Raw genomic sequence first — 68,292 nt, forward strand, 5'->3', positions numbered from 1 at the left:
GATGTTTCCTGTTGAATGATCGATGGAAAGCGAGAGTGAAATTAATATTACCTCATTAGCAGATGTGGACGAACTGAATTTCCTGCAATGTTCTTTGAAGCTATTTGAAAATGTTTAATACAATTTCACGGAACAGCAACTAGACTTACGCACACAGTACAAAAAACTTCCGCCATTTTTCTGGTGCCACGAAGATGTCTTATAGAAAAACAATGTTAACATAACCCACTTCAAACGGTACGGTATATTAATTTTTTACATAATTAAGTTCATGATGGTGTGACGACTGGGCGTGTACAGGCTCTATACGTTGTATGCCTTCTATCTCCGCTCTAGATCACAACAGACATGCTAATTAGTCGATGCTAATAAGAATGGTTAATAACCATGCGTTGCGATATGGTTATTATTTGTTTTCACTCCGTTTCAATTGGTTTGACAGTTAAAGGAGAGCTTTCCCAGACTTCATGAGTCCGCATTATGCGACAAAGCATGGTTCAGGTGTGCAGGGTTCAACCATTCTGCGGTCAACCTTGAAGAGCTATATACTTGAACGGTAAGTTCGTTTTTGATAGAGTTTATGTTATGATAGATGGCAAAGGTGTGATCATAAGAAGAAACGTTATGTTCGAAGTTGTCAACATAACAAGCAAACCAATAATGATATCTATATTACTTTACGAGACAAGGAATAGATCATAGCTTAAGTGTAGTGAATAACATTCCATATAATAGGCGAAGTGTGTTCGCAAAAGAGTTTACAGTTTAGAGTAAAGAAAACATCCCTTATTCTTCTCTAAATCCGAACGTAAAGGCCAAGGTTCAAAACGACTTAAGTTTTCCTTTAGTAGTTTTGTTGTTACCTCTCAAAATACAACCCTTCCATCAAACACTGGTTAAGTAACCGCACAGAAAAAAAAATCATTAATCCGAAAAAATAATCAACCTGTTAGCTGGCGTGATGGCAGCAAGATTAAAATACTACCATGTGGTTGGTCCACTAAAGGAAGGAATCGAATGGACTTTTCACTTCGTTTTGGTTTTGCGTGTGCAAAGTTTTTATCCACGCTGGATGGAAGGTTTTAGTTTCCTTCAATGTGTAGCGTTCCAACTCCTTTGAATTTGTCCTTGAGACTTTCACCATCGCCTGCACCGCGATGTTCTAGTTTTCGTTTTCACGATTCAAGCGCTTTATCAGCGTGACTTGATGGAGACATATTTTTCTGCTTTTCTTTTTTGCGATGCCGTAAGTGGCCACGGTTTCGGTGGGCACAGGTTTATTGGCACAGTTTTTCACGCGACTTTTCGGGCCACAGGACAGGTTCGGAACGGGCAGAACCTGTTGTCGGCCTGACTGGCAGGTCGGGACAGTCCGCGGCCGAGTTGTGCATGGTGAAAGGTTAGTGGTACAAAATGGATTCGGGACACACGTTGCAGCGGATTATGTCACACCGGCAGTGGAGCAGTGGAGCAAGTGGCATTGATTCGGGAGAGCAAAAGTAGGCTGACCGTTGGGTGGTTTGTGGTCGGCCCCTTCGAAGGCTCCGCTCGAGTGAGCCAGATCCTTTCTGAGAAAGTCGTTCGAAATATGGTTGGTGCTCCAGGAAAAGGTTGTTCTGGTATTCCTTTCCCATATCCAGGAGTTCGTTGGAAATAAATCAGTAGAGAAACTTGAAAGAGTGTAGAATAGCTTTTAACTAATAAAAATAGCTCAGACTTTAATGTCTTTTGAAATATTAACTCTAAATAATTTAATAGATGAATTTTTGATTTCTACAATAATTGAGACGGTTTCGTTTTCACTACGATGAGACTAGAACATTTAAATGTATTGTCTAATTGAAACAAATTTAAAAAAATGCAGCTAGGCTCGTAGCACAGAAGTGAAAAATGGTTTCATTTTTCCTTTAGATTTTATAGATTTTTAAAAGTGAAAGTAAATTTTCGGTATGCATTTTTATAGCTATTGCCATATTATTATTCACTTGCCATGTAAAACGGAATTGAAATGTGGAAAGGCCAAGCCTATCAGAACAAGCATTTCTACGGGAGATTGGATGGAAATATGTCTACAAGACTTTATGAAGATTTCTTTCCAAAATCTGTGTTTTTATTATTGTTTGTAACAGTTTTTCAAAATTTGGTTGCTAGCGCCACCTACCGGAAAGCTAGGTAGATCTCTCTGACGGAATTTAAAAATTAATTTGATGCAACGGATAAATACAAGAATCGGTTAATTTTAGTAAATACAGGTGCGAAAATATCTATGAAAAATGTATAAAAACGTTATTTTGTTATATGTAAACCAGTTTTGATTTCGAATGATTTTAAATAAAACACTCACAAATATTTCTTATTACAGTGAAAAATTGATTCTTTCATTTATTTAGTTGAAGATCTATCGATTTGCTCGCTCTCGGACCGGTTCGTCGGTTGCAACAGAAAATAAAAATAATTTTCCTCCGCATTCCCGGTACCTTGATGCTGGTTCCAATTCGGGGACACTTGGAAGTGCCTCGTTCATTCCCGAGCCCCTACACTTGCTTACTGCTTACATGAACGTTACGGTTCGCATGCCTATCCGTTCTACGACACAGAGTCGATGTTGATTTTGCTCACATTTTTCCGTTCGCAATCTCGCCTAATTGGCGACTTGTTCCTGGTCCTGGTTCCTACGATGACTACTTCCCTCCGAGCACTCCAGTGACTCTAATGGAGGACTTGGGAATGATTGAGATACATTCGGTGCCTAGTAGTTGACATAATTTAGCTTAAAATTAGTACATTTCCTTAACTTAACTACGTCTAACATCGTGCAGCGAATGGTCTGCAGGCCGAGCGTCTTCCGACAGGCCGCAATGGGAAATGGAATCAACCCCAGGAACAGATCTGTTTGTTTTAGTTTTATTTAAAAAAAAAAAACATCTCTACCTATGTCCTACTTACGTCCCAAACATTGAACCTAATGTACTATGTTGTTGTCCTTATCTAATCGTTTTCGCGTTCACACGGTTCCAAACTGCATCTATCTTTTGATGAACATTGTTAACACATATCATACAGTGACGCTCGCCTGTAGCTCACTAAAAATGCACATTTTAAACTTGTGTTCGATGCAAGCAACAGAGATCAAGCTAGGTTAACGAAAAGACTTGTACAATTTGAAGAAAAACGTTAGAAATGAACGTGAGGAAGAGCAAAGAAAGATATTTTTACAAAATGAATGAAGTAACGTGCTAAAGCTAAAGTTTAAATGTAGCTCGTTTAGAAGAAGAAACAGATACGAAGAATATGGTGCCTTATTGAGGGTGGCTCAACCCATACTTATCATTCGCCTATCATTCTACTTTCAACATATCACAAGACTTGTCAAACGAAAACAATTGATTCTGAATAATACGAAAATATGCTAGAAAAATGGTAGTCCCTCTCATATTAAGCAAGAATTATTTGTATCGCTCATCGAAGCAGAAGAAAACGGTGCTGAACTGAAACCAAAACAGTCCTGAACTCCATCCTGCTTAGCTATATCTTTCCTTGTGATCATTCCAAATGTGAGAAAGTTTCGTATCAAAGTGAAGTGCAACGTTAGACGATTGCTTTACTGATTGTTCATCAGGTCCATCATTTAATGTGAGAACTTTTCCTCTGTAAACCTTCCGTCCGGGTTCTGGTGCTACAAAAAGGGATGGTGTTTCAATTAGAACGCGTCAAAAAACGGTCCAGATTTCTTGTGAAACTAGTTTTTCATATCTCTGCCGCCATGGTTTGCTAATTGAAAATAAGTTTACCATCGTTCTTGATCAATTTGTTTTATACTCTACGCTCGAACCATTAGAATCGCTGTTAGTATTCAAACACGGAACTATTTTCGTTATTAGTTTTTGGCGTGAAAAGGAAGCTGTGACCTATTTTACTTTTCTTTCGTTCTGTGCTATTACCATATACTTCTAAAGTCTTTGATTGGGTTTGTGATTTGGGTTTTACGTTAAGGATATGGAGGAGGAAAATGATGTCCCCTCTGAAAAACCGGTTCCGTTGCACTGTTGGTTGGTTTGGTTTGGTTTGGTCACCTGCAGAAAAGATTGTCCTCACATTCTCACAGCTCCGCGTTCTCTAACTTTCATCGTTTCCTCCTCTGATTCGGTTCGTTTGACGGTTTCTACATGGTTTCTCAAAACGTAAGCCACGACTTTCTCTACCCACCATCAACTTTCTACCAATGAACTGGCCAGTCTGGCGTCTCGTTTGGTGTATTTTCGTTGCAAGCGAGGCATTCTTGTGTTTCTCCTAATGGAATCTTCCAAATTGCCAGCTTTCTGAACCATTCACGTGTATCCTTAACTCTTCTGTTTGATTTTAAAATGCTCAATCTTACTAAATAAGGTGCAAAAGGGTTTAATTGGTTAGCAGAACATTGGATGCAGAAAAGGGAAAAAGTTGATTAGGGTAAATATTAGGGAAAAACCTTTAGATTCGAGGGTCAACGGTTATAAACGGACCCGTAAGGTAGCGTTGACAAGCGGAGGAAACTTGTGACGGCGTGGAAATTGTATAAGCTTAAATGACCTACCAACTGGTAGGTGGTGCATTTGCTGGCGGTGGACTGCTTTTCCAAGTGAAAATGCATCCATAAAAGTATGCAGGTGTAGTCGAAGAAGAAGAAGTAGTAGAAGAAGAGAAAGAGTGGATATAGAGAGGTTTGGTTTTGTAAAGATATCTATCCATGCGTTCTTAACTACTCGTACTTGGTGAATATTGAGCATTATCATGTGCCAATATATATTCATGTCGGTTAGTATGCCAAAATGGGAGTACATCGAAGTAAAGAAGTAGTGGAAAAGGGCGAGTAAGTACGGTGGTTACTAAGAAGAAGGAACATTTTCGAATATAACCCCGTGCTCCCGAGTGCCGACAGCAATAAAATGGGAAGAGTTAAGATTTTAAAAGGATTACATTTTGATGGTATCATTATTGAAAAGTTGATTTGGCGTTTGGAATTACAATCATTAAAGCTTGAATTTTGTAACGATATGGGATGTGGCTGGCAAAACACGGCGTGGTGTTTTCCATCTCCCGGTTTTCCGTTCGTTGCTGAAACTCCCCCGCTCTCCTTTCACGCACATGGCTTTTTAACGTTTTCTCGTCCACTTTCAAATGCAACGTACATCACGATTCGGGACCACATAGCTAGCTTCTCGATAATAGTTTTCTCTCTACACACCAACGTACACCGCTAGTTGATGGCTTTCGGTTTTGTAGTGTTTCGTGTGAGAATGGTATTAAATTGAGTGTGTTTAAATCCTATAAGTACTGCTTGATTCTTGCATTTACTCTTGATCCATCGGTTCCGTTTTCGATTGAGTAGGAATTTATTTCCAGAGTTATTTGTTTTCATTTGTTTGTTTTGTTTTTTTTTTCTTTCCATTCCACCTCAAGGAAGCTCGTCCTTCGCCTGATTGGGAAGGGGTTCGGGCTATCCTGGCGTTCGCGTTAGACTCTACAGCAGAAACTCGTCCGCCGATGAACTTAGATGGTGATGATGGTGATGCAGATGGTGGTGCTGGTTCGAGTCACCCTGCCTATCACTATCGTGGTGATGATGATGATGATGGTGGTGGTGATTATGGTGATGATGGTGGTGATTATGAACGCTTGAGGTAGTTCTTTCACGTAGGCAACAGTCGATCGCTTGGCACTGTTGCGACGATGATAGTCCTTCACAGCACGCGGACGAGGCGGCGGCCATCACACACACCGACCGCTGGCGCTTCTGTTGTGCCGACTCAAGGTTGAGGGTCTTGTCGATTGCCCGGAGCCGCTTCTCGAGGCTGGTCGTGGAGAGAATATCAACCTGAGGGGAAGAGAGGAAGATTGTTAGTGTCGAACCAAAAGGAAACGCATGATTGTTTACACTTACTTTGAGCTTATCGTTCAGTGGAAGGATCGCAATGATCCACCAGGCCCAGGCCGGGCCGTCCGCGACCTCTTCCCAGTTGTCCTCAAGGTCCGGCATTTTGCCGAAGCTCTTGAAGATCTCGCACCGGATGCTTTCGGGAAGGCTCTGATGCCACTCGATCGCTTTTAGCAGCACCTTTTCGTGCAGCTCGCGAACGAGTTGCAATCGCTCTTCCGCTGCCTCCGCATCACCAGCTCCCGTACCATCCACCCCGGTTGAGCTCGCTCCAATCTTCTCGTCCTCGAAGAACTCCACGTTCGCCGTGTCGTAGCCATCCTTCTCGTGGCGCGTCAGGACACGAAACCGCCGCCCGCCGACGGTCGATAGGATCGAGCAGCCATCGCCAAGCTGTACGCAGTCTCGGATGTCCAGCATCGTGCCGTACTCGACGTACCGCTGTCGGCTGTTCGGCGTAGAGAGGGCGATCCCAAACTGCCGCTCGCCACTCTCGATCGCCCGGCGCACCATCAACCGGTAGCGCTGCTCGTACACGAACAGCGGACACGGCACGGAGGGAAATGCGGTCGTGCAGATGAAGACGGGGACCGTTGGCTCGCGATCCTGCTCCTGCTGCTGTCGCCGCTCGTACGCTTCCGGGACGAAACGCTGCATGGCGAGATCGACGAAGCGCGTCATCTTGCGCTTCGCCAATGAGATCAGGTTGATGGGGGACGCGGTCGTCCCGGGGGTGGCGTTGGAGCCGAGACTAGGGCCGGCGTTTAGATGCTGCCGGAACTGCTCCACCAGCGGGGCCATGCACAGCGGGCAGGAGGAAGAATAATCCATGCAGCGATCGAGACAGACCTGGAAACACGGAAATGGAAGGATTAGAAACAAATCTAGGGAAACAATGTATTATAGATAAACAATTCTAAATGCTCTCTGATAGTGAGTAAAGTTTCAAAAAATTTTAAACTGTTTCTCGAAGACTCAAGTTAGTTTCGTTACATTTTACAAAACCGGTTGAATGCTAGCGCCTAAAAGTATGCAATGTTATCTACACGCATGATATTTGGGTTTTGCAGAATTTTACTCATTTTTAACGTTTAACTGTTCGACTTTCCAATGTCTTTAGTGATTGTGAGACTCACCCAGCAGTAAGTGTGACCGCAGGGCGTCACGACCGGCCGCCACAAGGTTCGGCAGCACAGCACGCAGTCAAAGTCGGACGGTTCGATCAGGGCCGGATTGACCGATAACCGCACCGGAGTCGTGTCCAGCCACCGAACCGACTTCAGCTCCCCATCGATGCGCTCCAGCAGGGACTTCAGCCTGAGGCTCGCCTTTGGAATGATTGCGTCGACGTCTCGCAGCTGCATCGAGTCCCGCGACTGATGATACCGATGGTCCTGCAGGTGCCGTTCCAGCTCGAACCGTTCCTGCTGCTGGCGCTGGTGCAGCTGCACGTTTGCCTCGGTGAGATCGGAGGGCGGTGCGTCCAGTAGCAACGATCCGCCGGACTTCCAGCGCCTCCGGTGGTGGCTTCGGTGCTCCCGGTGGCGCATTCGCGTTGGCTCCACCACCGATTCCTCGCTGAACGGATCGTCCAGGTAGTCGAACAGCAGCCCGCTGCCGCTGAGGAAGTCCTCCGCCGATTGGTCCTCGTCAAAGTCACCCTGGCGCAGGCTGAGGAATTGCTTCTTGGCCTTGCGCCTCGGAGCCGACAGGAGATCGTGCCGATGGCGCCGTTTACGGCAGCCCGCGATCAGATCGTACGAGTTGTCGAAAATCGAATCGAGCGGATCGTCCGGTTCTTCATCCGGATGGTCGTGGTGGTGACGAAGGGTGCCGTAGAATGGCGAACAGTCGGTCGGTAGACTTTCTCTCGATTCTACAAGGAGCTGGTGAAGGTCCTGTAGAGGAAAAGAAACGTTGTTATAAGACATCTCATGATGGAGGAGAAAATCCAACGAATTTTAGAAAACATTTCAAACATATTTATACTCGTTACTTACTTGAATCAGTTCGGCTTTTATTGCATTCGCAACCTCCATCGACTGCCGATCGAGGAATATGGAAATGCATCGCGACACGATTGCTTCTTCATGCTTTCCCAACGCCGATAGTGATAAAGCTCGGCAATGGAAGGCCTGGAATAAAGAAGATTAAATAAAATTTAAATATGAAAATTTTTGAATATTTCACGCAAACTTAAATTGTGTACAATTGCAGAAAACCCGACATCTTTCTTCAAGATTTCCAGCGAACTTCCGTCACATCAGACGACCTTCGTTGGAGATTGTCATACATAAGCAATAAGTTACAGACAAACTCCATCATCCGGCAATGTTGTACCTTGGGTCAACCCTCAAATAAAGAAGCTATTTTTTCCACTTCTCGTTAACATGTGCGAGCGCTACTGTGGCTGACTCACACATTTTTCTCAAACCCGTGCTGTTCCTGGCACATGTTCATAAAGTACACGCCTCGAAACCAAAAACAGAAGCAAAACATACAAAAACAGAAAAGTGTTGAGCTGTACTTTCCTCTCTGGTACCGTATATTTTTCCATTTCCTGCGTAGGACTGCAAGAGTGTTTTTTCAATGTTTTGCAGACTGCTCTTCACCGTTCCTCCTTTCCAACTTGTTCCAGTAAGCGCGAGGCGCTGAGACGATCGTCACAGCCTTGGCGGGCACTTTAGTTTAATTTATTTTTCCCCCTTTTTTGAGATGCTTGCTCACGTTTTCACTTTGGATCAGGCGACGGGAAAAGTCACTTCACGGTACCTGACCCTCGTAATCATACGTTAAGCCGCCTACGGTTGACAAGAATTCTACGGCGGTGAACGTGTTCCAATCTCGTCACAAAACTTGACGACATGGTCTTACTGACGGTGTGTGTGTTTTGTGCAAATCGTTTCATAATCACAGTGGTTAAACTTTGCTAAAACTTGGTTTTCCGTTTGAAGGAAGGACATTTTTGTTCAAAGAACAACTCTACAACTCCACCTGGTAGTGTAAGTAAGTGTTTGTTGAAGTTTTTCTTTTACGAGGACGAAGGGGAGGCGGCTACGCTACATCAATATTAAATTACCGTCGCACACCGTGTTTTTGACGTTATGTCACAGTGTTATACCGCCTTCGGAAGGCGACGCTCCCGCAGGAACAAACAGCGGCCGCCATGTGCCGGGCTGGCACATGCCGCCAAAGATTCCGGAAAAGAGAGAGCAAGACGAGAGAGAGAGAGGGAGAGTACAAGGAGGCGCGAAAAAAGTATGCGACCCCGTAGGCACATACCCGTCTCCAAAGGGAGAATTTTGCTGCCGGGCTTCCCGAAAACGTGCGCCGGGAGAAAATGGTTCGCAGTTTCTTTGCAAGTACGGAACAAAAATTCGGTTTCGATGTCTGTTACATCACCCGGTTACGCCAAACGCCCCCGTCGCAGTTCCGGAAGGGAAGGGACGCGGTGTGGAACTACCCTGCGGTGGAAAACGCGAGCCCCTGGTCACGTTCTGTGCTTCGGAACAGTTACCCGGCCTCATGATCATATATAAATATATCTGCGATTAGGTGCAATCCGTAGTCGTAGGCATTTGTTCTTGTTTTTTTTTGTTTGTTTCGGCATTCATTCGGTGTTACTTACCTTATGCGATGTTGGATGGCATTTGAGCGCGCTGTCAGCGTCGGCCAGGGCGCTCTGGTAATGTTTCAATCGGTACAGCACCTCCGAGCGCAGCTGCAAGCCCTTGGCACTGTTGGGAGCTGCAGAAGGGTAGGGTAGGAAGAGAGAGAACATTTTGTTGTGAGTTTAGTTTGTTGCTTTATTGCTCCCAGACGCCTAGCCGGCGTTGGATACCCGCCCTAAGGTCAACAGGGGGAAAATGGATGCCACGTAAATATTGGACCCATGCTGACGCTAGCCGCCGGGTAATTAGCTCCCCCTCATAAAAGTGTGTGCAAATAATGTGTTGTCGGCTTCCACGACTGCACGTTTTGTTGTTTAATGAAGCGTAGATTGGAAGGATATGCCGGTCACCCTTTTTACTTTCTTTATCAGATGTAGTACTTCTATTGGATTATTTCAATAAAAGTTTTCTAAACATGATTATTTACACATTGAAGCGGTTTCTTGTAGATTAAAAAAGTCCTCATTTATTTAATTCGCCTATTATTAATTCCACTATTATCAAGATATTAACCCTTACTGTTCTACTACCACTATCAAGCATCAGTTCCATGTCCTTCGCGGGCAATTGATATAAGGAGTTCCCAGCAGCTTGTCTGCACGTTTCAAGGAATCACGCCAACCCACGGTATTGATTCGTTCCACATCGAGCAGGCGAACGCGCCAAAGGTAGCGCATCGGACGACCTCCGCCGACCGATGCTCACCTGTTGCATACCGGGCGCCAACACGACCTCCGATGGAACTTATCCGATGGCCATCAATATTGATGGAGTTTTAATTGGACTTTACGTCCGCTTTACACGTCTGCACTCCGTCTGGCCCGGGGGGTCGCTGGTGGCAAACGGGGCGCCACCGGGCGGTTAACGTCTGCATCAGATGCAAGAAGGCGTGTGCGTGACCTGGTTTTAGCGTGGCGTTTTTAGTTTAACCTATTACAGTGCAAGGAAGTGTACCATAATCAATGCGACAGCAAGCCTCGTAAGGGTCGTATGGAAATTGCACTGGCAAAGGGAAAAAGTTATTTTTCAACCCAGATCACATTGAATATTAATTTACATCGATTTAGCAAGGAAGATTGTAAATTGAAAATAATTATAAAATTCAATCGTACTCTCAAAGTTTTTTACTTTTCCAAGGTCTTTCATACAAATATTAAGAACTAGCTTGACGCCCCGGCGTTGCGTGGTGAAGAAGGAATTGAGAAAAGAATTATGGTTTTAACTAATACTTGAATGATATGTTTGAAGTTAATAGTTAAAATAACGACATATTTAAAATTTTTGATATTTCATCAATTTCCCCGCGATGTATAAACCTTAGTGTAACTATGGTAGATACACCTTGACATTTGTTTACATGCTTGTTTTGTTTGTGTTAGTAAAACTGAGTTTAAATTGTAAAATTTAGATGATTTTATCAAAAAATAGTGATCAAACAAACCTTCAACAACATCTGCAGTACTTAAACTTAATGTGTGAAAAGTTTCAGAAGCGACGGTTCAATACTGGTCGAGTTTTAGGTGTACATAGAAATCCATACATAAAAAAAAGCTAAAATATGTAGTAGATAATAAAACTTGTTCAATTTTAACATAAAGATGAAAATTAATACAGTATTTATAGAATAGCCTACAATACTCCAACATCGTGGGAAAAATCATATCGAGAAGTTGGTGTTGAAGATGGGCTGGGAAATTAAACTGTTGGCTAAGCCGGGCTGAGTGGAAAACTTTCAGACTCGATAATCTTCGAGTTCGAACCACTTCAACCTGGTTCAACCATCGCGCACGCTGGACGGTACGCTTCCAAGTGGATGGGAGCTACCGACCCTGACACACAGCCACAAGGTTACCGACCTTGAGGCGATCGACTTGAGACGACCTGCAATACCAGATGAATTTTCGTCCTCAATTTGATAGCCAAACGTGTCCAAACGTTTTCCTTCTCCGGAGTGGAATCAGCGAACAATAGATCGAGCGAACAATGACGGGACAAAATGGTGGGATAATAGCGACTGTTAGTATGGTGGGAGGAGGGTTGGGCGAGGAACATTTCTACCGGAAACACGCACACCAATAACCTTGGCGGGGAAGGAAATTTGCTACAGGTTGTTGGCGATGAAAGGAAGTCGAAAGCGGCGAGTCACCCACACCGAACAGGGTCGGTGATAAACGTGGGTTCTCTTTCCGGCGACTCAACAGGTAGCACTTTCGGGCGTTATTGCCCATCAACCCACGATGGTTGGGGATAAGGCAAAACCAGTTCGGTTTATTAAAAAAAAAGGAGAGAAAAGGTATGTTTCCCTGGTTTTAAATTGATAAAGAGTTTAGAAGTAAAATTGAATCATCTTATATATAGGTGATATTTTTGTGGCCTGGAATGAAAACCTTCCACACACTTATCAACGTTGTGCAATGATTTGTTTTGGTGGTTTTGTTTACGACCCCCATGTGTGAGTGATTGGAGCCACTCAAAGACTCCCTGATATCACACTTATCATGTGCAAAAAAGCAAAAAAAGGAAACAAAATCCGCGAGCTTCAATGACGATAGGGCGTCCCGGGACCATCGACGTACTTACGCGATTACCGTCCATTGACCTCGCAATCACGGCAACGTAATGCGGTGGTTGATCGCGCTAACTGATCTCGCTGATCGTAGGCTGTGATTTCTGACACCTTTCAGATGTCGTTTTCTCTTCCATGTCGTCGGTTAAGTTGGCTGCTACAAAAAATAAACCGGAGAGTGTTCATTCCGCGGGAATGAACATATACAGACCAGTGATAAGAGATCACCCCTGAGTTCGATGGACCAGCGTCCCTTCTGAACACCTCCACCTCCCCCTCGGAGTGGTAGAAATTCCGGTTTTACCAGTGAATCATCTACCACTCGTCCATCAATCATCGGTGGAGACGTGAGTCCCATCACGCAAGCACACTGATAATGGACTAGACATTTGTTTTCATTTTCAATCCGCGTCTGAGGCGGTTTCACTCAGATGCGTGGCAGTTTTTGAGACGGTTTTGAAAGCATCATCTACCAGGGAGTGTTTGGACCAAGGGCGTACAGGCACGTAGGTTGCCGAGATGTTGGCCTAGGTTAGGACATTGAGCTCCCATGTTTACCTCTAGCTATTTCTTGAAGCTAACTTCTAGGTCCGGCTGGACAAAGCTGTTCCGGTGTGCCTTTCTGCTTCGAGTTCCGTTCTCCGCGACCGTCACCGTAAAGGTCGAACGTCGGGTGGGCGTCAAGAACCGTTATCTGGGCACGTGGTGAAGGTGAGGTGGATAATATCCCAATCACCAGCAAAAGCTCGGCGAGAGACCAGAACGACCGCGGGTGTTTAATTAGCTATTAATTTACATTCGTTACCGTCGTCCGTAATCTCTGCCGTCGTAAAGCTGAGTGAGGGGAAGGAAATCGAATACTTTCGTACGTCACCCGCCACCCGCCACCTAACCTCTCCCGGTTCCCTGTTCTGTTCGAAATAGAACGGTGGAGATTGCCCGTCGGTTCCTCATCGTCGATGCAAAGCAATTCTGACGTCAGGCCTACGAAGTGCGGAGACTTAGACCTACCATGTAACCACCGGTATCGAGGGTACATCGACAGGGTTCTGGCCCGGTATTGGTGGGGGAGGTGACGCTGTTTACCTTTCTGCTTCGCTAAGCTGATAACGTAAGCATTACGCATCGGAGAGGGGATCTCGCGGGGTTTCGAGTGTTATGATGGTATGTTTTCGTTCTCGGCTGAGCCTGTCTGGTAACGTGTTTTCTTTTCCGTTGTAAGCTGTATCGTAAGTAGATGAATGATAAATAGGAATTGTTTTATAAGACACAGCCCAGTTAAGTCTATTAAAGCCTATCTTAAAGCGACACATATTATGTTTTCTTTAGTTCTGTAGGATTCATTATTAAACATGTAGGTTACGTTGCAGGGAATTGAGGATATTATTCACTTTGCAATACATTTGAGGACAGTCTTATAAATGGTATTCTCTACATCTGCATTATGATAATTAATATTCTCAATATGTCTTATCAAACTATTGTTCCTGCATACTGAAAAGGGCTTGAATTATCAAACCAAATGACCGATTTCAGAGGCATTGTGTACCGGTTACATAAACTTCCATCCATTGTTCCACGTATCCCTACAAAAGTATATCAAATGTTAGCAGCATAATTGTGAACAGTCTCGCATTATGCAAACATGTTGCGTACATTCGTGCATAATGCCCTGGATCGGTGTGTTTGTTTTACAAAAAATTCGGCCAGGCAAAAAGAAGGGACTCGCGTACATACATACATTTCGTGTCCCTTTAATGATTTCCTCTAGTTTACGACCATTTTCCCGAAAAGATCAAACGAGCTCCCGAAAGTCTATGACCCTCGGTGTTTAATAAATCATCTCGAAAGCAACAGGGAAGTCGAGCCAAGGCCGACGGTGAGCATATCTGCCCGATGCGACACCGTGCGCTGAATATGGAACGGAATTTCCTGCAGCTCCGAAAACCGGGGGGATCGTTGGATTATTTATCACCAAACACCAAACGGTTCCTTGGAAAGCTACCAACAGAAAACGTCTCGGCGAGCGGGAGGTCGTGGAATGCGGGAGCTGAAGGAAAGGTCCAAATCGCTGGGCGGAAGGAAGTAAGAAGTGAATCACTCAAATACCGTCACAAAATCCCTCCATTCCCCACGGGATGGTGAGATTATGAATGTGTTTGTTCGGTGTGCACGAAGTTTCATCACTCCCAAGGCACGATGCCCTCCGAATGGCGTAGAAGATGAGCACGAAGGCGGTTGTTAGCACCCTGCATCCATTCCCATTTCCGGCCCATCCGGCCCTCGTTTCGCTTATTTTCGTGCGGAATCTTCAACTCGTACTCGTAGACCATCTCACCGGCCAACCAGTCCAACGACAGCAGGGCTTTCAACGAGGTGGTCAAATATTCCTTTGTCTCTTCATTCCATCCCATTTTCCTCCCACCGGCGTGTCGTTACTTCCTAATTCTTCTTCCTGCACCGGATATTACCGTGCGGCATACACGGTGTTCCGCTCCCGCCAACGGGACGACGAACAGGGACAGTGTGTTACTTCTCGGCCGGAATGTGGTCACAAATTGATGTTGGCAGATAAATAAAAAGCCAGTTCATGTGGCAGCCCGAGAGACGGAAATTCAATTTCCTTCGAACACTTCTGGAGGGACAGAGGGTGCGTCTTCCCAGTGTTCGGTTTTGCGGTAAAAAAAGCAAGCGAAACGCGTTATTTTTAGAACGCCTCAATGAACACCTTTCTCCGGGAAGGAGAGAACACAAGACAGGAAAAGCCGTCCCATCTTCAGGTGCGCTTGATACGGCGTGTTTCTTTCTTGTCGGGCATCCAATTGGTACAGGGGATTAATGGATAGCTAAACGAAAAACCTTCCGGAAGCAGAACCATCTTGACGGTCTTTCCTTGGTGCTGCTCGTAAACACATGGCGAAAGACCACGACAAAATGAATCCGGACGTGCTTGTAAGGGTAGTAAATATCTTTAAGAAAGGAAAATAAATCACTCAAGCGAAGAAAGAGGGAAAGAGAGACTCAAAGTCTACGTGCGAATTCGATAAGGTTAGCGGTAAGATTTATATAGCGAACGTCAGCGAGATTCCGTCTATTTTTTTACAAGAGTTAAGCATGGTTTAGATTTTATTTTTAACCAAGAAAGATTCTTTGTTATGAAGAACTAATTTAATCCAATTAAACCAATCCTAAGAACATGCGGTAAAAGTAGGAATTTACTTCACCAACTCCTGTTGTGATTCGTTTGCAATAACTCTTCTTCAACTTACAACATTCCTTTTTGGATGTGTTTGCATTAAACAGCCGCCAACGCTCGGCCTCGCCGTGTGGTGCAACAATGTTGTAAAAGTAACTCGGCATAATCTACCCCCCCTTTACATGTACCGTTACTTCGGGTGGAGGGAATTTACATAATCTCGTTGAATAATGACGGCCATTAATGGAGTGCGCCTGCTGCAGTACAATACGTCCTTCAGCCGGGTCCAAAGAGAACGGTACTCGTGGGTCGGGCAGAAATATGGCTCCATCCGTTCTTAAATTCACTTAGTCAATGAAACAATGAGGTATTTAAATGCACCTCGTAAGGATATGTTCACCGAAACAAGGTCAAAACACGTACCGTTGGTTGGCGAGTGGTGAGTTGTTGCCACAAAGAAATCCAGTGCAAGTGGTCCTTCTTTGTTCCCTCCCCCCGAAAAACGGGGTCACAGTCAGACCGTGTTTTTTTTCGGCTCCTCAAAAATAAACAGACCCAAACAATCTTATCTGCCACCAACAACCCCACGTTGTGCCGTGACTTGCAAACGGTGGTCGATTACCTTTCTTTGTTACCCGACATTGAACCAGCCTTGACAATCGAAATTATAAACGAATCACCACCACTCAGAAGACTCTGATTGCTGAGACGTTTTTGCACTGACTGAACGGTTCAGCGACGGTCGAGTTTACATTTCTCTCGGCGATGGCGGCAAGCAATCAGCTTTCTTGTCAAAAAAGTGTGAGACGTGGGGCGCAAAAAGTGTTCCAAGCCTGTAGCGTCTGTAAACAAACACCATGACACGGTGGAAAAAAGAGTATCCTCATTCATACATCAAACAACGTTCTTAGCGAAGTCGTTCACTCCATCCCTCCCCGAGTCAGGGTAATGGTTTATCTTTTCTGCCTCAACTCATACCCGCTCCCAGTTGACCTCAAAACAAAAATACTGCTCCCATCTGTCAGTCGGAGGACCAACCACTCCAAGAAGCGACAACGGTGAACAAAGAACCAATTGGGGTGAGGAAACAAGACACGCCAAATGGAAGTTGAGAAATAAAAACATGAACTGAAGGAACGGATACGTGACATTGGGTTGGGAGGATGGGTTTTTTGCACATTAAAACTGGCTCGGTTCGTTTTCCACAGAACGCGGATGAGGAGGGGGTGCTTTTTAGGTAGTCATGGAACCAGACAAACTGCTTTTCCTGTCAATTTCCCGGCTTGCTTTGCATTTTGAATTGAATCCGAGTTTTTGCCCTTCGACGGACGCTGTTGCTGCACCAGCGTACGTCGTCGGGCGCTCGAACACTCGGGCCTATTTTGGGAATTTTCTTTGAACTTTTTCGACACGCTTTACGATTGCAGTGCCACATCGTTGGGGAGAGAGTGTGGGGGGAGTTGCCGCCGTCTAGTAGGGAAAGTAGTACAAAAGAGTCATTTGAAACACGTGCAACAGTTATATCAACCAGCATGTTTTAGCAGTGAACAAAATTGTTGCTTTGATTTATTACTTCAAGGAAAAGGTCTTTCAATTGTAAAATTTGCGGCATAATGCAGAGAAACTGACAACTGATGAAACAAACATCTGCTCAAAAATGTTCAATTTAGTTCCAGATGGCATAATTCTACGGAAGAACTGATTGTGACCTTCCTATATCATTCTTGTGCAATTACACTCCTTTTCCAACGTTTCGGGCACCAGAACTATCTGCAATCTCGAACCCATGTCCCTTAACGCCACTGATTAAGTCCTACATGGCTTCATTGCATTTACGTAGTTTTAAAATTCCATCAACGTTGATGAGGCTTAACGTTAAATTTCGCATTAGCATAATTATTCATTAGAAGCACCCGGCCTTTGCAGCACGTTCCGCTCAAACGCCCAAGACCACACTAGAGTGTGGCACACGAAACGTGCGAGCTTCCTTGCTCCGTTTTGCAGGATGCTTTGGTTTGCCGAACTCCAGCAGCCCCGTTAGTGGACCTTCCATCATAATGTCATCATCTTTGTCCTCATCAGCACCAATGCTCCCGTACCCATATCGAGTCCCATGGTGAGGAATACCCTTTTCGGATGTGTGCGTATCTGTGTGGGTGGTTGTACGTGAGGGCTTGATGCTGTTTTGTGAACCAGAGCCACTTTTTGAGTAAAGCCAGCACACCGTCGGTCGTTCCGAGTGGTAACATTGGGGACGAATCTATGCACCAGCTCGCCAGATGATGACTTCCGGCGCGGAAAAGTGGATTAATGAAAATTTATTGCAAATTACGGTCGCATATTTCGTGGTCCTGGCGAGCGAGGATAGCGAGGAGAAGATGAAAAAAGAAACGGAGTAATACAGTCGCTCGGACAGCAAATGATAATTATGATGAAGAAGATGGACAGCAGATGAAGATTAGTTTAGTGCGTAATTGACATTCGAAATGAAACACAGCGGTAACGATGGCACTAATGTATTCAGTTAGTGTTACAGTGGTGTAATTGTAGTAAAGCAGACGATGCTTCCCATCGTTATGGTATATTGAAACACACCCACTCGAGGACGATGGCTTTTGCAGGATGGGATTTTCGTCCCATGTGAGATATTAAATTACAAACCTATCGCAATAACTTTATCTCAATGCATCGTTCCATAGAGAAGAACCAACGTTGATTGGAGAGATAAATTAAGGGATGAATATTAAATTGATACAGCTTTCCATGAGAGTGTTGGGAAGGGAATAATAAATAACAATGGGGATGAGAGCTATAATAACTTATTTTTTATATGTGGAAGTAGATTCAAAATAAATAAATATAAAATAAAATCAGGAGTAACATCATTTTGAAATTTTACTTTGTTTTAACGCAGGTTTTGTTTTGAAAAAAATACTTGGATCATCATGAAACAATAGTGGATTTGTTTAATTTCTCATGCTGAGCTGCTGATTCAAGCTCCCTTTTATTCCTGAATGTCTCATAGCCTACTAAAACGTGTTGATTTCTTTCCTAGTTCAAACCTTAATTCCGTTTTGACGTGACTAATTTTTGTCCCTTCCCTTTTCCAATACATTTCCCTCCCCATACGATGGAGGCGCCCAGTTTTTCTTGCGCTCGCTCAAAGTACCAGGCGCCTCCATCCGATCGGATAAGCTGGCGACGGCGAGAAAAACACATACAAAAAATTAAATAAACTCCTTCCTAACACACACACACCAAAGCAGAAAGGCTGACGAGTGCGCTCTAACGCTGAATGCCATAGCTTAATTGCAATCGGCTGACTAGGATGTCTACTTTAATTTGCATACAATTACGTACATTTCCTCCCCCCGCAGGCTTGTTCCGTTAAGCCGCTCGAAGTCCTAATTTCACCCGTAAGCCAGTACCGAGCGCTCCCTTTCGGTTGGGCACTATTTTTCATCCCTTTCCCCGTTTTGCATTCACAATTAGGTGCGGCCTCGTTCGTTTTTATTACCGTTCGTTTCCGGCAACGACTGCAAAGGGATTTTTTACCGTTCGTGTCATATTTCTAAACCGTCGTTGGTTAGAAAGGGTTTTTTTCTTGAGTGGTATTTTTCTATGGCTATTAATATTGGATTTTTTTTGTTTTACCCTTTCATTTTAAAATATGATTATTTTATAGCTACTAACTTTTATGGGTTGTATGATGTACAATGCTTTTAGTATCACGCGAAATACAACAAACTGCTTGCTGTATAAAATTTCGCTCAACCATAACCAACGGTCTGCTTGCCAGCGATCGCAATCGGAGCTCGCGTGGCCAAAATGTGCCGACGGTGCCGCATTTTGTCGATTGAGTTAGGCCAGCGGACCGAAAGAACGAACCGCCCACCCCGCCGGGCGCCCGGGAAAATGCATTTAATGGCCTGATGTTGTCATTAAATATTCATAAATTGAAACAGGCCCGGTTCGCGCTTCATACTGCCTTGCTGCCCACTTCCTTCCTGCTGCGTTGGCGATATTTTCAGTTTTGTTCCGTTTCGACTCGTTTTCGGTGCGCTGCGAACGCATCTGATACAGTGATCCGCACGATCACACCGTTCATAGTTTGCGTTGAGCTTTCAACGTGAAATTGAATTCATTTCACGCCCAGCGGGTCTCGTTCCGCTGTGATTCATCGTTCCTGTACAGAAAACTCCCCTGGGGGGAAGGTTTTCGAAACTTTTTGTTCTCATTTCATCTAACCGAATAGCAGACGAAGAAATAAAAAATCGAAAACAAATGCTACCACTAACCGGAGGACGCGTCTGGCACTGTTTGAGTATTTATTTTATTTCACGATGCAATTTTGCGCGTTGCAAAACCCCGGGTGATTTTTTTGTTCGTTGCGGGAAATTGGTAGCAAAACCGGGCTTAACGAACGACGGGTAAAAACAAGGCAACAGACACTTTTTTCCTGATGAAATGAGACACATCAACGACATGACAGGATCATGCAGGAATTATACACACGCAACGCACTGCAATTCGTTTTCATACGGAATGGGAAAAAATAAACCCTCTGCTGAAACGATACACACGAAAGAGTGTATCAGTGCTTTTCCTATCATGTCAAAAGAGTGGCTTTCTTTGTCACTGGAGTTTTTGTGATTATTTCAAATTGGTTGTCGATTTTTGGATTCCACAAAAACGGATTAAATATTGTCATTATATCTGATGATAGGATTTATTATCGATACAAAACCCCCGGTAGCACATGATTTTAGAGTTTAAAAGGAAAATCTTATTACTAATTATATCCATCAAGTCATTCGAAGTGAAGTTGAAGTTGATTTGATTTAAAAGACAAATTGTTAAATACGAATGTAAAGGTTTAAATAAAATCAATTAAAATTTTATGATCATGAAAACCACGCACACACCCTTGACTGTCAACCACCGTTAATAGAACCATCAACGCAGTAATTGAATTTCGCACCACAATGGCGCACCGGGCCGATCTGGGCGAATAATTATTCACCCATTTACACCAGATGCAAACAATCGATTCGTTTCGTTCCGCCTGTTGCGATCGTTTCCGCCAATCGGAGCCAAATCCTTCAGGCGCACCAGGTGTACCGACGGCATCACCGTTGGAGTCCATTTGCACACATACGCACACGGTAGGGCCCATAAATCTTGCCCGATGCTGCATATGCAGGGGTATTTATTTACACGGCATTACATCGTTATTATCGAGATGATTTATTGCCTGCGACTATTAGAGTGCAAACGATGCACAACGAACAACGCACGCCATTTGGGTTTCGCAGTTGATTTGATCGCTAATTGAATTCAGATGCCTTTGCATGAGTTTAATTACTTTGGTTTGAGCATTTCCGCATTTAGGTTGTTTCTTATTATTATTTTTGTATTTGTTAGATAGGTTGATTTTCTTATTATTTTACTTCTTATCACTGTTGGAATTTTAAAAACTTTTTAAAAGACTATACATTTTGTCGCTTTCATTGTTTTATTCGATGTCAACAAAAGAAGAAAAAATGACCCACATCTTGCTGTACGTTCTAGCATGAAAACAATTATGCTGTGTGCGTGCAAAGATGATGTAGTCGGTTCGAAAAAATCATAAATAAACCCTGCATACATTGTTCGAGGCGGCCGAACGTAAACCAAAGCACAAGAGGCATAACGCCATAATTCATTCGACTTGACGGTTCCGGTTCCGTTCCGATGCCCGATCGAGGTTTCGTCTGCTGCAGGGAGCAACAACAACATCATCATCAGCATGGTTGCTCTTCCCCGAAATGCTGATGGTATTCCATTCACACCCCTGGCCACCGTGACCGGTGCCATAACCTCCATCATCTCTTGTTCTTCGTTTTAGCTTGCGGTGTTTAAAAAAAAGAAAAAGCTAGAACGTGAACCACATTTATGCCCCGCACGTGTTCGCTTGCGTGTGTGTCCTTGGAGTGCTGACTTCGGGGGTCCGAGCGGATTGGCCGGCTGGGCAGTTCGCCAATTGCATGCCTTCCTGTGCTTTACTGCCCGCTTCGATGGAAGGCGTTGCAGTTGAACGAATCATGAGGGCCACTCAACGGAAGGCGAGAGATTCGGACAAAAGGATCTCGTCTGTCCATACCACTTTTCTGATGAGCAAGGAAGGGTGGCGGACCGAGGGGCCGGCGGCCGTTCGGAGGCTCGGGCATGATAAATAGAGGTAAAACAATTTCCGCACCGGCACTGGAACGGACCGAAATGGAACGATGTTTTAATTACACTGCACGAAAATCGATACCCTGGAAAAAGCCTCGTGTCGGTTTTGACCGTGGAGTGGCCGGAGGGGAGGGCGGTCGGAAGGGTGGGCCTTCCGGTGTTTGTAAATGGCTTTCACGGACGTTCACATCGTGGGTGCAGGAGCAGGTTAAAATAATATTGCCTGTGTCAACGGCATCGTGTCACCTGATGCTAATGGAGCTGCCTCTAGAACGGTTCAGTTACTGCCTCTTGTTGGAACCCTCAGGAACACGAAACCCGATTGGACCGGTGGGTGGTCAGTCTTTTAGCCCTGCCATCGTCATCGACAGCCCCGGAAACGGTTTGGTGCAGTGTCATGCAAATAGCTGTTGCATCAACCCCTTACCCATTTCGATTATGGGTCGTCAGCGTCAGTGCCCGTTCTTTTGATCCGGAAGCTTGAGTTTTCCATGGCTTATCTTTTACCAAACATGTATTTAATGCCAAGTTAAAATAAGGACAAATTTCATGGTACTCTAATCACAAATTAAATATAGAATGTGTTGCATAAATCGAATGATCTTCTTTTTGTTTAACATACTCATAATCATGATTCATGAAACGACATACCTTACAATTGTGTTGTGTTTAAATATAGATTTACGGAAATGTTGCGTAACATACATCGCCAAAAAGGTCACCCATTGAGCAGAATGGTGCGGAAGCCCGATTAACCACCATCAGCGGTTGAAGTATCCATTTATCATCGGACAAGAGCGGGTCATGTTCAGCCCCAGCAGCATCTGTGTGAAATATGTATTTCCCCCTTCTTTCAATTGCTCCACATCGAGGCACTCAACGATCCGATAAAAGCGAAAAAAAAACAGGGATCTTTTTTCCGGAACGGCCCAACGATCCAATAAATGCGTGAACCCTCCATTTTAAAACGTACACTTCCAGTGCAGGTTACCAACGCTTCGGTTGAAGAGACACTGGTGCTGCGTCGTCGTTTAAAAACAGGGTGTCTCGCTAGCTTTTGCGGTGAAAAGTGTCTGTTTGATATTAAAAATGGAACAACCCGTAATGAAAGTGTGCCATTGAGAAGGTTAATTGACTCAGTGAAAAGGGAGTGAAAAAGAGATAAGGGCATATAAGGAAAATGATTGTTTATATTATTGTGAATATTTATATTTTTTCAAGTGGGTTTATCAACGAATTAGAAATGATTGCTTACACGTTTTCTTTTGTGCTTTTTATATTTGCAATAGTTTTTAAATTTTAATAAGGAAGATAACAGTTGGGATGATGAAACTTTCAGATGAATCAAGGCAAATTTCTTTAAATGAAAATTTAATGAACACCTTCCGGCACAACCATCAAACTTTTCGTTTTGTAAATTATCTTCTCCACATTTCATCATTTCTTGTGAATGCTTGGTTTCGAAAATCGTCCTTTTCGCATGTTTTCAACCCTTACTCAACGTCTTCATTTAGACGAAAGCCAACGCACCGGAAGTGCGCCGAATTAATTGATCTAATTTGATGGCGCTCGCGGCGTAAGGGTAGCGAAAGTGCTAACCGACCGGATGCCATGTTCGGGGCGTGTGTCTGTTTGCCGAACGAACGCGTAGCTGTCAATTTCTACCTCGAAAGGCGTGGGGAAACACTTTTGGAAGAGTTGCTAACGTAGTTTTGCTTTCGAAGCTGCTCTCGTCAACCGTTCCGAAGCGAAACTCGTTGCCGGAAGTGGTCTACCCCGGTGCTTTCTTGTAAGCCCGGACGGCTGACGTTTTAAGACGAAGGGAATTGTTTAATTATGCGAAACATGAACGCAACGTCGACCGTGTGCATCACATCATCGGTTCTAGCTGACAACGCAATAACCTTCTTGAGCGAAGGGAACTTTATGTGAAAGTTTATATTTCGTTACGTAATAAGTTATTCGATTATAATTACTGCGATTGTGTACGCCACACTCGACCGTTTTGAATATTTTGAACCCCGAACTCACCTGTAAAGAAACGAATGAAAAAGAACATGATTAGCATCAGCAAATTTAAATATTTTATTTAAAATCCTGCGTAAAATGTTAATAATAATTTGAAACGAACCAATTTAAGAAATGTTGCAGGAAAACGTCCCAATTAAAATAACAATCAGTTCTATTTGCAAACCCAAAGTCTTGGGCCGCAAAAGACGCATTAAAAACATTTCGCTCTTGACCAGTTCAAAGCCAAGCCAAGAAGATTTTAACCTGCAAAAAACGAAGGCAACCAAGACCCACCGGTGGGCTGGAAAACATTTTGGTGGAAATGTTTGTGGCCATTCGGGGAGCCACTTGCAATCAACGGCATTTTTGTGTACGAGCGACGAGCCCTCGTTCGACACATCCTTCGCATTCGCCTGTCGTGTCTTTCCGGCGAAAGTCGAATAAGCTCTCGACTTCTAAACGCTTCGTCCGTCTAAATCGTCCGACCGTCTAGCTTTCTTCCGCCGGCCGACCGAAGAAGGTGGTGGTAGTTGGAATGAAATTTACATTTTCATTTTCCTGATATCGTGCCGGTTTATTGGCATGAGGATTTTTATCGCTTAATGGTACGTACGAGAAAGTGAACAACCAGCGACCTAGCAACATTGGGACCGATCGGGGCGGCCGGAGTGAAATCATACTTCAGATTGACCTTGTTTTTTTGCTTGGTTTTTGTTTTTGGGATTTTATTTGACCATCTCGAGCGACCAGTGGTCTCAACAACCAAGAATGCCGGCGTGGGATATCGTATCATATTCTACGTTTCGTTTATCTCGTACTACTTTTTTGTGACTTCATGCCGGAGCATAATGTTTATGACACGTGTCCTCAAGCGTAAGACCGTCATCGTAGGGGATATTGCTAGGTCATTAGAGCCATTCTATCTACGCGTAAGGGATGAATGTCTGGATGGGACAGACGACTCCCAAACTCCGGGTGATAGTTGTTGGCATGCAACCTTCATAAACGAGTAAACATATTTAATTTAATGGTGATAAAGCAACATGGTTTTATCCCTTGCTATAATTTTTCAAGCAAACTTCAGTATATACTTCGACATTTAAGCTTATCTTCGTGTCTTTCGTATGAAATCAAATTTCCCTATGTTGGTTTATTGAATCGTTTCTGACGATTGTTTGATTTAAACATCGGTGCCACTTGCTAACACACATGATGGTTGTTTACTCGTTACGCTTGAGGGACGCGACCAGTAACCAACTATTTGCGTTGAAATTCAATTAAATTGTTTGTGGTTTTGTATCCCGTCCTCCCTGGACCCTGATGGAAACGATGGTCTGTTAGTGAAATGTAGCGCTAATTGTATTTACATTCGTCGCCTGCGCTGTTTACGCGATGCATGATTGAATCCTCACTAACTTGACAACTCCGAGTAACTCCTATGGCCGTTGAATTTGCATATCGTTTGAGCAATCGTTGTAATTTATTTAGAGTATTTTTTATTTCTAATAATTATGCAACTAAAACATTGATCAACAGAGATAGTTTCCAAGCAAGGTGAAATTTAATGTACTACAGATCGTCCCATCATGCAAATGTTCTTCGTTCTGTTATATAAATCGAAGCGCAATAAATCTTACACAATTCGGTTACATAAACGCTTATGAACCCAATGGAAAAATTCTCGTAATAGATTTTGACAAGTTTGAAGGTGGCTGAAATAGTCACTGTGCATATCGAAATAGGTTTGACTAAGGGAAGGAAACTTCTAAGAATGTTAAATAAAATAGCAGCTCCATCTTACGAAACCCCACCGACAGCTCACTGACAGCATTTACTCCCCAAAGTCGCTCCCGCGTGAGTATCTCTCCCTTTCTCTCTCTTTCTCTTTTCTCGTCTTAGTATTCACTCACTTCACCAGAGCGATGGTTCACTTCTCACGGATGCTGTGGGTGAGAAGTCACCGAATTAGTAACCGCGAATGAAAAACCCTCATCTCCACGGATCGTCTCTCACATTTGGCGGCCTTCTTCAGCATTCGCTCCGTGCAACGTGCCACGCGTGTTTACTTGGTGGCCAAGCCGGCACCGTGAGGTGGTGGTTCACGTTTCTCTTCATCTGTCACGCCGTTGGCCGACCGTTGGGGGGGTTGCGAAGGGGAAAGAAAAACGGAAGAAAATTCCCAAGACGCTCACAGTTATCGCTAAGGGGGTGTGTTTGTGTCCGTTTTACCCCTTCGTGGCAAAATACCGTGCATGAACACAAGGCTCACACAAAGACCACCTAGTACAACGTGAACGTTAGGAAGGGTGACGGATGTTGGAGGTAAGAGCTCCCAGGTGGAGGAATGCGGGACTTTCGTGCGGTGAAGTCAAGTTCATTGCTCCCGGGGTAAATTTAAATGCGTCTAGTGTGAAATCATCCACTTCCGATCGTCCGGTTCGACGCGCCCGACACTCCGACCGGACCATCTGCAGCTGACAGGAACTAGCTGATTATTAGGTCGGTCACGGTTAACTGGCACGCTTCCACTCCGGTGCCAATCCGGATTGAACGCAAAAATGAAGCAGCCGGGAAAAAGCCGGGAAGGGGAAACAAAAACCCCCGAGTTTACAGTCGAACGAGACTATTCCTTCTGACGCCACGAGTCAATACGCGAGCTGTCGGGTGGTAAGGAAAACAAGGTAAGAAATAATGACGCCAAGTCAAACGGACCTACTTTTCACACACCGCTTCCTACATGCCAGTCGGTAACCTAAGCCCGGACAGGTGTTTCTACTGACACGCTCGGGCGAGAAAAAGGAAAAGTGTGTCCAAGCGGTGTCCGTTGCCTGGCGGCCGGATCCGCCGTCTCACGTGCGTCCGCTCTGATCTCTGACTGACAGCTGTCATCGCACGTCGACGTGTGTGACAGTTTCGCAGCCGAAGAAGCTGCGCTAAGTGATGACGAATGTGAGAAAACGTGCCCCTTCTGCAGGGTTGGGGATAAGAATCGGAACGGGAGCGCTAGCGGCGTCTGTATCCATTTCAGTTTCACAGTCAGGCGGTTCGCTTGAGGACATGAATCATGGATCATGCACCATGCTGCATCCAAGAAGGAGCGCCGTGTTCTATCGGTGTCCGGTAGTTTTCCTTTTGATGCGGAAAAATTTGATCTAGTTATGTAATCGACTGAAAACTTACTAAACGGACACTTTTTTTTTGTTTATTTCAAAGTGTGCAACATACAACGAATTGTCATCCGTTTATCACGGTAGGAAAGGAAAATTCTTCATCCGTAGTATCTTGTGCTAAATCAGTAAAGCCGTCTGGGGGGACAATCTCGTTGGCATCTCGCTTTATCTCACTACGTTTATTCCTTTCTTTCTTTCAACCAACTTTAACCTTTTCAAAATAATACCCTCCCATCACCATCTAGCTTCAAGAGGACGGTCGATGCGCCGCCTCAAGTGTCGGATTCTTATTATTCGTAAAGGGGCCCCAGCCTTTTGGTGTCTCGCATGGGATGGTTACATAAGCACCCCCAGAGCAGAAGCAACTACGAAGAAACCGAGATGACCCGAATCGAGCGAGGTGACAAACGAAAGAAGAAACAAAAAAAACATGGCCCACAATTTTCTTGCAAAAGTCAACCAAACACACACACAGCAAATGGATGAAATTGTCTTGTAGACCCTTGAAGAGGAAGGGGAACGAGAGACAGTAGTGGGAAGGGAGGTGGGTTGTCTCGCAACCATGCGTTCAAATACGGGTCCGACCTTGAAAGTATGCTTTTATCGCACTCGATCACATTTTGGTGGATGACTTGGTATAAACGATGTGCGTGTGTGCGTGTCTTAGAATGGGTGGGGTGACCTTGAGTGTGTTTCCATTTGGGTGTGCAATTTTTATAGATGGATTTTGTATTTGAGGAATTTTTAATAAATAAATTTTCTTCATTGTACTCCCATATATCATCTACGAACGATTTCTTCATCCCGAAATTCTAGAAGCATTCAGAATATTATATATTATTCAGAAGGTACGTTAAGCTATGAAAGTCAAAGAAACAGCTGGACAATTTCCTTCAATTAACGGAAAGACATGGGAAATTACAGCTGATTGCCTAGCAATTCACCAGGAGTATAATAATCAAGCGCACACCTCTCCATGCATCATGAATGCTAATTGACACATAATGAATTAATAAAACATAACCACACACTGTCAAATGAAATTGATGTATATCGGTCACTTTTTACACCGCTTTCCAGCAGGCAGTAGGTATAAAAGGTTATCGTGGGAATAATAAGCACGTTGGAGGAAAAACGTGATTGCTCATGGAGACATGCATTAGTTTAATTATTCATTCCACATTCCATACTTCCTCGAAATTGATGCTATAATCGCAGGGAAATGTCCTCCATAAGTACTGGCATTTTGTTGTAACTTTAAAAATCGCAACCACAATCGATAGATGGCATCAATAATTCCAGAATAAAGCACGATTCCATCGATGTATTCAGCTGTGAGTAATGAACAAAGATGTAAACAAGCATCGAATGCTTGGCCATTCGCTTCATCCTCCCTACCAGTGAACCTTGTCCGAGCGTCGGAGGTGTTAATAACAAATAATTCTGTTTACAACATGCTCGCTCTCTTCCGCAATCGATGCACCGAGCTGCACGGGAATAAATGTCTTTACGTCGGGCGCTCCACAGCCCACAGTGCGGTGGCGAAAAACGTGAAGCAGTAGCATTGTTACATCTGTGTTACACATTGTTTTTGCTGTGGGGAAAAAAAACAACTAAAGGCACAGACCGAGGCTAACAACCGCAACAGATATGAAGTGAGGGAACAAACCGGCGGGAGAGAGAAATAGCCCGCAAAACCCGACAATGATGATGACGATAATGTTGTTATAAATGTTTACCAGCTGATGGATGATGTGCAACAGAGCGATGCAGTGGTTGCAATGGTGAACGATGAAGTAAATGTGGGCACGAAAAACTCCCGCAATATGCAGCATTGCTCTAGTTTAAGATGTTTGCAGGACGAGCAAAAACGAAAGTAATATATTACTCCGTTCGAGTAAAGCTCCTTGCTCGGCCTTTTTTTTTTTTTATGTGGCACGACATCATCCTTGCTCGGCCTTAGGTGTATATAAAAAATGTACTTGACTGTTCTGGTTATTTTTAAAACAAGTGAAAAGTGTAAAAAGGACATCTTTGAAAATTGTTTCAAATTTGATATGTATGATGTTAATAAAAAAAATTAAAAATAATCGGAAAGTGTAGAATGGGTACTTGTTTGTACATTTAAAATAAATTTATTTTAATACTTGAACATTTAAATTAAATCTAAAATGACCGAAAGAAACTTTTTCTATCTTCTATTTACTGTACCAAAAAACCACAAAATGATAGTCCAGAGTTCTTAAGGCTAAATTTTATCTAATTTTGTTTTTCAACATCCCCATCCTCTAAGTTGGATTTTTGCGAATATTTCATCTCTTTATGGTTATGTTTGTTATTATTTAAAAGGGATAAATTATTTGACAGAAGTCAATTTTTTATCCATTTCCCCGTAGCTCTCACTATTGAAACGACGTACATCAATTTTCTCTGCATCGAAATGAAATTGCTGCCAAACATAAATGTGTCTGCAGGAGCACTAAAAACGAGCATTATTAAAATCCTGTCAGCTGCTGATTTGAAAATTTGCTCCCATGTTCCAGTGACTTTTTCGAGTGACAAACAGAACGGAGGAACAGTACGGGAGAAAAATAACAAACAATCCCGGGAAAGCTTCATCAAAAATTCATCTCTTCCCTGCGCGGGCCCGTTTCCACGAACACTTCTCCCCCGTGGATAATGCAATCAAAGCCGTTGCAACACTTTCGTGCACAGCTTCCCGTGCACAAAAATGAGCATGAACTTTCGTCTGTCGAAAAAATGTCAACGAACATGCACGGCACGGTTGTTTCCAGCGGGATGCAAATGTTCCGGGAAATGCGATGAAAAATATTTCCCCCCTGTCCCCTGAATGCCGTTGAAAGGGAAGAAAAGCGGAACGATGAACAGAAAGCGGCACACATCGCCATGCAAAGGCAACTGTCGATGCTCGGGGAAAACACCATTTGATTGGCTCTCCGGGCTGCACAGATACCGATGGAAGTACAACTCAATAGGGAACCTGTGGTGCTAAGTGCGAAAAAATTGCTTCTGTTTATCTGTTCTTTTCGATGGAGCCCGAAGGAAAATGAAGAGAATAGGAAAAATCCTGCACATGCATGCGACGGGCCAGATCGAGCTGTCAACGAATCGAATGGGAGATCGGGGAATTTTCATGTTCCCCTTCATTGCACTCTGCCTGCTGTCATCGTCGTTTGGATGTCCTGGACGACGATACGGTCAAGTCGGGCGAGCTGTAGAATTTGTGAGCAAAATCAATGACAACACGGTCCGCAGCCCGGTGGGACATCGATGTCGAGCAATGCAAAGCTCTTTCTAAGAGCTGCAAAATCTTCGCTAAGAATTCCTTTCATTGGAAAGATGTCAATACGTTTGAAATAGGCGTTTTTAAATCCTATATCAAAGTGAAGAAAGAGTTTTATGTCCCTTCAAAAGTTTATTTTATTATGAGCTAAGCTTGTTTACGTTTCAATTTGTCCATTTTAATATCCCCACAGAATGGTGCACATTTTTCAACAAAAAGTTATCTAAAAATAATTACCACAATGTGCAGCGTATGAAATCATGAAACGTTTTTTCCCCCACACAAAAGAATCGAGCACGCTGCTGGCCTTAAAACACACTTCAACCCTATCGGACCCACTTCGTTACGTAACGGTTACGGCAATTCAAACAAACTGCTACGTTCTACATTGCGCACGCGTTACGTTGCCACCACATGCTCGGTCAGTCCGTCGTGGACTGGAGTCCATTAAATGGTCGTGGTCATTTTATTTTATTTTTGCACCCGACGGATCAGCAGAATCGTGGCAAAACGGGGTGAGAATGGGGGTGCGGGAAAAGGTACACAAAAAAAAGGTTAAGTAATGCCGAAGTAATGTCACGCGCACACGCATACAAGCGTGGCCGTGCGGTGTGGAGCAATTACTCAATCCGTTGCGCTACCTAAAAACCCAAAAAAAAACCAAGGGTTCGCGTGATGGCAGCATCTTCTCTTGACCTTAACGGAAAACCGGGGCCCATCGGTGCCCGGGACGACCCACATTTGGACAATTTCAGTCCCCCTGTTGGAGCCCTTTTAAAGAGGGGGGAGCAGTCCAGCTTGAAGAGTAATCAATGATCAACAATAAAAAATCAGAGAGAAGCCAGTCTTCGTGTTTGTCGCCGGCGCAACATCACTCTGCAAATGGCAGATGCACAGATGGAGCGAGATTTATTGAATTAAGTAATCACCCCCAACCAAGCGGGCCCACCGTGAGTGCCCTGTGGGAGGCAAGCTGGGCAGGACCGAAAGGTTCACCCTGCTTGAGAACACGCGTTCGTACTCCGCCAAGCCAGCGGGTGGCCGAACGTTACGTTTTGCAATTATGCACGATACGCCCGATGGCGCATAGGATACGATAAGTGAGTAGCCGGGAGGAAGGGTGAGCCGAGCCTGGGATGGGTGAGGTGAGCCAGAGAACTGCTCCCGCGATGGAGCAATCATTGCCCAACGAGCGATGATGTGTCTCGGCTTTCCTGCTCGCGGTGCACAATAAGGCACTGCAACTTGCTTCACTTTGACCCCTGCTGAAGACACCGTTCTTCGGCTGGGTTTTTGCGAAATGGCGACCGGTGTCTTGCGTTCCTAGGAGTTTGACATTTGCATAGAGAAGTTTTGTAATAAGAAAAGAACGAAGACTTTTAAGTTACTTCAAGGTTCTTATAAAATTGGGCTTTAAGACGATATACTATAGTCCATGACCGAAACGTCTACAATTCCATCAAACAGGCATACTGGAACCTAAAACTAATACACATTATAATTCATTGTGTGAAGTAAAGAAAATGCTTGATATAACATTATTAAAGCATGATATAAATATAGCTTTAGATGATTTTTATTTTACTAAATTCTGTGACTAAAATTACCGTAGCTATAAAATTTCAAACACAGACAACATGTCTTTTCGATTGAAAAAAAGGAAATCAAATATTTTTCTTTTGATCACTATGCGAATTATATTCACTTCTAGGGACTTAATTACCTAGAGTAACTGGGATGACTAGTCACGCAAATATTGTATAATACGATTGTAGTGGAGTTATAGTTAACTAATGAAATTAAATTAATTAAATTACAATTAACATTTGAGCTAATTATTTAGTCAATGTATTTCAATACTTCTTAGGATGTCCTTTAATTGCGTTTCTTCCCGCAGAAAGTATATGTTTTATCCGAATTGAAAACAAGTTAAATTCTTAACACATGTTTTAATGTTTCTTTGATTGGAATGCGTCCTTACAGGTAGAAACATAAGTCGAACCCTTTCGATTATTGCCCAATCGCTCAGTCCAATCGACGCAACGATGAACAAATCCTTCATGCGACATGGCGCGGTGGAATATCGGTCCCCTTCTTCGAGGGCCCCGCGGCCCGAGAAGATGGCGAAAAGATTTTGCAATATTCCCGACGGACCCGCGACGGAGAAGGCAAACGGAAAAACGCGAGCCCAACCCCCGGCGGGTTCGTGGCTTGGTGGTGTACCGATTGCCAAACGAACCTGTTCGAGCTCACCTACTTTTCGGCACCCGCCCGGTTCGGTTTTGGCTCACATTCGAGCCGGTTCGGGCTTTGGGCAAGGGTGGCTCGTGACTGGCGCACTTGCCCCCCTCCCCCTCCCCCTTCCCTCCTCCCAGTCACCGTGACTCACGCCGAGAACGCTGACGAACGTGTAAAAGCGTACCGTGTTGCGAAGGGACAGCCCGATCTGCAGAACACCGAACGCCAGCCCGCCGTCTCTGGGTCGTGTGCAATAGGGCGGCATGCAACCGGTTCCTGGTGGGCGACGTTTTCCTTTCTTTCCCTCCCACCCTTCTCGGAGTCGTTGCTGAGCAAGGGACAACTCTATCTGTGGCGGTAATCAGCCGAGTGCAACGACTTTTTACTTTCGCTTGATTTACTTGCTAACGATGGCATTGGGAGTACGAGCGTAATATTTTATTTTGCCATTATTTGATTACCATTTAATTTCAATTTGCAGTTTCCTTATCAAACGTAGATCGGTTTGTTCTACAGTTTTGTCAAATTGAAACAATTTGAGCTACGGCGAAGGATAGCTCTTATGCAACGGCAAAGGTGAGTTGCTTAACCCTTTCCAAAATCTGTCGCAAGAACTCGAGCCCAGGACCGGCGTCGTGCAGGCTTGCGCCAGCCAGTCATGCTGCTGCAATCACACCTCCCCCCCCACCTCAGGTGACCGTTGCGTCGACTCTTTGCCGTTGCGGTTGCAACTCCTCCCGACCCCGAGCGCTCGCGAGAGCGGTGACCCTATTTCGGCCGGCACCCCGATTTGGCATCATCGCCTTCAAGGGGACGAAAGTCGTCCGTCGTCGTCGTCTGGTGTGTTTGGCCGTAATGTATGTAGGTTCTTTCGCTTTCCGCTACCTCTGCCAGCTCCAGCCGGGTGGCGAATGGAGGAGGACACACGTTTATATAGGTTTTCGTTTCGCACCATTACGTGTGTGTGACACAGATACGCACGCATGCACGTTTCGGCATCAAACAATCGCGCGAGCGGTCAGTGGCACTGCTGGGGTGGTGCTGGTGGTGGGTGGAGCGGGGAGGCACCAGGGCGCACACAGCATCATCGGTCTGGAATATTACGTCAAGTGTCCAATGCAGGCCGGGTTTGCATCACCGCTCAAGGGGAGTTGCTGCAACAGCATACGCACATACACACACCCACAGGTTTTCCTTTTTGTTTGCCAAGACGTGCCCGACGTTGCGCCTTGGGGAACGGTGGCCTGTTTTTTCGCAATTGGGCTGCTGTCAAACGTTGTTAAGTGTGTCATAATATTACTAAAAGGCCGATGAAAATGTCATTGAACGCTTTGTCATTTTTAATATTGTCCAATGATTGTTGCAATCATTGATGTTCTTTAAATTATTAATGAAGACTTGCTTGGGCCATTTATAATTTATAAGTAAATAAGGTTGAATGACGATAAAACATATGATGAGCCAAATTTTATCAGTACAAGAATTCGAAAAACAAAATTCCCTCAGGGATCGGTATACATTTCCTAAAAAGTTCCAGATCATTGAAAAGAAACCGAGCGTGCGGGTCGGATACTTTAATGTTTTCAAAGTAGTGCCCTTATTAATGAAGTGTCAACATTTAAAATTGTTAACTTCCATTAAAAGTGGTAAATGATAAAATATTTGAAACTTTATCGTTAAACTTTTTAAAACATTTTTTTACTTATTTTCGTTAAATTTTGATTTTTTTTTTCCAACGTATAACAGGAACACCTCAACAATTTGAATCTTCAAAAAATCAGTTTGCCGCCCGGTCTTTGCCGACCCCTGCTCTAGCACAAGCGAAAGATGAACCTATGCTAAAGCACATCCTTGGATTAAGAAACGAAATCATGTAACGGCCCGTAACGCGTATTACAGCAAGCATGAGCCGTGTTGTAACACTATCGAAACAATTGTGCAAAAATGCGTCAATACATCGTTTCGAACCTTCAAAAACCGCCTTATGCCGACCGAAAGAATAACCCAACGCCAGATAAATGTAGCGCCGGGTGTGTCCACGTCGCCGCCGCCCCGCGAGAGGGGGGTGAGTGTTACGAGCTCGCGCATTTTGTCGTCATAACGAGGGGACGCTGCGTAATGAAACGGCGCGCGCGCGCGCCCGCTCTCTCGCGGACTTTGGCGTTATATGTGAATGGTTTGTGCAAGATCAAGCGTGCTGGTTTTTCGTGGGTGCAACGCATTCGCGGTTTGCGGTGATCCGAGGGGGATGTCGTTTGGATTTCTCGGGGAGGGAGGTGACCTCCTCGCACGGTGGCTTTGCTCGCCTTCGGTTGCCTTTGTGGTCTCGTTTGGTTTATTTAAGTTTGTGTTGAACTTTTTTTTTCCCTTCTTCTCCACGATTGTATAACGCGGCTTGGAGAAGGCGGCTGGAGTCACCGGATTGACCTTCTCGTTCGCTCGTTCGCTCGTGCTCTTTCGCTCGACCCGCCGTTGCACCGCGTGAGGTAATGATCGTGACGCGGAGCCGCGCATCGCGGATCGAACGGCGAGCATAAGCTCGACTTCTCGCTTTCCCACTCTCTCTCTCCCGCTTGTTGACCCAAGGCAGAGTTGGGTCGTTGGGTAATGTCTGCTAACCTTGAGCCCGTTTCGGACTCGAAATAGGAGTCTGCTCCGTCCCCCCTCCCCCAGGCGGCCGAATGCAACCGCCATCTCTCACCACGCCGTTTCATCTCATCGGTGAGAATGGCTCACCGGATCGAGCGTGTGTTATGTGGATCACTGCTCGAGCCCGCGCCGATCGCAATCGCGTTACGGAACGGCAGTCTCGTTTGCCGGGCCATGATTATCCCCACTCCCCTCCCCCGGCGGGGGTTGCATTTTCCTCAGGTCGCCTTATGCTCGTGGCACATCTGTGTTATCGCACCTCACCTCCGACCCCGCAGCGACCCACCGATTCGGACAGCAGTACATTGTGTATTTCGGGCACGGAACGACCGACGAGTTACCCTTTGGCGTAATGGCGGGCTAAATTGGGGTCGCCAGCGTCGGTGGAGTGCTCGATGGATGCTACCGAATTGTTTATATTCGGGGCTCTTCCTAGCCGTCGAACTGGCCGCCAAAACAAACAATGGGGCGGGAGAAGGGTTAACCGCAAACCTGAACGCACCGTAACGTAACGCAAATAAGCTTTGTTGCGAGCACGAGCCTGTTTGATGCGTTAAAATTATGTTGTTTCAACGCTGAGCCCTCGAGATGCGTCGATTTAATTGATGTAAATGAAAAATTGAGTCTGTTGTAGTTTTTACTATAAAAAGGGATTTGTTACAATTTTTGAACCTGAACCTCTCTTTTATTAAACAAATTAATAATAAAATGTATTTTCTTATGTAGCTGTTTGATTTGCTTTCGACAAGCAAAATGCGTAGGTGTTTCTCCCCATCGATCGTCAGTTCTGGAAACAACCGAAACCGATCCAGACAGCATTCCACTTTGGTTAACCGTTACGCCACGTACTTAAGATAACAGCGCGCACGTGCGAACAATTTTGGTCTACGAAAAAAGGAACAATTCTTTTCCCCCCATGACGTCAGGGCGATATTATTTAGGTTGACCTTTTAACTGAAACGACACGTGCCCGGGGAAAAGACCGGAGTAATGGCGGCCGCACAATGTGCCAAAAATAAACTTGCAAATATTTTTACCACCCCCCCCCCCCCCCCCCCCCCAAACACCCACCCACCCCCGGAGTGACGACCACGGCGTGACATTTCCAGCCCCGAAGTTGGTGGAAAACTTTCAAACCCAACGAATGCTTACTTTGCTGTGAGTAAATTTCCCGGTATGCTTTTCCCTCGCCGTCAACAGCAGCCAAAGATTCGACGCAACGTGAACGTTCTCGCACGGGTTCGTGATGGAAAACTTTTTCTCGGCAAAAAAAAAAACAACACGACTCTTTCCAATGTGTGTTTTATGTTTTTGCTTTGGGGGGGGGGGGAGGGCGTAACCGAACGTTCGCACAAAACTGCACAAATTGCACAAACAATGTCGACGGTGCGCTGGCGTAATATTTATCCATCGCAAACGGGCAAGCATAACTTGGCGCCGCACCTTGGACCCCCACGCCCCCGTTTTCGAAGAAGAAAAACTAACTGACCACCGGTGTGGGGAAACCGAGACGGGCGGGGAAGTTCGGGGGGCTTTGTTCTCTCCCGCCGTGAGGTTATGCCGATGCAAATGCGTTGCGTATGCAAAACTTCTTATCGCCGTGCTTTACGCGTCAATTGTTTGGAGTTCAGAGCTCAGGGCAGGCGTGAGGGGGGGCGATCGAGATTTGTCATGTAACGACCATTCCTGGCGGGAGAGAAAACAGTTTTCCCGTCGTTTGTTCGCCTTTTTTGCCACGAGCACGTGGGTGTTAAACCCTACCGCTCACCGGGCGATTTGGCAAACATTCTGCACGCCGTACAGGATTACACAACGAAATGATAAAATGGAAAAGCGAAGTTCATTCAAATGTCGCCCGAGTTATGGGATATTTTTGCTGGCTACATAATGTTGTTCAACGTAGGAAAAGAATAGAGAATCGTACGAAGTAACATTACAAGTACACTTTAGTGAAGGATTCTGTTATGAAGAATAAAATAAAAGTGACACAGTACACACATTCAGAGCACATTTATATCTTAAGCAAATAACGGTTTGAAGCAACATTGTATAAAGAAGTGGAATGCTTCAATGTTTTTATTTTAATTTCAACAGTTGATAAAACCATTTAACCTTTTTTCGAGAATACTAGTGCCACTTCAACACCTCATTACGATCTTATTCAACTACTCGTACGCGTTACAGCACTTCACCCGCTTTTCCATCCAACGCCATACCGCGGAATGAAAATGAGCGAAAAAATTCGTTCACGCGTTTTCCATAAGCAACACTGAAAAACTGAAGTATCACTGCAATGTAACCACTTTTCCACCCGATTGCAACCGTCAGCATCGCATGGAACGGTTTTTTTCTTATTTGTCACCGACTCCGTTTTTTTCGAAAGGGAGAAAGGTTAGACAGACGCTCGTTGGAGGTTGAGCCGCCGCCAATCGTTATGCTCGTTTTCTACCGCTTTTCTTTTTCCCAATCGTCTACACTGCACCGGATTGTGGGTGGCATCAAAAGCACACATACACATATACAACTGGGCAGCTTTTCGTTACGTATTATTGAGCCCGGTTCACGTGAGCTAACGTAATTCGTCGAAAAGGTGTGCGAATATGTTGAAGTCCTAATGCAACATGGTGGGGTTCGGTGGGATGGAGCGCTAGGGAGGGGAGTTTTACGCCAATTATGTAGCGTGTGTTATTCGACTTCATTCTTACATGAGGTTCCTAATTTTTTTTTTATTAGTCTTTCGTTGAATCATGTTTTCTTTCGGCGATTCTCAATGTCGGAGAAAATATAATTGTAACAAAGATTGTACTTATATTTTTTTTTGTCTTACTTTCATCCCCCTTCGCTTTAGATCGTCGAAATCGATCGACCTTTTGCGAAACCGAACTCGCCGCATTGGCCACGAGCTTTCGGTGCACGTTGCTGCGGATGGTTGCAGCACTCGGAGGGTAGTTAGGTACCTGGTCGTAAGAACTCGCTCTCGACGTAACCACCCACACCCTACGGTGGAGTATTGGATACGATTGGCCTCTGATTAGGCCGTTTGGGTCGCATTCGGTGCATTCGAATGTTACATGATTCCGTGCCAATCTCCACCCGGTTCTGCGACCCCTTTCACCTTTAGGGCAGTGGGTATTAGCTAATCTCTGCCGAACTCTAAAGGGTGCACACAAGTGCAGATAGGGAAAAAAACGGTGTTTCTTCAAAGCAAACAACCCGAGGATCGATAGTGTTTGGATTTATTTGCTGCTTATGCTTTATTATTGGATATCTGTTTGTTTACTTGTCTCGATTTGTAATTGATTTTAACAGTCATGTTGTTAATGAGAGGATCCAACAATAAATTGCAATTAATTTACAAAAATATCTGACGAGAAATATTTTATCTTATTGCGATAACAAACTTGCAACTTGTAACTGAAAAGAAATTGTAAAGTAGGGTAAAATGGAAAAAAGTTATTATGTTGGAAATATTTACATTTCATTTTAAAAACATACCAAAGTTAACCACCGCATGAACCTATTTATAGACGGTTACGGTTTAATTTTCATAAAAATTGTCACCATCCGGATTATTATCCCTCCCTTTGGTGTTTACATAAATCAACGTCTTTTCCTTCCTTTCAATTAGACACTGTCCATAACAAACAAATTAGGAAGAAAGAAAAACGGACCTGTGAGTCGGGTGCAATCCTCGGAAGCCATCGTGTGGTCCACTGCGTCACTTGCGACATCTCCAGCAGGAAAACGGAAAGCCCAGAACTTGGGTATAATTATATCACCTGTCGAACCGTTCTCTTTGGACTGGTAGAGCGCTCGGGAACATTTTCCGAAATGGCTTCTTTGCGTTTGATGAGGCAATGTAAACAGGTCACCGGGAGAAGCCGTCGGTGGAGAAGGCCCTTTTAAAGAGCTTTTTCTGGGCTGTTTTTGCGGCTTGCTAATCGGTTGTAGTACATCGTCTCAATTTAGCGAACGGTGTTGAAGAGCGCTTGGGAAATGGTAAACCAAGGCTTGAAGGTTGAAAAATGAGTGGTTTGGTTTCCCCTTTGGACAGGGGACTAGTGAAATTCGAACGACAACGTTTTCATTTGTGTCCCTTTTTTTTCATGACACTCCTACGAAAAACGAAACCACTCGATAAAGCCTTTTTTGTTACAAAATCGTCTCTCTTCAAGTGATACGCTAGCCTGAAATGGATGTTTTATATCCCACCCTCAGACTGTGGGCCGATTTTTGTGTCCTCGTACAACGCCCTTACATGCACGGATTTTCCGGAAGCGAAGAAGCAATTGAAGTGAAAATTAAATTGTGTTTTCCCGCAGCATCCGACAGTTTTTGGATCGAATGGTTCTTCCTTCTGCTGAAGAATACACGAAAAATAGAACGGAAAAAGCACCGTACATCTTCTACCTTCCCCGAGGGTATCTCAATTTTGTAATAGATTCACAAACGCTACGATTTTCCCATGACGGTTACGTTCTCCGTTCCGTGCCCGGGAAAGTGGTTTTCCTCTCCGATTGCATTCTTTTTACTCTTAATCGCTCGTAAAGTTAAACAGTTTATTATTACATTCTCCGTACTTTACTTTCGTCGTAACTTTCCCAGCACGAACGTGTTCCTTTTTTTTTTGGTCCGACGGTGGTCCTCGGGGGGATTTTCCTGGAATGTTTTCTTATTATTTCCTGCTTCAATTTCAAGCCATACAATCGAAAGCCGATGCAGACTCAAGCTGAGCGCGTCTAGCCGGAAGCAAGCCGGAATGGGTGCCTCTAAAGCTTACACCGGAAAACCGGCAGGAAAGCTCGATAGGTTTACTTCTTTGCATCCGTCGTACTAATGCCGACTTTTCACGGATTGCAGAGGGATCTTGTTCGATACCCTTTCCATTTTTTCCTTTTTTTTTTTTGTTTTTGGTTTTCACCCACCGGAAAGTCATCTACTTTGGAAAAGAATTCAGCAAAGTCGTGAGGACGAAACGTGCCGGGCTTAGAGCAAAGAAAGGTCGTACTTTATCAACCGTGGCACCTTTCGCAGCGTGTGCTCGGTTTGCCGAGGGTCGCCGGCTTTCCCGGGTTTCGAGAACGAATCTGCTCGCACACCAGCAGCGGGGTAGGGATTAAAGTTTTTCGGGCCCCGGATTTTCGGTTCTTGAGAAAGTGAAAAAGAAGCGGAGCATAAACCTGCTAGTATCGTGGTTTTGCAAGTGCCGACCGCAAACGTGCTTCGATGGCGCTGGGGAAAGTGTTTTATGTGTAGCGGGCAGGAACAACTGTGATGGCCGGAAAATGAAGCGATTTTCCTGTTCATGAAATTCCCAACTGCAGCCGGATCGGATCGATGGACCCTGTTCGTAAAACACCAACTATAGGACACGATAATGAGGTTCACAGTTTAAGTTTGTCTCGTTAATCTGTGGTTGGTTGAAAAGGGCGTAAAGAATTCATTATACACCATCAATTTCACTCATCGAGAGAGTTTTAGTTTCTTTGCTTTCAAAGTCCCGTTTCCTTCGGAAGAGAAAGTTCGATGGCTTGAATGATGGATTGCATGATTGAATAAAGGGAGATTATGTGTCCTTTCTTTCGTTCTGGCTTGGCGCTGAAGGGAACTTACGTAGCACGTTTTCAGGTGTGTTATCCAAGCTTTTTGCGTACCCTAAGGGCATTCGATCAAGGAACAATCCGATTAGAGGGTGTCCTTTTTTTTGATGGGGGTTTTATCACTCTCGTTAGACGGTCGACGCTCGATCCGTGTATTAGCTTCTTTCTAATAACACTCACTAAAATAGAGGACAATGTATCCTGTATGCATACTTACGACACCTTATGTTGTTTATGTTTTTGGTTTAAAATTTGTGAAGTTACGAAAAAAATGAAGAGAATATCGAAATCTTTTTTTCCCCGCAAGATACAAAAACCTATTGTACTGCCTCGTATTCTTCGTAAAGTGCAAAAGAAAACTCCTTCCGTGAAATTGATTTTCAAATCCCAATCAAGTTCCCAGCCACCTTCCCTCGACTTCGAGGTGTGAACGAGTTCTTTTCAGGAGAAGAAAAGTTAGTTTTCGAATTTCCCGCCGGCTACCGATGCGAACACGAAACCAGCTAGCGAAAAAGGATATAAAACCGACGACATCATGAAAGAAATGTGTGCTCGTTAAATTGATATTTCTCGACCGGGATTTACTCCGTTTCCCGAGGGCAACACTGTGGAAGGTAGGAACCCGGAGTTTGAATTTGCACACACAGCCGATGTTTACGGTTCACGTGCTCGCGCTTATCAAAAACCTGCCAAGTTAGGGAACAGTTGTGAATCCCGTACAACAAGTGCGCGAAAAAATACATATCCGACACATAAATCCCCCTCGGGGTGGCACATAAAACTTGTGCAAATGAAACCAATGGTTTTGACTCTCCCGTTGGACATGCTGGCAGACAAAGGTGAAAGCAATTCCCTCGTTCGTTCAGTTCTTGTTTCCCAAACCAAACTCCGCACAGTGAAATATCCAATTCTCTTTGGGAGCGTTATGAATCTGGCCGGCTTTGTGCCGGTGCTATAAATTATCCATCCACCGGAAAAGGGGGGCGAGATCGTACGATCGTGCGAGATGTTCAAAGGGAAATGTTTGCCAAAAGGGAAATTCTCACAGAACGCGTCTCCGGCGGGCAAGACAAGTCCAACTTTTCCCATCGCTTGACTGATGCACTGGTACGAGAATGAACCTTTTCGTTGGCCCCCCGGCGGATGTTCGTGCGTTCCGGTACGTGTCCGTGTGTTGGTGTGGGGTCCCTTGTAAGTGCTGCATATATTTTAGAACGAAGGAAAAGTTACCTTCTCTGCAGACTGAATCGGTAGACAGCTCCTTTCATGTTCTTTTCCGAGGTAAAGCGAATTTTTTTGTGTGGCCCTCCGCAGTCAAGTGTTGCGCGTTGAAGGTATGTTTTCATCAATCTTGTAAGTTGGTTTATATTCACCATCGCTACATTGGGAGTTTCCGTTGAAATTGGTTTTTGAAAATTGTGATTAAGAATTTGAACATTCTTTTCACAAACATTTATGCCACTCGTCTTTAACGACCTTTGCCGGTTCCATGATTGATGATATTCCCCCTCCAACCGAAAGACGATTATTCCCCTGGGTGCCATTTACAAGGGAATTTTCCCGGTTCGCTCGTGACCGAACTAGTTTCGAACTAATTTCGAATCAGCTTTCCAAACGAGCTGTCCCGTATCCTTTTGTCGCCAAAATGGAAGTTCGGACTGGGGGTTAAAAAGAATATTTGTTCGAAGCGATTTCCCAACGGGAAAGCCGAACCGGGCTGTTTAACGTTGGTTCTACGTGACATTTGCTTTGGGGAAAATGCCAAAACCAGTAATGACCATGGCGAGGAGTATTGGATTTTCGTGTACCAAGGCAAGTGAGAAGGTTCAATTCCATTAAAATGGTAATTAAAAGTAGTTCAGCGTGGGGTGCTTACCGTGCTCTAGACTTTGATTGCAGCACCGAAGAGCTTCGTCGTACGAGTTGGCCTCCAGGTGACGCTGGGCTTCCTCCTGCAGGTCGGCGGCTTTCAACTCCGGGCCCCACCAGCGTTCGACGAGCCGCCGGATGAGGATGTCCTGCTCGAACCCCGGACCACCGGACGATGATCGCTGGACGAGCTCGGAACCGCTCGCAGCCAAGGATGCCACGGACGTAACCGTGGCCGACGAGGACGAGGAAGTGCTCGGGAACGGGCCCGGCTGCTCCTGGGCCGCCGAGCTTAGCGTGGCCGTCACCGAGGGAAACCGTTGCCCGCAGACCGTGCACTTGCTGTGGCCGAAGCAACACTGGCGGCAGAACGTGTGGCCGCAGGTGGCCGTCACTGGATAGCGCAGAACTCCGGTGCAGATGGGACAGCAGAGCCCGTCGGTGGCCTGGTGTTCGCCGCGCCTCTGTAGCACTTCCGCCCGCCGAGCGACGATATGCTCGACCAAACCGGTCGCGAGTGAGGCCAACTCCAGCGAGAGGTACCCGGATTGGCCCGTGTGACTCCGGACACTCCGGGACCTGCCCGAGGTGTCGGTGGGGTCGTACCGCTCGAGTACGTCCTTCAGATAGTCCGCCTTCCCGGCCAACACGGTGGTGTAGTCGCGCAGGAAGTCGGAAGTCACCGTCGCTAGCGATGGCTGAAGGGAACTCGTGACGGATGGCAACTCCATGCGGGCAACTGTTGCTCCTTCGGCGATATCAGAACTCGCTCGCTTCTCTTCCTCCTCCCGGTCACCTTCTCCTACGCTTCCATCTTCACCACCACCACCACCACCACCGTCCCAATCGTCTCGGATATCCTCCGAACTGTCATAGAGAGTACTCTCGGGGCAGGTGTAGTACTGTGACTTCCTGCGGTAGATAGACGATGTCGCAGGCATTTTGCACTAGTGTTAACTAACTTTCCCACACGTTTCAAACACACATATAAATATCGTGCCACGGCGCTGCAGCTTCAAAGGACTTCACTTCACAATTCTACCACGAGCTCAGTACGTTTTTCGCACCACTTTTCCGAACGAGGATTAAGATCACCCCGCTTCAGACAGGTCGACACCGTCGGATCTGTTCTTGATCTTCACGATATCACTCGTGCTCTTTCACCCGCCTCTTTCACTTGATCTATATACTTTTCTCCCGCCTTGGCGGCGCAAATGGTTGGCTTGCGTCGCTTCGCGCACCACCCTAATGAAGCGGCCGATGAGGTGTGGACAGATTTATTCGCCAGCTCCACACACCGATTTGCTCTTGAAATGGGCGACGCACCCGAACCCGTTCGATTCGGGCGATTATGCAACCAACCTCCCGTCGAACGATTGGACCGGTATCGAGAGGACCGTTGACAATTCTTGCTCCAAGAACGAGACACCGAACACTGGGGTTGTTTCACTGCCACTTTCACTATCTTCTCCTGTTTGCTGGCCTTCGCGGTTACCGCGCCACGCCAATAGTGACACGAAACCCGCACAATGTGCACGCAACTTTTTCGCACAACACCCGAAAAAAAACGCACACTCAACAGTCACTCAAAAACCCGGCGAATGGTTCACTTCCGCTGCACCGCAAAACCCGAATCAGCTCGAAGCCGTTGACAAATTTGCAACCGTGTACACTTTCTTCACGATCGCGCCGGGGGAGTAGACCTCCCACTTTCCTTACCACCCGTTTTCACACCGACACCACCACTACCGGTACCACCATCACTACCAACGGCACCGTTGCCGGCATCATTTTATTCGCCATCAGCAACATCATCATCCGCAATTCTTCCTGCGACGCCACTGGGAAACATTAGCTTCATAGCTTTATTAATAGAAAAACGGTGGCGAGATGGTCGCGAACACGCGAGCGAACCACACCGGCACACGCACACCACGCGGACCACGGGCCGACACCCCGCACCAGGTCCCTCGGGGGAGGAAATGCCGCTTGCTCGTCCCCCTTTTGCCGATCCGCTCCAGGATCCGGGACCTTTTCACCGGGTCAAACGCCGAACTTCGGATGGGAAATGTTTGCCGAATGTGATGCCAACGAGAAGAAAGAAAGTTCCTTTTTCCAATTCGAGGTGATTTGGCTTTGCTCAGTACTTTTCTTCTTTGGCAAAGTTGTTTTGCAAGCTAGCTAGAACTCGTGCTTGTGTTCGCCTTTTTTTCGATTTCTAGAAATAATGCTCGCCTACTTTTTTCCTAGAGTTTCGCTGATGGTTGTTGTCAAACGTTTTTTCTCAGGAGTCCTTCACATTTGAATAGCTGTAAGAAAATAAAAAAAGGGAAGTTAATATGGGGTCAGGATCTTAAAAAATTGTCTTAATGAAAAAATTATGATGCCGATATTTTTCTAGTCACAACATTGTTGAAGATTAAAAATTGTAAACGATAGTTAGACTTATTTGGTGTAATTTTTATTCTTAGTGCAATGAAAAGAACCGCCGGTTATATAAATTGTATGAATCACAAATGATGCTGCAGTTCATCGTTAAAAATAAAAACATAGACCGATATTTCTTGCGAATGTTTCATGACTCATTGGCAAATCAACAAAGAGGTTTGAATCACAGACGAAAATAAAGATTATTGCAATGAAAAAAACAAACTTTTCACAAGAAAGTGACCTTTCGAACTCTAAAAAAATATTATCAATGGAGTTGCATCAATTGTCGAAACCTTTTTCTTCTCCTTCTCATCCCAGCGACAATGTACGCAAATTTTACCAACGAATTGAAGCCGCACACGTACAAGAAATGAATCATCCCCGTTACGCTACCGGGGAGATAAGGGAACACTTTATCGAGGCCGCCCGACTTCTGCTGGGAAACGATAACTTTATTCTTGAACCTTCACGAGCGAATGAGCCTATCTTGCGATTATTGTCGGTCGCTGTTTTTTTTCTTCTTTCTTCTCAGCGTCCAAACAAAGAAACGCGCTTATCATTGTTTTGGTTGCCCGTTCTAGAATGGTACCTATCAAATGCGTTGACCTCCTTATCAAAAAGGAGTCGGGGAGGGGTGAGGTGACTGGATGGAGAGGGTGGAGTTTTCCGCAATAAAACACCTGTAAAAAAAGGGATTAAATGAAATCTGACAAGTAGTTCGCAAGAAACAAGACTTGTGCCGAACGCTTTGTGAAGCCGAAGCGAATAAACCAACAACAAAACTTCCGGTGTAAAAATGTAGAACAACCGTCACGTTCAAGCAGAAGCGCTCAAGGTAAAATAAATACAAGTTTCGACAAAATGGGCACTCGGGCCGCCTTTCGGACGGGTGAAATTTATTTTCCCCCTAACAAACCATGCTGTCCATTAGCGTGCGGAAAATGAGGCTTTCGGTACTGAGGCGAAACAAACGTTGTGGGCCCGCTTTTAATTGATTCATTTACCGCCAGGACAAACGTTGTCCTCCATCAACCGCTGCCTCGTTCGAAGACCCGAAAGGCAAATAAACCGGGTCGGGAAATTTGAGAGCTCCGAAAGTGAACGATGTTAATGGTCCACCGTTGGCTTTCGATTCGTTATCTGGTTGGGTGGTTAATTTAGAATTTGGACTCTTTTTCCTCGGAGCAGTTTTTAACCGAATCCCGGTCGACTGCTTTCCTTTCAATCATAAATAGGACACCCTTTGCTATCTCTCTTCATTTTCCACGTCAGTTAAGAATCCTGCTGTTGTCAGCGGCGCTCTCATTCAACCCCTGGATGAAGCCCAGAAAGTACCTGTTGTTGCGGCCATTGCTTCCATTAAACAGCAAAACGCTTCACTCCGTTGGGCAAAGTTCTGACTTTCCCCCAACCCCCCTTCCCCAAACTCCAGAGCGGAAACGATGCGGCAACAAACCGCATAACAAACAGCTTTCGTTCCTCCATTTCCTGTACTTCATTTCTGTTTTCGATGGGGAAAAAATTCCGGCGGTTATATAACACGGCCAGCCAAAGCCGAAAATTCTTGACGTCCCACAAGGGAAGCATCGTCGGTGTTAACAAATTTCCTCCTCCCGTTTCGCCCGTTCTCCTACAGTCACACCTCACTCCCCACTACGTACACCTGGTGTGTATATTATCAACCAATTTTCTTGCCTCCTTTTTCGTCCGGTTTAATGGTTTTACAAGTTTCCGCCATTTTTTTTTATGCGGTTTAGTTTTCTTCCCAACCCGCACAACGGGGACACAACGGCTTGTTTATTTTTCCAGTTTGGACACAATTCTGCTGGATGTCGCGTGCGCCGAAAAAAACGAGGAGCCCGAAAAAACGTGTTGCCGCTGGAGGTTCGCTTGTGTGCCGGGTCGGCTATAAATAAATATTTCTCACTTGTGCCAAACAGTTGCAGATAAAAATTGGTCTACTGTGTGTTTACTCATCATTGCGCTATTTTTTTTAAATCGCCACTTGGGAAGTGTTTGAATTAAGTTAAACATCTTGTGTAAATATCAAAAATCGGTTAATAGATTGTCGTAAAACATGATTGCAACAGCGGGGTTAGAGATCGGGGAAAAAAACGTAGCACGTTATGTAACCCTTCTCGCCAGCAAAGTCACTTATTAACCGCCATGCCCCAATCGTTCTGATCCAGTTGCGCTTGCATAAAACTGCACTGCGTTTCAGGGGGAACTTTTTCATTCTAATCAAAAATAGTTGCGCAACTTTTCACTGGAACTCTGATTCCTGGATGGAATCGTAATCAGATACACCATGCCGATTTGATTCAAACAACGACACTCACGAACCATATGTTTGAAAGTTTAGACATTTTGGGTTTTGATTCTTTCTTTGCATTTTGGAAATTGTGTTTACGTAAGCGACTGGGAGATTACACGATTGTCAAAGATTGGTGCTTTGAAGAACCAAGACACATTCCTATAAAAATTGTAGGCAACATTTGAGTCGAATGTTAGATCGGACTGTTATCTAACTAGCTTTCGGCAAGTAAAACTGTTGCTGTATCGCACTCTCACTCACTCGCGCTTGGAGCCCACGAGCGCTGTCTCGTTTTTCTTTGATAGCTCCCCAATACTCTTTTTTCCTCTAGCGAGCGATCGTCCATTGGGGTTCTATCACACACACACATCATACTCGCCATACATTCTCCCTCTCGCTCTACCCCGTTTTTCCGGCACACTGTCGTTCCCTCTCTTTCTCCAGCTCCATTCTCACTCTAACGGACGGCGAACAGGATGACACGTACGCAGAACACATGGAGCAATGGAAAACCCGCACACAACAGGATCTCGAACAATGAACCGCCGTTTCGGGGGGAAGAAAAACATTAAACATCAACTATGTGTTTTTCTTTTTAAATTCCTCCCAACAGTTCCAGTAACACTGTAAACCGTCTGCTTCGAAAAAAAACAACAAACCAACACACTATCAATCGAAGGAATCCGCTTTTGTATTCTCGTTCTCCGCCGCGGGGTTCAGTTTTGAACCGCCGTTACATAACGCAACGCGACGCTTCTTCTGCGGTGCTGCTGAGTTATGCTTCGGTTCCGGCGGTGTACGTTCAAGGGTGTGTTTCCCATTGGGGGCCAGGCCCGTTTGCTGGCGCAACGGATGCGTTTAAGTGCGATATGATGCCGGTTGATATATCGAACCACACACAACACAATAACAACAAACAAAGAACCACTCCTTTCAGCAGGAATTCTTACCAGAATGGTGTGAATTGTTGGGTTTTACTGTACTCCAAACTGTTTTCGCACCGAAAAATATATGTAAAATGCGTCCAATCTGCCCACCGAGCCTGCAAGAGATGTGCACAAACTACGAGCACGGCTGTGACTGTGCCCTTTTAACTTCCGCGAAGCGCTCCGCTCAAGATGGGAAACCGCGCAATACTGCCGACAAACACTCGAGCGAAAACCTTCACAAGCCCTCAAAGAGAACGAACTCTACGACAGGAATGTTGTGTGTGTGAGTGTGGAGAAGAAAGAGAGAGAGAGAGAACGAGAGGTTTTGTCACTGAAAACAGGCTAGCATAGCGAGAAAAGGTTTGCCTGCTCATCCGTGGGCTCCCCTTTTTTCCCATCTCACCAACGTGAGATGATCCGCCGCGAGAGGGATGAAATCGCCAGCTCACGGGATTCACGGGGATCGCGTAACGGCGCGCTTCCGTCGCGTGGCGGCTTCCAATAAAACACGCAGCGATTTTTTGAAGGTTGTGTTACGAAACGCTCAGGCGCAAATCGTAACACAACAAACGCCGCTCGCGCGCGCCAATGCCATTATTATGGGGCACAATTGGGGAGAGCATCTGCGGACGTAATGCGTCGACCCCATATTTTCTTACCGCTACCTGCTAAAGACAAGGGGGTCGTTTAGAACCCCATCTAAGGTAAATCGGTGAACACACGGCACACAAAGGCTGTCGAGGGGAGGCACGATAAGAAAAATCTCACCCGCACCTTGCAAACAACTACAACGCCATTTGGGATGTAAACAAACACCAGCAGCACGCCTTTCGAGTGTGATCTCGTCAAACAACTTTGTGCTGGGGCTTTCGTGCACCGAAACGTGAACGTTTGCGAAACCTGTGTTGGCGAAAAGAAAACAAAAAACGCTCGAAATGGATGCGTTTGGAACGTACAACATGCCAAACAAGCAGCGTGTCCCGATGGCGTGCCAAAGACGAATCGAAACGGTAACGCAGGACTTCGGTGGGTTATTGGCGAAACACGGAGGTGAAAAAGTGATTGAGTGGAAAATGAGTGTAATTTGTTTGCAATTTGTGTGCGTCGAAGGAAGGATTCGCATGTTTTCGTAGACCCTGAGACCACAAAGTGGAACAAACTTAGAAGGAAGAAACTTAAAAATGTTAAATATATTAGCAAATTACAAAATAAATGTATCCCCGTTCTAATCGTTAAAAGATGTGATTGAATTTTACCTGGGCATTAAATAATGAATCTCAAATCAGAACGCAATAAAACCGGTTGCGTAAAAACATTACAACACATTACAAAACATTACAAAAGTGTTTCTATTTTGTCCTCTTACGCCCATGACATCACTTCAAGTCAAAAATAGAGCAAAGATTGGACGTAATCGTGATGCTGCTTCCCGTCCTCCACGACAAAATACAACTGTGTTACGCAACGGCAACTTCCAGGACAATCCGGGAAGCCGTCGCGACCACGACGAACAAAAACAAAGTACGGGAGATTAAATGTAATCCCGAACGGCGACATTTTCGCTCAACAAGTTTTTGACAAGTGAACAACTAATTGCATAACAAACGGTTCGTTTTTAGCTTCACACCGTGGGTGGTTTGTTTTATGCAAGTTTATTATGTAGCGAAAGAGAACAAACCCGAGTTGTTTTTATGCGTTATGCCGCACGATAATTTTCATTTAGGAATTTCATACTTCGTTCCTTAATTACTATTCTTTATATTTATTTCCCAACAAACCACCATTACAATTTATTTACGAATACGGCAAAGCGTGAAACATTATTCCATTTCAAAATTGCATGCCTCGCTTTTGTTATCGCGTACGCATAAATCCACCATTGTGGTGCGTGTTGTCGGATCGTTTGCACCACCATGCGGCTCCATCGCCCGATTCGCCGTAGGCGTCTTTGTCCTTTGCGGGGTGGGGAGGAAGAAAAACAACAATAATAATAAGGCCATGCCATTAGCACCATGCCAAGTACTCAACTCCTCAACGGGAGGAGGCAACAAAAAAAAGAGAGAAATAAATGGATGCTAATGAACTCCTGGAAATGAAGAACGCGTCCCATTCGGGCCGGGGTTTTCCCCGAGTGTTGTGGTTTTGTGGCACCGGGACACCGGTTCGCTAATGATTGTGTGTTTTTAATATCACTGTTTTCTTTTCCGTTTTCCTTTTTTGTCGCATGTTTCCTTCGAAACATTCTCCCATTTACACTCTCGTGTGTAATCTATCTTACTTCCTCTCTCCCAAACGGTTCCATGTATCTCCCTCCCGCTTTACCTCGATGTACCGTGGTTGCGTGTGTGTGACTGTTCCACTCCAGGCACGCACACAAGCACCAAAATAAACGGCAGGGCATCAGAATCTCCCGGAGAGCCAGAATCGCGGTGTACACGGAGGACTTTCGTCGGAGGTTTGGTGGCCAGAAATTGGACGGAAAACTGTTGCATAATCGTTCGTTAGCGTGCGCGCGGCACACCGAACCGCCTTATCTGCCCCTTGCCACGCCACGATTCCTCGTATTCTGGACGCCCCGTATCGGTTTCGGTGTCGGAAGGTTGTGTAACGGATACGGTGGTAGGCGGGTGTAAAACAGGGAGCCATTGCGCTATGTCCCGTTGGAGGGTGACATTTTTTATGGTTTACATACAAATATTGTCACTGTAACGTAAGTTTGTTTTATGCTTTATGGTCGAGAATTACTTGCTTTTATTTTTTCCGCTCTCACATTCGGTTCGACTCCCGTATGACATAAACATCCGAATCCGGAAAGTCGTTGCAAAAACAACAATGATGATTCACATCCGACCGGATGCAGGGAAGGCGCACCAACGCCAGGTCATTGATGTGTGTTCTAGTACGTGCTTGCGTGATAGTCACGTCGGCCCCTCAGTGAGGTCGGACAAGAACGGGCTGAGCGGATTGCGAGAGAGGGAGACGAAAGAAACACTCCCGTCCGATGCCGTTATGTAAACAATGTGTGCAGTGTGTTGCATCAGCCTCGCTGCACCAGAACGCAGCGGCAATGCAGCCAGAAGCTGGAGTGCTTCCGGGTGCTGAGCAAGGTGCTTGCATTCAAGAGTATCGTTCCACCTATTTATAGGACGCCATTAACGTCTAGCGCAGCATTCCGAGCGCTTCGGAAGATTGGGTGAATAAAATAATTCGTTTCCATTTCAAAATCTTAGTACAAAAACTATTTCAAATTAAAAAATTGGATTTAAAAATAATTTAACGTTCGCTTGAGTAAAAAGTACAACTCGCCCCAATTGCGCTCGGTACAGGGTAGGTTATCAAACAGGCAATTATTATCGCCACACTCCACAACGTCTCCCGGCTGGGTTCGGCTGAGCGGGCGCGAGGGCGACAATATTGGAACCTTCGTTACATAACGACCACAAAGGTCGATTTCGTACAGCACGTTACGGACTCATTATGTCATCGACAGCTGTTCGATGTCGTTGCGTGGAGGCGCGGGCCCCGAACCGCGCCGGCGGAGAGGGCTGGAAGTTGGGCTGCGAACATCCAGAACACCGGCGGCGTTCGGCGAGTATCGCATTCAAATTTTCCCGCGGGGGTGGCACTTCCGTTCGATTTCCCGATTGCGAACACTTCGGTCGGTGTAGTTCCCCACGTTTTTTAATTGTGTGTTTTTCCCCTCCCGGGGGCGGCGGGAGCGGGTTTGTTCTTATCTCGTCTGCTTCGGTGTGTGTTTTTCTAGTTTCATTTTTTTCCAATCCTCAACTCTCAGCGAAGCATCAAACAAACGCGATTTTCCATTCATCTCCAAATGCCGGGGGCCTCACACGTTTCGCTCTCAGAGCGCCACCCCCTCTCCCACCCCCCGGTGGGGAGGCGAAAAAGTTTCGCGGGAAACAATCTCATTCTCACCCGCTCACGGTTTGCTCACTCGAACTTTTCGCCGAAATCGCGCGAGCCGCGCAATGTGCACGTAATCCTTTTCAGCAAAGGGAACTGCCGGGAGGTGTGTTTGGTAATCCCGTACGGCAAAACGAAAATAATAGTAAAGACAAAAAAAATCCCCCCACAGCACACATACACTCGCACTACTCGCCGGTATTCGCGAGGCGAAGGAGCGGGCGCTAAAAAATCTACTTGCAGCACGCGTTAGGTAATCACACCAACAAGGGAGCACAATAAGCGTATGTAACGCAGGATGATGGAAGGGTTGGGGGGTGAGAGGAAAAGATCTTACGCACACACAATGCCACTGTCTCTCGCTCTCTCTCTCTCTTTCTTTGTCTGTCACTCTCTGGCACGAGCGCGCGCGTGTTCTCTTTGCCCATTTCGCTCTCTGTTTACCCCCGCGATTACATTAACCAACCCCACATTTTCTGCTGCTCGAGAGGGGGAGTGGGGCGATGGGAGTTCTGAGAGGTCGATTCTACAACCCCCCTCGCACCTTCCCCTTGAGACGCCATGTTACCGAGGGTGACACACCGCACATGGCGCGGTACGTAACGGCACTGGAAAACCCTTTCGCGTAACGCTTCACGATTCGATCGGTCGCCAAAATCCATACCGCAATGAGAAACAATTGCTTCCTCGCCAAAGACGCACATCGAGGGGTGGTGTTGCGAAACGGAACTGGTCGAAGAGGAGTTAGAAGAAAAAGAAAACAACAAGCGAAGAACCTGAACGTGATGCAAACAAGCAAGATAAATTAAATCCGTTACGACGCGCGCCGTTTTAAAAGTTGGCTCGCAGGAAAGAACTCGAACTTGATAGAAACTTAATTCCCGCACTTCCGCACGGTTTTTCCAGCAGCTCTCTGAACCCCCCCTACCACCAACCCTCCACCCCTTTGCAATGGCACACACTGCACACAGTTCTCGTTCTGGTTACGTCGTCATCATCGCCACCAGCTGTGTTATATCATCAACAACCGTCGAAGCCGGGTTACGGATGATGTTGCCGCCGCTGGAACGAATCTTCCACCGAGAATCGAGCGAGAATCGATTCGGTAATCACTCCCGGAAAACACACACACACCAACACCGACACACCCTGGCACCCGATTTCCGATCGAAAATGAGATGGATTGGGAGGACACTTACATCACAAATATACTGCTCGGTTGTTTTTTATTCACGTTTTTTTGTGTGTCTGCGGGGAGACCTCGTTACGAACGGTTGTTGTTTTTGCTGCTGCTGCTGCTGCCTCTTCTGCTTGGCCTAACTGATTACAAAACACTTCACTTGACAGCTCACCGCATTCGCGAGATGGACAACGATGCACTTTTTGCCCCCGTTTCTTTTTCCCCGAAAGTTATTTCTTGCTTTGAGAGCACAACTTCACATTTGCATGGGTTTTTATTTTCTCCACAAACTTCTTGGCTAGGCGGGAACGGTTATGAGCTTGCCCAACTGTTTGTCCAACTGCAAACCGTGTTACGTATCCGGCGGGCGGGTTTTCCTTCGCGCGCGCTCTCTTCACACCACAACACCACACACCACGCTGTCGTTGTGAGCTAAAGGGATGAGCATCCCCCCGGTCGAAAACGGTGGCGTTACGGACGTAGTAACGTGGAAACACGCGCGCGCACCTGCACCGTTCGACAGACACGGCAAGAATGAACGCCCCACGGGTCGTGGTGTGGACGCGCGAGCCATCCCCACGACGTGGCGAGCTGGAGGTGAGAGAGAGTGTGAGAGAGAGAGCACAACATGAAACATGATGAGAAGCAATGGTGAGCGTGTTTAGTTATGAATGAGCTGTGGTGGTTGTTGTGGGCGAGGGTGGTGAGGGGTTGCTTTTGGGGTGGCCAATGTATGCTCAGCAAGGTGAGAGAGATTGGATGTGTTACACGGTTATGCTCTCTTTATGTAACGCTTCGGTCACGCAACATGAGGCCTGCGAGACCTACCTTTCGTTAGCATCATTCTCTTTTCCTTTCTCTCTAACTTTTTCGAAGGCTTTCTTTTCCTTTCTCTCTGGTACGCTTTTCCTATTCAATGCTCTTTCTCTTTCTTTATTTCCGTCCTTCTTTCTCCACTTTCGACTCATGGGGGGCGCACCATTTCAAAGATGTTGTACCTCATAGACGCTTCTCACAGCATCAGGCTCGTATTCTCTCTATCTCTCTCTCTCTCTCCCTCTCTCCCCAACAACATGAAGCACAACATCATGGCCTACCTTGCACAGGCTCAGCTCACCTGCCGTCTTCTGCAGCGAACAGCGAGTGTCCTTTCCTTTCTGCTCGTAATGTTTCGCTTCGTTTTCTGCACTCGCGTATCTAGGTCAGTATTACAAGCTGTCTGCGCGCTTTTCGGTGGTAATCCTCCCACCCGCTCCCACCACCACCACCACCGGCACTAAGCACCCAGCATGCGAAGGCCTTTACTTTTTGCAGCCCTCGCGCGGTTGCGAAAGATCGGCCGAAGCCCCGAAATCTGGTGGGCAATTTTGGGTCGCCCGCAAAGAGGTCGCCCCCCTTCCACTGGAACGGTTGTGCTGGCGAAGGGGAAGGGCGCGGGCGAAACGGAGCACGGTGTTACAATGCCAGAAAAAGGGTGAAACGGCCGGTCGCGTGCGCATTTGGAAGCCGGCCAGCCCTGGTCTCGTGGTTGGCATTTTGGATGTAGCAACAGCATAAATGCGGTCTTTATGCTTGCTTAGTCGAGGGGGTGTGTGACGGAGGCGCATACCCTCAAACACACACACGCACGAACGGGGTAAACCATTCGCTTTTGGTCGGTGCAGGGGACGCGCTACATGGCCAAACACTTTTACTTTTTTGGATTCTACCATGCAAATGACTCCTCTATAATAAAAATGACTTGTTGTCCGTTCTTAGATGCTGATTGTCTAACCTTCACTAACTTTTTTGTTCGATGAATATATTCTGCTTCAATGTTTAGAATATTACAAACATTCTACTTGCTTTCACGGTTGAGAATTATTGCCTGAGACGAGATTCATCGAAAATGTCCATGCTTTTTTTTTTGTAGAAATTTAACAAATTGTTTTAACTGAACGTTATCTATTCTAGTATTAAATAAAGCGTAAATTTAGACACGAAAGTTAAGACTCACATCAATCGTCTTCCAACATGATCCGCCTTATAATGAGAAAAATATAAAAATCATCATGCTGAAAGGTGAAAACATTGATGAATTATGTTCTTGGAGATAAGCGAACAAAACCACCGTGAAAAAAGTCCATCGCCAATTCACAGATCCTATCTCAGAAAGCCGCGAAAAGGCCGGCCAGCACACAACCGCAAAAAGAAACTGTCGCTTGCCGAGGGAAAATTTATGGCAATGGTACACGCAAAATCACCCCGGCTAATCAGCCGCACGAGGGGGGGCAAGAAATCGGGATGGCTGTCTCAAATGTCACGGAAAGATAAGATAAGGACACCCGCGCCTCCGACCCGCAACACTCCCCTCCCTGGACCGACGCATTTTCCCGCGGAAAGCTCGGACAATGGCCGGGGCTTCTAATTGGGCAGCGAGACAAAGAAAAGAACCATCGATAACGAACGCGTTGCTGACAGTTTTCTTTCAGCATGGCGCTACGGTTTTACCATTTTTCTCCCGGAGGCACCCCGAGTGGACAGCCAGCCGGTTTCGTTCACTTCCAGCGGAGGTTTTTCCTTCGGAGTGATGGAAAAAACTAACTGCAGACCACCACGTGGCGCATGGTGGACCATTTTCCTGTCCCATAGAGGAAGATTTCTAAAGAAGAAATATGCTTCTAATGAGCACTAATGATGTGCCCGTTCGGTCACTGGAGATGGGAGGAAATGAGGTAAGCTTCCTTTTCCCGACGGATGCTGATAATAACATCGTTGTACTGGTGAAACATTATACCATCGGATGGAGTTAGTCTTCAAATTAAAAAAAATTAAGATTGTTAACATTATACTTTCAAAAGCGAAAAATAGTTTGATATTCATTTAGAAGTAATAGTTTTGTAAATAGTAAAATTTTTTTTAAGGTTTGCTAAGCACACATACACCGAATTCAGACATTTACATATATTGTTTATTTTGTTGAAACAAGCCATGAACAAACTCCCAGGACCACTACCAGCGCGCACAATACAAACAGTTCTCCCCTTCACGGTAACGATATGCATACAAGCGAACAATTACATACACTTTATGAGCTGCCCGTTAAAGTTATTCAAAGCAGTAATGATGGCGCATTCCACTATTTATCCTGCCTGCGTTGCTTCGTCGCTGCGCCAGACGAGCCCGACGGAATTTCCACCGGACCGGAACCTGAAAAACCGCAGCACCGTGTCCCTTAAAACCCGTAATCGGTCGATGTGCTCGAATGGGTTTGATCCTTTTTACGACCGCCGCCGGTCCGGGACGCTCCAGAAGCATCAGCACCGGCAGCACCTTTCCAGCATCATCATCGTCTATTTAACGTACTGGGAAATTGCACGGACCTGCTCCAGCTGTGCCTCATCCGTTTTATGGTTATGAAAACGTGTTCCGCTTCCGGGACGGAACATAGGGCAGTGCGGAGCAGAAGCACTCTAAAATCACCTCCTTTGGAGGGAAAAGGAAAAATTAAATGACAACCTGGGGTTTTCCACGAAGCAACACGGTTCACGGGACTCGCAAAAAGGTCATAAAAAACGACCGTACCATTCACCCGGTGGAAAACTTCCCTAATGGCACCCGAGTGGGCGTAAGATGAAGGCTGAAGTATGTGAGTGTGTTTTCTTTTATTCCTTCCTATTTTATTCCCCCCAGCGTGTGTGTGTGCGTGAGTATCCGAGTGGCCGGTTATGGTTTTAGTGTGGAAAAGCAACAACCGTTCGTCCAACACCGTCGGCGGACGTACAAATTGGCTCAGAAAGGTGTCCCTTTTGGGAACCGCCAGATGGTTCCGGCCCATTTTCGGTGGAAAAGCCGCACGGACGGCGCGCTGCAAAGTGAGCTGAAAACTCTCAACACCTTCGCCGGCTGATGATATGGGGAAAGTTTCGATGCATGCATTTTTCATCGTATTTTGCCTGAGAACGGAAACATGCTGTCGGTTGCTTCGGTCGAGGAAAACTTTAATGCGATGTGTGACACATTTGTGTGACACGAGTGATGGGGAAATAATAAAGAGGTTGAGAGTCCTGACAAAAGGAAATGCGTTCAAAAACCTTCAATCAATTTTAAAGAGTAATGAAAAGAAGTAAGTAATTCCATTCGAATGACACAAACCCATCCTTTCGTCTTGTTCTCGGTTGAAAGTTATGTTCAGTTGGCAGAGTTTTCCCTCTCCCCCTCTCGGGGAAAGGAAATGGGTGGGGAACCGATGCTGAGCGATGTGCACCAGTTTCGGTATGTGCATCGGTATGCAAGATGCTTACACGGCACGTTACGGCGCTTAATTTATAACCAGGCCATTAATTTGCAAACAAAACCGGCACCGAAGCGAACCGAACCAGCGGAAGGCAAACGCTGTGCTGTTTGAGCAGCTTCACACTTAGCACAATGGAGGTTAACGGCATGTGCAATAATCCTTGTGCAGGGAAGGATGTGTCGGGGAATTGCGCCCCCTTTTGCGCAGGGCACGGTGTGCTTTAAATGTGTGCCTTCGAAGAGATGTTTGCCGCATACTGCCACGTCGGAGCTCGTGCTGCCCGTCACGTAGAACATATCCTTCACCGGGTGGGGGATTTTCTGCCACAAGCTGATATCGTTTTCCTCCCGAGTTTAAAGATTCTCGCATGAGGAAACAATATTCCCAGCTCAATTCCACTATTTTGCACATTCGGGCAAAGGAAAAGTATTCCCTAAACGGCAAACCTAAGCTAACAAAAGCGACAACAATCTTTTTGGCGTCAAGGATACGCTCAGTGGTTCGATTGCTAGTTTCAACAAACATCTCACGAAATGAAAACTCGTTGGTGACATCGTTTAGGCAAATTTCTTTCCCCCCAACTGGTACTAAATCCTCATACTTATTCATGCACACGAAACACCAACCCAAGGGGTAGAATCACACATGCCCAACAATCAAACGCAACGACATAAGCCATTAGTTGCTGGGAATATGGGCTCCCAAATGAGGCACAATCGCTCGCATTGCTTACAATTGGATTTGTGTAGCTATCCTCGAATGAGCCGCACTGCATGAACCGAGTAGGAAATGTAGAACGGTGCGCTTGCTGGAGTCGCTCTGAAACAACAAGCCGAAGAAGAATGGCCGGAAGATTAATGCTAATTTAAATAGCAATGTCACGAGAAAGGTATCAGTGTAGAACGAGGAGAATCTCTCGTTTGACTTCCAGAAAACACCATTTGCATTGTCAAAGCCATTAGCATAGCTTTCCTTGATGGTCTTCAGAAGGACTGAATGATATTTATATTTTACTAACAAATGAACAATTGCATATGCACATTCGTGTTTATTTTATTGATTGCAAGTATTTATATCAGTGAGGTTATTTTTGGGTAACACGTGCAAACTTGCTAAGAATAATTTCACACTAAACATATAACTTTCCTTCTAGTATTGAAGAAAATGAAGTTGTGACGACGACCTGGTTTTATCTATTCAGAGGGTCAACGTACGAACCCGCTAAGAACGGATTTGTATGCATTTTGCATAAACGCTGCGGTGCGGCTAGTTGGTGTTGGCCGCTTACAAACAACATTCAATGCAGAGATGAACCGTTGAGTCGTGTTCTACTGTTGGTTTCTTGTTACAATTTGTTTCATTGCACAATAGTATTACCCTGGTCAAAAGCTGTAAATTGTTGATTCTTTTTTATTTATGTACTTCTTTTCTTTTTCGAAAACGCTTTAAAACAAAAGGTTTTATTTCATTTTTCTACTCTAAATATGTAGTTTTACTCAATTTTCAAAGTTCTAAATTTGGTGATAAGTGAAATAAAACAACTATCCCTTTCAAATCTCCAATCTTAGCGATGAAAAGTAAAATATAAACTCATGTGTACGTAGCCACCACAGTGTGCACCATGTGCCAGGGCTGCTAGAGCTGTAGAACATACCACAGGAGCACACTGAAATCTCGCTAAGCGCACAAAGACTTTGGTCGCTGTCTTCTCGAGTGAACGTCTCAAGATAAATGCGCTTCACATTGTGAAATCTGCATAATTGAAAATTCTTGAAACAACTCCCCACGGTCGTGCAGCACGGGGGTCAAAGGCCTTGGAGTTCGAGCGGGGGCGGGGTGAAGAAGACAGCCGGGTTTTAGCATAACAGCAACAGAAATAATCGACCAGTAGACGGAGCGTAACGAGAAACATGTTGAAATTAAACCGATTCCCGCACGCTTTTTCCCGCCAGGTGCAAGGAAACGGGAGTACTATAAACGTTTCGGGATGGTATTATCATTGAGAGAAGGACGAGTTTCTGCAGATCGTGCGCCGTAGAGTTGGAAGTAAATTTCGAAAGCTTAACGATAATAATAGACATACCAAGTGATATGCTTGCATCTTGACAGGGCGGATAAGGAGAAGATTAGGTTGGAAATCGAGTCAAATGGGTCTTCATTAAAATTGTTAACAAGTTTTCCCACAATGAGAGGCTTGCGCTGAGATATGTTTGAGAGTAAAGCAACATACTAATTTGATTAATCTTTTATGGCAGTTGTATGTCAGTTTTTGACGTCAACTTAAGTAAATTTTAAAAGTTCTGAACATGTAACAGCATTTAAAATAAAATGCATGCAGTTATGGAGAGATGAGTTATATTCTTTTGCTTCTTTTTCTACTTTCTTCTCCTTTCATGAATAATATAAGCGATTCCGCAGCAGATATATCATCAAAGGACACCACAAGCGTTTCATTTAAAATGCTATTTAAAGGTGAGTTCTTTTCAACCGAGGAGAATGAATGTGGTTGTTGCCTTCGGTCATTTGGCTGCTGCTTGAATTTCCATTCCCATTCAGCAGAATTCGCTCGCTACACCCTCGGCATTGGAAATTTCTGCCTTTGAAAAATCTGTTTTACCATCTTCGCTGTGTTGTGCTCTTAAACCGTCACCGAGTGCCAGCAGCAGCACCGATTTCATGGGCATTCCGTCACTGCTGATGCAACGCAGCCCTTCGCTGATCCTTCGACGGTTGCCTCAGCTCGAGGATGCGATTCGAATGGTTCTGATAGCCCCGAGGGTATTTCAGGAGTAATCAAAGCTGATTCAAAGCGAAGCGGAACTGGAACGCTTCACGATGGCCATGGCCTGGGTGGCCTCTGTTGGAGGAGCATTACTCAACATCGTGGGCCGTTCTAGTGAACTATCATTCAGGCTTTCTTTGTATGCAAGCCTCTGGGCACGGAGGTCCATTTCAACAGAAAAACGAAGTAAAACATGTTTTCTTCTTAACAACGGATTGAGCAAGGACACAGGATTTAAATTGAGGTTATATCTAACAAGTGAGGTTTTGTACTAATGTTTGAAAATATAAGAGCTTAATATCTATGATATTAATCTTCCTTGTTTAGTTTATCATCGTTGGTCAATATATTTTTTTTTATGATTTGCAAAAGATATTTTAAATATGTATATTTATTTTATAAATATCCAACCTTCATTTACGATGGTTTTGAATGCCCAACCTATGTAGCAATGGTTAAAAATTTCTAAACATAAGGTTCGTCTGTATGATATGTCCTTTGTTGTTTATTTATATAACATATGATTTATTGTATGCAGTAAAAGTTTAATTACATCTTGTTACACATGTAGTTTTTTTATGACACCTACAAGATAATGAAAAATGCAAGTCACATTCGTAGCTCTGAAGCTCGCTTGTAAAAGTTTCTAATGGAAAGAAAAATCACAAAAGTTATTTTCTTCAAGCAGAAGCACTTTTCGTCGCTGCAGTGCCTTTAATGGCACACCCTTTGGCATTGCATTCGTGTTCGGTTCAATGTGTGTTTGATTTCTCAACATGTTCGGTATCCGAAAAATGTGTAGTTGAGGCCACCCAAACCATGTCGAGTCGGTCGAAGGTGTAGACGGTTATTTGAAATATGTTCGTCTACAAGCGAGCGATAGCTTAGCCCCACCCGTTCGAAGTTTGTTGCTCGTCGGTCGCTTGTTGGTTGAGTTTCTGTTGACATTGTGTGTTTGTTTGATTAAGATAACTAGTTGGAAAACAGCTTCACTAACTGCTGCGGTACATGAAATGAATATGAACATAACAACCAAACACTTCAAGAAAACAGTTACTTGTCATTCCGCAATCTTCTTTTTGGTACTCTCAAAAACATATCGCTTGTTCAACCTAATTTTCCGTCCCATTAGTTCACCTTTCGGCGGCACAATCTGAACACGTTTACCCTTCTGCTAGACGAAAATCTTGAACCCAAAATAAAAAAAAAACAAACAACCCAGACTAGTTCCTTATCTTATCAGACGATCGACCGGGGTTTCGTCAAAGCCGGTAGCGAGCGGTTTCCCTTGATGGTTTGATGGCTTAAAATAAAACCATAACTGCGTTGTTAAAGTATTCTGGCAATCGCACCCGGCGTTGACGCGTTCGACGCGCACGTCCCCCAGCGAAAAACCCGGGAAGCAGACGAAAGCCAAAGTCGCCACATTTCATTCCCGGGGAAGGCGTGCGACAGTTTTTTGACAAGAACATAAACTAGAAGATAAATTGTTGTAGGGAGGGGCGCGGCCGACAGATCGATGGCAAGTCGTGGGACGGAACGGGGTGCTTCAGTTTTACACATCAGTTTCACACTTTAACTCGAGGAAGGACAAGCGAGAGGCGATATCTTCGTCACGTTATATTGAACCCACACTGCAGACGAGTGTTATGCGTTTTTGCTGCAATTCATAACACACTCTTATTTTGGCATCAATTTGGTGCGTTCGTCTTGGTTATCGTGAAAATCTTAAATACTGTATTTTGAAATTCAAAAGACATAATCAAAACAAACTGATTTTCAGTAGGAGTACTTTACGCCATATTTTGATGACTTATATTGTTAATATGGAAGTTATTGGAATTCTTCTCGGTAAAAGTCCGCCTGTTTGTTATTTTAAACTTGTATGGAAAGGAATAAGGAAAATCCAAAGGCGCCAATAAAGCAATCAAAGAAATAAGTAGTCGAATCAAATAATAATAATTGAATTGAAACTAAAATCGTACGACTTTTCTCTAGTACCAACGAAGATAGTAAACTTCCTCTGTCTCACACGCTGTCATATATTCGGACTGACAGGACCACCCTCGGTGCAGAAGTTCTGTCTTTCACCAGTGGGCACACATTTTCGGCACAACGTGATACGTTTCCCTGAAGCACGCTTCCGAGTGGTTACTCTTTCACACATGTTTTAATATTTCTCCCCTCCGCTGAACCCGTGAAAGTTGCTGCAAACAGTCTAAGACAAGGGTAATTAACCTACTTACGCAAAACTGGGAACCGGCTTTTCTATGTCAAGGAGAATATCGGAATTTTCTATACTCTGCTCGCCAAACGGATTGTTTTTGCGTTTTACGATTTCCACACCACGACTGGAGTACGATTGCGTTCGTCTTTTGGGTAAACCGAAAATCAGTCCCACCGAAATGGGATTGGTGTGATTACTTTTGACTGATGGGAAATTAACTTTCCGCTCACTGGTTGGTACGTTGGTGCCGTCTTATCATGGGGCGTGGATACAAGCGTTCCTGCAGAGGACGCGCATCATTAACCTTTCCCAACCGAGATAAACCCCACGGTTGCGTCCTCCATCTGCGCCGCTGTACTTCGCATAATTATGATTATCGTCACCGCATCGTCTCGGTGTCGTCTTTTCGGCAACTACCGAAGGATAAGGACGAAGTCACTTCAGCGTGTCTGCCAGAATCTGGAGTAAATTAGATGTGACGACGATGACGACGACGACGATCCGCTCTCGCACTTGCATACCTTACCCCTGCGTCTTGAAGTTAACGTCTTCGCATTCAGATGGACTTGGGACAAGACAGCGCAGACGGCTCGCATGTGTTCAGCTGTTGCGAATTTTACGCACTGCGCCAGTGACAGCGACATCGAACGGTGCTCGCCAGAGTGATGAGCTCATTTGTATGCGAAAGTCTTGACTTTCAGCTTGGTGCTATTTGCACCGCGGAGATGTGCGCTTGTGTATGTGCGTAAAGGGATGGCGTAGATATGAAGGGAGGAAAAGATAGAATTGAAGATGCTATTTTCCGAAAGGATGGGAGAGTAGTTTGCCAATCGGAGCCAATTTCGAGGTGAAGGAATTGGCTTGCTGATTAAAGAAGCTTTTGCCGCAGGGAGGGTTCCTTTTCGTGTGTAAGCTAATGCTTTTTTATTTCATTCACGAGTTTAAAATACTATTTCTTTGTGAAATTTAAATCAAGTGTGTTAAGAAATGTCGTTAATTTTCATTCGATTGAACAGACAATCATTTAAACCAGTAGATAATATAATTTCCATTTAAAAGAAACCTCTGACATGGTTGATTAAATTTCGTTCTTCGCTTTACTTTCATATTATGGTACACATTATTTTTTCTCACCAACCTCGAGCTTTCCCCTTAAAAAAACTGCACAACACGAAAAAAGCATTTAGCAAATTGATTTCCTCGCTTCACATTGCACTCCTTTCGGAAGAGTGTCCATGCAAGTAGTGCCGCACGGCAAAATGCTGCTTCCATCTTTGCTGGTGTACCTGCCCGCACAATCTGTGCGATGCAGTGAAAAAGCCAATTTCAGTCCACCAGGTTCGCGCGAGCACGAGGTGTGCTGCACCGCTCGTCTTCAAAAGTGCAGTTAAGTACTTTCGCATACTCGCCAGCCGGCAGCCGAAGCGAGCAACCATCTTTTGGTGCCCCGTAAATATGCCAAAACTTGACTAGCAAAATAAAAGCAAGCAAAGCAGGGAAACGAAGGAAGAAAGGAATAAAATAAAAGGAAATGCAGAACAAAAAAACAACACAAACGAGAACGTACTGAAACATAAACGCCATCAGACAACCTGCCGTCACATCCGCCACTACGTGTTTCACGTAGATCCACAGTCCCGTTCGGAGAAAGAAAAACCGGGAAAATGCTTTACCTACCCGATGGTTTTAGTTGCTGTGCCACGTTTCGCGCAGCACGAAACATTTTTGTTGTGATTCCGCTATGTTTTCTTATTTCCATGAACCGGCTTTTTTGTGTGTGCAATTTTCTCGTTCACTTAGCCGGAAGCCCTTTTTAATCTGTTCAAGCATTATTCATTGTGTCTTGCTTTCATTAAAATTTTATTGCATGGCAATACGGCAGGGATGTTTTGTTTTTCATTCTCATGCTTTCAATTAATTATTCGTGTCACCCGGTTTGGGGCGGTTTTTGTTAGCCCTGCCTCGGGGCCCTGGGGAAGTTTGAAGCAATTGTCTCGTTAGAATAATGCGTTTGTTTATAGTTTGAGTAAAAAAAGGCGGAAGCAAGCGATGTGAATGTTTAAACTAGCATGAACCACACTACGATATTTTTCTATTACCAAAAAAATCCTTTTATCTGTAAGCGTTACAAACCAGTATTTAACTTGCGTTGCAAAACTAGCTATAACCAGTTTAAAGAAGAAGGTTTATAGCTTCGCCAACACGAGGAAAAGAAGCAACTCAACTAATTTAAATGTGTAAAAGTAAAAAAACAAAAAACCCTTGATATGCGAGCATAGGTTTGAAAAATTTCTCAAGACATCTACACGAAAATAACCAACGCTGTCGCTCAACGATACACCGCCGGTCGTGCGAATCGGTCTGTCTCATAAATAAATGCCAATTATTCTTGGGAACCGGCTTCCTTATCCTGCGGTTCATTCCCTTCTGCATCGTTTGACCAGGGCTTTATTTCTCTTCGTTCTTCAGTTCATTAGCATTCTTCTTCACCATCCCCTCCGACCGCAACCGTTTCTCCGGCCGTGTCGTCCTCTTTCGGTGTTGTGTTACGTAAAGTGTCCAAGGTTATGCAATCACGTTTTTCGTTGTGTTTTATTTAAATATAAATTCGAGAAACAATGCTATCCGATTTCCCGTCCGCGTGCTACGGGGCGCGGGTAAAACTGATTGCCTGCCAGGAGCGTTTCGTGGGTATGAAATGATGCTCTGCAGGCAGGATGAGCAAACGCTAGGATTCGCGAAAAAACGACAGACCCTCGCCACGTACTATGGCATTGATTCATTAAACGAATGTGGCGTGATTTTACAAACTGCGTAGTAGGAATTCCTGCACCCGTCCTTTCACACCCAGCACGGGCAGAAATGAGGTTTATCTATTTTAATGATTGTGAAAACGATCAAAATTTGCGTTGTGCTGGTCGCGGTCTGGGATCGCATTCACGCAGACCATTCTAGAATCGTTTCACTTCCTCATAACTGTCACGATTGTCGCGAACCGTGTTGAGAACCGTAAAGATTTCTTCTTTCTTATCTCATCGGAAAGTTTATGCGCCGGTGTTACGTAACAGGAATAAGGGCATCTGTTGGTGAGTAATAGTAGCGTTGGGAAATAATGAATGCCTTCGCGGTATGTATTGTGCTGTCAAGTAAAAGAATCAAATACCGTTACGTCAGTTCGTTACGCAACCATTTGATAAAAAATTTCTTAGTGTAATCGATACACATCATCTTAGAACATTCAACCACGTGGGAAATGATAGCGTATTTTGTAGAACATAATTAGTTGCTCGCCTTATGCTTACTCCCAAAGTATGGTGGAGGCGCCAGGTGGTTCATAATCTCATGCTTCATTTTATGAGCAGAATGTGGAATCAACAAAAGCGTACTTATAAAAAGGTTATATTCATTTCTTTTTCAATTCGTTTTGTTATCTTTGTCAACAGAGCTCAATCATATATTTGTTTTGTTTTTATATTTATTTAATTGAATAACACGTTTGTTATATGTATGTTACCTGAAGCGTTACGATATGCCTTATTGTTCCAAAATTACTCAAACGGGAATTTGATCACATTATTCTGAACTATGAATATCATTCCTCTCAGCATCAAGGTTTTTTTAAACTCGAAGAAGATGCCTTGTAGTAGCAGAACTTTGCATTCGACGCAGCGTAATGCATCGTCACTCACGATCGGTGCAACGCAAATGCATTCAACACATGCCAATGGTTCTCCGCCTCCCCAGCTTTCCGTTCTGCGTCGTGAAGCCGATGCTATCACAACAATACCGTTCCGTCCATCGAACAAGAGGCCGTACTCACGACCGGCCGTTACGTAAGGCCTCGCAAACGCGCGCTCGAGCGCCATCTCTGCTCATGCGCACGTGGCCGACGCGCTACACGTGAGTTTTGTTTACGTTTTACGATGAACCGAATCCGGCCGAGATGAACGACTGGGAGATAGGGCGGTCAATGTTGGTTGCGAGTGAGTAGTTTGCTCGCTCCCCCGCGGCGCTGATTCATTCGCTATAAATCGCCGTGAATCGTGGTAGAGAATTTTGGATGATGAAGAGCCATGACTCAAAGGGGGCAAGACACATCATGTCTCCTCTAATAGATAATGTTCTAACACAAATGTAATTTACTACCAAAAAAAATACTGATTTAACAGCTCTTTCCTCTCGACCACCCTCCTAAATTGCCGACAATGTAGAATGAACGCCCCGATGAATCGGGCCAAACTCATTGCACGATTGCTAACGGCAGCCTCGCGCCATCCCAAAGCGTTACGTTTACGCAACCGGGCACGTTTTTCCGCCCGTCCACGTGGACATGAGATCGCACGGAAAAGCCCGTTGTTACGTGATTACTCGCGCACGGGTGTGTATTCGCTCGCCGGAAGTCCAAGTGCACCCGCCATCCCTCTTGTTTATTGCTCGTGCCAAATGTCTCCCATCAGGGAACTCGTGTGCTCTCGGCGCTTCCGGCGGCACGTTGGTGGAAGTGAAAATGGTTCGAGCTGAACATTCACAGTGCAAATAAAAACCAACTTTACGTGGATTATGGGGCGAATTTATTGGAACGATGCTGTCAAACAGGGGGGAGACTGAATCAGAAAGGTGTTTAAAAATAGTGTCAGCTTCACGTTGGTCTACACTTTTCGTTCTCTTTTCTAGCATCTCATGGGAAAGATGAGACGCTGTCACGATTAGCACCAGATAGGAAGAGAATTTCCTCCCATTAGCTGAGTTTATAGTTTATGATATTGGGACGGAATGTCGCCTAAATGGAATGTAACCTTCAACTCGGCGTTTGGCCTGTGAGCAATTTAAATTGAAATAGAGAGGGGGTTAAATTTCGGTATCACTTTTTTTTGGAGACAAACATTCAGAAATAATTTGAATGACGACATAGTTTAGAAGTAGTAGTTAGAAGTTTGTTAAACGTTAAAGGGCATTGAACGAGTGTAGCCAAAGATTGTGATGATGAAATATAAGTTTTCTGTTTCGGATACGTTTCATCAGAAAATCGTCATCAGGCGAACGCGATAACACGTGTTTCAGCAATTTACAACGTTTTTATTGTGAGCAACATAGGCCATAAATAAATAAAATTATATTCGTATCACACACAAAGAGAAAAATAAAGTAGCGATGCTTGCGATTCTTCTTCTATAGTTATCTCACGAGAGAAAATAAAATCCTAACGAGTTAGCTTGTTGCGCGGTTTTTTGTTCTTGCTCCGACGAGTGTCTAACGAAATTCGGTACATTCCTTCTACTGTAACTGTTGTTTTGTGGGAAGCGGTTGTGCGATGAATAATTAAAAAAAAAGGACGTCGGCTGCATGATTGCAGCAGTCATTTGCCGGTGCATGTAGTTAGCAACGTACGCGAGAACGTACGCCTGCACAGCGCGCGGCCTGTGAAGCCTTTCAACATCAAATTCATATGTTTACTGAAAAAACATTCTAAGGTTCTACATTTAGTTGACGCGATGTTTTATCGTAACGCTCTGACTGCTAAATCTTCTTCTTTTTTTTTTGTAAAACAACGTGTCCTCGCTCACACACACAAACACGCACACTTTTCCACCTCGCTGCCACACTCTTGCCATCCTTAAATTCTGTTTACAAAAAATCTCATCATCTTCTATCTCTCACTCTCTCTCCTTCTCAGTGTCTCGCAATGACCCACCAATCTTAATAATTCCTTACCTCACACAAAAGCAACCATTTCGTCTTTTTCTTGGCCGCTTCAAAGGTTTCGTTTTTGAAACAGTAAATTTTCAAATCCGTCCCCTAACGTATAACCGCTTCGGTGCGATACAATTGC

The 68,292-nt window shown here is 45.0% G+C and overlaps 1 protein-coding gene across 1 annotated transcript; it reads right to left on the reverse strand.

Annotated features, from left to right (window-relative positions):
• Positions 1 to 5,500: 5,500 nt before the first annotated feature.
• Positions 5,501 to 43,344, reverse strand: LOC131294412 (uncharacterized). The gene is made up of 6 exons (XM_058322460.1): positions 42,411 to 43,344; positions 9,543 to 9,661; positions 7,915 to 8,049; positions 7,051 to 7,812; positions 5,921 to 6,763; positions 5,501 to 5,854 (listed from the first exon to the last, which is right to left on the reverse strand). Exons 1-6 carry the CDS (start codon positions 43,342 to 43,344, stop codon positions 5,501 to 5,503), a joined length of 3,147 nt encoding a protein of 1,048 aa, XP_058178443.1.
• Between the last annotated feature and the right edge of the window lie 24,948 nt (positions 43,345 to 68,292).

The sequence above is a fragment of the Anopheles ziemanni genome, chromosome 2, assembly GCF_943734765.1.
Source record: "Anopheles ziemanni chromosome 2, idAnoZiCoDA_A2_x.2, whole genome shotgun sequence".
NCBI lineage: Eukaryota > Metazoa > Arthropoda > Insecta > Diptera > Culicidae > Anopheles > Anopheles ziemanni.

Coding starts and splice junctions, on each gene's coding strand:
- LOC131294412 (XM_058322460.1), bottom strand. CDS start 43,344: ATGCCTGCGACATCGTCTATCTACCGCAGGAAGTCACAGTACTACACC. Junction 6,764..7,050: donor GCGGTCACACTTACTGCTGG/GTGAGTCTCACA, acceptor CCGTGTTTCCAG/GTCTGTCTCGATCGCTGCAT. Junction 5,855..5,920: donor CACTGAACGATAAGCTCAAA/GTAAGTGTAAAC, acceptor TCTTCCCCTCAG/GTTGATATTCTCTCCACGAC.